The 67062-nt window shown below is 33.1% G+C and overlaps 5 protein-coding genes across 8 annotated transcripts; 3 read left to right on the forward strand and 2 right to left on the reverse strand.

Annotated features, from left to right (window-relative positions):
- Positions 1-3449: 3449 nt before the first annotated feature.
- HON4 (winged-helix DNA-binding transcription factor family protein) lies at positions 3450-5714 on the reverse strand. Its single transcript, XM_021436491.2, has 3 exons — positions 4451-5714; positions 3917-3988; positions 3450-3825 (listed from the first exon to the last, which is right to left on the reverse strand). The coding sequence occupies exons 1-3, from the start codon at positions 5384-5386 to the stop codon at positions 3622-3624; spliced, it is 1212 nt and encodes a 403-aa protein (XP_021292166.1). The 5' UTR covers positions 5387-5714; the 3' UTR covers positions 3450-3621.
- Positions 5715-9477: 3763 nt separating this feature from the next.
- Positions 9478-17418, forward strand: LOC110422478 (V-type proton ATPase subunit B 1). 2 transcript variants are annotated; one of them, XM_021436416.2, is made up of 15 exons: positions 9478-9618; positions 11972-12057; positions 12290-12345; positions 12444-12542; positions 12725-12784; positions 14102-14213; positions 14322-14530; positions 15054-15182; positions 15287-15424; positions 15714-15864; positions 15963-16045; positions 16425-16472; positions 16578-16631; positions 16730-16813; positions 16912-17418. In XM_021436416.2, exons 2-15 carry the CDS (start codon positions 12000-12002, stop codon positions 17095-17097), a joined length of 1467 nt encoding a protein of 488 aa, XP_021292091.1. In that variant the 5' UTR covers positions 9478-9618; positions 11972-11999; the 3' UTR covers positions 17098-17418. The 2 variants fall into 2 exon arrangements, with proteins under 2 accessions (XP_021292091.1, XP_089640688.1); XM_089784562.1 differs by having other exon boundaries at positions 11988-12057.
- A 2638-nt stretch (positions 17419-20056) lies between these two features.
- LOC110422417 (mitogen-activated protein kinase 9-like) lies at positions 20057-28186 on the forward strand. Its single transcript, XM_021436308.2, has 11 exons — positions 20057-20661; positions 21813-22221; positions 22297-22424; positions 22603-22662; positions 23994-24143; positions 24292-24447; positions 24797-24934; positions 25016-25089; positions 27123-27224; positions 27346-27589; positions 27807-28186. The coding sequence occupies exons 1-11, from the start codon at positions 20380-20382 to the stop codon at positions 27879-27881; spliced, it is 1818 nt and encodes a 605-aa protein (XP_021291983.1). The 5' UTR covers positions 20057-20379; the 3' UTR covers positions 27882-28186.
- A 5230-nt stretch (positions 28187-33416) lies between these two features.
- LOC110422548 (Tetratricopeptide repeat (TPR)-like superfamily protein) lies at positions 33417-37440 on the reverse strand. 3 transcript variants are annotated; one of them, XM_021436508.2, is made up of 4 exons: positions 35851-37440; positions 34604-35413; positions 34070-34490; positions 33417-33984 (listed from the first exon to the last, which is right to left on the reverse strand). In XM_021436508.2, exons 1-2 carry the CDS (start codon positions 37357-37359, stop codon positions 34607-34609), a joined length of 2316 nt encoding a protein of 771 aa, XP_021292183.1. In that variant the 5' UTR covers positions 37360-37440; the 3' UTR covers positions 33417-33984; positions 34070-34490; positions 34604-34606. The 3 variants fall into 3 exon arrangements, with proteins under 3 accessions (XP_021292183.1, XP_021292182.1, XP_021292181.1); XM_021436507.2 differs by having other exon boundaries at positions 34598-35413; XM_021436506.1 differs by having other exon boundaries at positions 34070-35413.
- A 13206-nt stretch (positions 37441-50646) lies between these two features.
- Positions 50647-53088, forward strand: LOC110422550 (GPI-anchored protein). The gene is made up of 2 exons (XM_021436511.2): positions 50647-51436; positions 52276-53088. The coding sequence occupies exons 1-2, from the start codon at positions 50759-50761 to the stop codon at positions 52618-52620; spliced, it is 1023 nt and encodes a 340-aa protein (XP_021292186.1). The 5' UTR covers positions 50647-50758; the 3' UTR covers positions 52621-53088.
- Positions 53089-67062: the final 13974 nt, after the last annotated feature.

Genomic DNA, 67062 nt, shown 5'->3' on the forward strand with positions numbered 1-67062 from the left:
GCAAATTATAGTTGGTTCAGGACATGTGTGGTCCTGCAATATGGGCAGAGGAAACTAAATTCCAAATGATTTTGCCCAATCAAAACAAGTCATGGGACCAATTTGGTTGTCAAGAATTTAGGGATTTGGAGAGAAGTTGATGGAATCATATGAAAATGGGTTAGAGCTAAGACAGCAAGCTTGAGAGGCTGCCAAAATGGAAATGTTACTTCAGGCAGGATCCCTTTGGATAGGGCTAACAGCATTATTCTTTTCTTTATAAGATAATAATTACTCTAAACCTGAATATTTAGTTTATTAGTTGGTATAATATCTTTTATAAAAAAAAATAAAGCTAGAACTCCTTTTTCTTAATTAAAAAAAGAGATCCTAATTAAAATTTTTATTCGAAATTTATTCTTTGAGATTAAGGTTTAGGGTGGTGTAAAATAATTTTGATTGATTACTATATATTAAAAGTTTTAAGTTTTTTTTCTCTCTGTCAAATATTAAATTTTATTAAATTACCGTATTCATAAATCTTGTTTTAAAATTTTATTAAATTTCAAAAAAAAAATTGTCAAATATCGAATTTTATTAAATATCAAAATAAAATTTGTTAAATTTTGTAAGAGAACATGAGCAGAACTTTTTTAAGAGGGCATTTGTGTCTTAAAATATTTAGATAGTTTTGAGTATAAATGTGTTTAACTGTTGACTAATGGAGTTAACAATTAAGAGAGTAAAAATATTATTTTAAACTGAGAAGGATTAAAATGTTCTTTTGAAGTCTTTTTTGATTTTATCTAAAAAATACCCTTTACCATTGATAGTACTAACAATTCAAGATATGAAGGGGCTTAAACCTAAGTGGGCTTGAATCAAGCCCAAGATTCAAGCCTTACAGAGCCCAACAAAAGAATATTGAATATAAAAAGGCAAAAGTATATTATTTGTTTAGTAACATAATAATGACCACAGTAAGATGGGGCTTGAATTAAAAATCTTATTGGAAAGAGATTGGGAATGCAAGTCTGCATTGTTGCACATGTTTAGAGGAGGAAAAGTAGCCCAATAGAAAGAATATAATACTCTCTATCACTTGACAGCTAGACTGATAATAGCATATTAATTTAACTTTTAGTATGAGGAAATAATGTCCAAATATCATATTCCTAATTTGACAAAACTTGATGTAAAATTCCAATTTTATTTAATTATTTGAATGGGTCAATCATACAAATACGCAAGAAAAGTGTTCCTCACGTTACTTAATATAGAATCCATCATTATTGAAAAAGATTACTACATTGGTTTGATTCCAACTTATGCCCTTAAATTTTTAATTAAGTTAATTAGGATGATATGATATCAAAATCTTGTATAATGTAACATTTTCAACTTTAATTAATGTGGGTAAATTTTACTTTGACATATCAAGGTACAATATTCAAAATAACTCTTGAACTATTTAAAATAACTTTCAATAGATTCTTGTTTTTTTTTATTGTATTTAGTTAAGTTTATGTATTTTTATTTTAAGTCAAATAAATCCGTATAAGTAATAGTTGATTAATTATCGTTAATCAAAATATTTTTTTATTATTTTATATTCACACGACGTTGACGTTATGCTAATACGGGTAGTGAAAAATACGATATGACTATATCATCATGCAACATCAATATGTCATGTTATGTCATCATCTATTATGATATATCAACATATCATTATTAATATCACGTCAATATTATATAATATAAAATAATAAATAATATTTTGATTAAGTTATTATTAATCATAAAAATTATTAGATTCAAAATAAATATATAATAATTTATTTAATTTAAAATAAAAATATAAAAATTTAATTAAACACAATAAAAATATAAAAATTCGAATCTTCTTGAATAATTTAAAAGTTTTTTTTTATATATTATGACATATATCAATTTAAACTTTTAAAATAATAAAGATTTAAGAAAATCTATTGTCCCAAGGTTACACCATGTGTAATATGTGACTAAGCCCCCAAATTAGAAATGTTGAAGACTCCCAATTATGGTAAGGATACTATTGAGGCATTAATCATATTTTACTGGGAAATTAAAGCTTTGAAAAGTAGGCAGGCAACTCTAATGGTCATTATGGTTTTGAGGTCATACTCATACCTAGTTCTGCCTACGGTCACCATGGTGGGCACAAAAGTGAAATAAATTCCTAGCCATATACAAAATGATTGATTAGATTTCAGGTGGTGCAACCATTATTAGCTTCCTAAGGCCATGGCTATGAGATATTATGATTGTCTTAATTGCATGTTTGGTAGGCAAAATTATTGATTTGTCATTTTCATTATAGTCTCTGACTCTTAACACTCTATTTGATAGAGAGAGAGAGTAAGGAAGGAAAGAGAGTTAAAGCAATTTTTTTTTTCTTTCATTTGGCAAGAGAAAAAAAATGTGAAGAACAAAGAAAATGAATGAATTTGTATTTTTCTCATTTCTCAAAATCTAATTTTCTAAATTAAAAAACACTCTTTTTATTTAAATTAATAATTTTATTTACAATTTTGTCTTTAATATCTTTCTTTATCTCTTTTTTTTTATGATACATTCGCAGCGTAAGAGATCAAATCTTAATATTAGTAAGTTGAAATCTAAAGAAGGTTTAAATATGAATATTGATTCAAATCTGAAATGATGCTTGGATAAAGCTATGAGCATAACTTTTATTCTTTTTTTTTTTTTAGTCTTAATTTGCTCAAAGACAATAATGAAATATAATTGCATATTATTGCTAGAAAAGATCAGCATTCCAACTAGGTCAGAACTTCATTTTTAAAAACAATAAAAATCAAAGGGATTAAAATTATTGAAAATAAATGAGTGAAGGAGTAAATATTGAATGTAATTATTGATAATCGTATGGAAAGTAGTCAAATTTCTCTACCATTTTCTACCTAGAGCTGTAGATCCTGAGACAGGCTGAGAAAAGAATGCCATCTTAGGGAAATAGGGGTAAATAGGGGGGAAGACTTTATAATTAGATTAAATAGAGACTACAAATAGAAGGATTTCTTGTCCAAATTAATTTACCTGTAGATTCTAAGCTGAACTGTGATGTTGAATCTAACCCACAGCCATCTGAATTTCCTCAACCTTTTTGACCATTTAACATTTTTACCTCACCTTTTTTCTAGGTGAAGTCCAACTAACAGCTCTACAAAACTAACCAATAGGAGAAAAGAGCTGCAAATTTCCAATTCCAAGCTCTCTGGTGACAATTTTCATCATACCCAATGCAAAGAAGCAAGTGTTTAGATTAAAAGGATGCTTGATGTCCAGTAAGATTAGTAGTAAACAACAACTGACACAAGTAGAAAGCTGTGTCAATAATTCCCAGGTTCGGGTTGTTAGAAGTGCCGATGAAATTGTACTCAAGTTGCATAAAAAAAATTTGGAATCAGTACAGAGAATGAGATAAAATTGAAGTCATGAAAAAGTTACACAAACAACAAACCTCAACAACAATAACAATTAGATTTGCAACTTCCTATTTCCCTTTACAGAAATATCATTGGTTGTGTCTACGTCAGAACATTTCTACAGCTCTTGCTAAACATACAGGAAAAGAAAGGATTAATGCACTTGTCCTTCGATCTGCATTACCGGTGGTTGCGTCGAAGGTGGAGGCGGTGGTGGTTGAGCTTCCTCGGTAGATGGTGTGCTAATGTCCATTGAGGCAAGTCCTTCTAACTCTTGGATTGCGCCGATCACACTGATGTTGCTTTCACTGCTGAACTGAGGCTTCAGTGCTCCGACTGCTTGCTTCACTTTTAATTGCTGCAATCAACATTATTCAAACATAATTAGTAGAACTACACTGCCAAAACTATAGCTAACTAGAAGCCATAAAAGAAATCATCAGACTTACAAAGTATTCAAGTTTTCTCTTAACATCCCCATAGGCTGCAGCTAACGCCTTTGTATCAGCTCCTTCAGTTGTCTTTTGTTATAAACAGAAAAAGTCAAGGACAATGATATCAGACATAATGCAAAGTCTATTTATACTACAACATCAACGTATTATCATTACTCATATGATTTACCTAAGAATTGACTACTACTTTGAACCCACAAGCACTGCATGTAACAATCCGTACTCTCTTAAATAATTCTACATTCTGCATCCATTTTCACTAACAAATAACTAAGTGAAGTGCCAATGTGCCCACCATTTTCTTTAATATTCAGAGAAAAACAAAAATACAAAGGACTCAAATTGCTAGTTGCTTGTGTTACTTTAGAGTACCACAATGATTATATAATGTTAAATTAACAACGAATAAAGGATTAAAAAGTGTACCACATTAAGAGTATAACACAGATTTATACTACTTGGAAAGCAAAAGGTATATAACAGAATCAGAGCACTACCCCAAAAACCATGCACATAAAATGGTATTACCTTCTTAGGGCGGCCCACGGGCTTTCCAGTGGTTTTCCTGGGCTTAATCGCGTTAGTAGAGACCCCGCCAATCTTGGGTGGTCGACCTCTCCGCTTTCCAGGGACCACAGCGCCAGCAGCTCCGGCCGCGCCCTTGGGTCTTCCTCTGGGCCTTGGTAAAATAGGAGCAACAGCAGCCGGAGCATCAGCATAAGGAACAGCCATGGGTTGAACCTGGATCGGCAAAACAGCCGATGGGGGTAACTGGGTCAAGGCCTTAGGCGGACGTCCACGGCCTCTTTTCACCGCATTAGCCCCCACCACTGACCTCACCGTCTTCGGCTTCCTCGGCCGACCGGGGCTCTTCTTGGGTCCACTTTTCGGCGGGCGACCCCGGCCCTGCCTGGGCCCTAGTTGACCGGCGGGCCCATCTTTCCTGGGCCTCCCGGGGGATTTCTTAGGCCCATCAGCCAGAGCAACGGGCTGCTGAGAGTTGGGGTCAACAGTGGAGAGTGTGGGCTTGGGCTTGGGAGGACGGCCGCGGCCCCTTTGGGCCCAGGAGAAGCATCGGAAAGGGTGAGGGGGGGCTGAATCCGGAAGGGAAGCATCAGATCTAGCTGCGCTAGCAAGCTTGTAAGATTTCTTGACCATGACGAGAATACCGTTGTTTTTCAAGCGCTTCAAGTGGTGAGTCAACAAGGCCGAGTGTGTCGGTGGTAAGTCTTTGTAAGCTGACTCTATGTACTTGGCTATCGCCCTTTTACTTGACCCGTTCCTCTCTTTCAAAGCCTCTATCGCCTCGCTTATCATCTCAGAGTAAGGCGGGTGGCTCAAATTAGGAGGGAGACCGGCGGTCGTAGTCGGGTTGGCCACGGCGGAGGATACGGGCGGGGATGATGGGCGGGGGAACGATCGGCGGAGAGGGTCTATGGGGATGGACGAGAGAGAAGGGTCCATTTTCTTGGATATGGATGAAAAAATTTGGGAAAGGGGTAATTTTGGTAGAGAGAGGAAGGATATTTTTTTCGCAGGAAAAGAGGGTAGCTGCTTCTTTTTAATTTTTTAGTGTAGATGAGAATATGGGCACGAAAGGGTTGGATTTTACGGGAAAGGTCATGCCTTCGGACCGTTGAAGCCCTGGTGTTTTGCCTTTATTCTCCCCTTTTTTCTGCTCCGCGCTGACGTGGCGATGTGGACTTTTATGTCTTTTTGCTATTTCCCGTTTGTTAAAGTGGCTCAGCTCTTTGTTTACTGGGACGTTTTGGTTTTTTCCCCTTTTCTTCTGCTTTTTATATTTCGTATCCACTTTATTTTACCGTTGTATGTCTTTAAGTTTATATTTCGAATACTGAAGTGGCTTCTATTTTTCTTAAAATAAATAAAATTCCCTGTGATTTGTCATTAAATGCTAGAAATGAGAGAGAAAATGTATTATTATATTTCAAAAATTTTCAAATTTTTATACTTGTATAAAAACTTCAACATTCTTTAAGTTTTTAAAAATATCGTTAACCAAGACTCTTTTAAATTTTAATCATAATTTTAAGTGGATCCATTAATATTCATAATGGATAATTTAAACTTCAAACATGTAAATGATTTTAACAAATAAATATGAAATGTCTAAAATATTTTTATTTTTTTCATCTTTTTCACTATTTTTTCCTTGCATGTTGGCCAACAATGCTCCCTTACACTGGTAGCCAATGAAGCTCACTTACACCTATAGGTTACCCTACAGTCGGATCTAATCATGAAATGTCAGATTTGGTCAAATCTCTACACTCCTCCTACTGCACTCGCTTAAGAAGGTCAGATCCAGCCACAAGATGGTCAGTTGGTGAGAGGTAAGGTAGAGAGATTTTTTTTTTCAATAAAAGAGAAAAAACTTTAAGAATGAAAAATTATAATCTATATAGTTTGGTAATTTTAAAAAGCATTAACAGTTAACTAATAGCTGAACTTCTGTGTCTAGTAAAATATATTCTTTCAAAACGGATTATTTATTTTGAATACTAATGGATCTGTGTAAAATTATGACTAAGTTAAAAATGATTACCTCAACTAATTTTATACTAGTATACTTTACATTTAAAATATTGAAAACATTCAATGACAATATATTACAATAATAATTAGGCTTAAACTTTAAAAACATTTATATTGAATAATTTTTATTTTGAATCAAATAAATTTTTAAAATTAACAGAAAAATAATCATCGTTTGCTTTAATGTCAATTGCACTTTTTTTTATCATGTGTCATATGACATGACATAACATGACATATGATGTTAGCTACCACTTGACCATATCATATGTTACATGAATAAAAAAAACATATTTAGTGTAAAATCCCACCTTAACGTGTGATGCTAAGTTAAGAAATCTTTAGGTGAGCGTACATGCTTCATAATTTGAACACTTAAAATAACTTTTTAACATTTGAAAGATTCAATTTTAGATGTTTTGAAATTATTTATAAAGTTTAATGTAAAAGGGAGTTCAAATGGACAAAGTTTTGAGTTTATTGTTATTTACTAGAACCTATCTATTGATAGATATTTTTCATCTATCTATACATACAAACTCAAAAAGGTTTGTAAGGAAATGGAAGAACATCTATCGATAAACAAATTTATCTATTCATAGATGAGACACATCTATCGATAAATAGCAACTCAAGAGTTTTTTGAAGAACCTTAAAGCCTATTTATCGATGGATAATCTTGATGTATCAATAGATAACACTATTTTCAGAAAAATAAAAATGATGAAATGTATTTTCACACCCTAAACTATAAATACTTCACTTTTTTTGAAGATTTGTAACACGTAATCATATTTGCAAGTTATTTGAAAAACCTTAAACCCTCTCTAACTCATTTTTAACCTAAATCACCATTTTGATGATTTTAAGCTTAGTTTTGAATTTTTATAAACAAAATGACATTTTTCAGCATTGAAAATTTTAAATCTTGATTTTCAGAAACTGAAAAATGTTGTCTTTGTGCTTAGATTTTTCTCTTAGTTGCTAAAGCTTAAGGTTTTGTAATTTTCCTTAGTATCAAAGTTTACCTAAGGTCAGGATGAATGATTTATGGGTTTCTAAACATTATTTAGTTAATGTAATAGTGGATTTAAGTTAAAAAATTAGTTTTAATTGAATTCGATTAGTTTCAAAAGTACTTGGAATGGGTATTATGAGATTATAAGTCTAAGTAACTGATTGCGATAATTGTCGAATGTTAGGAATGGTTGAAAACTTCAAAGAAATTACTAGAGAAAAGTTGTGATAATTGGAGTTAGAGGTTGAGTCTCTAAGTAGGTAAGTGGATACTTCTCTTTAAGTATTTTAATATGTAAACTGAGTATGATTTTTATGAAAATAATTGATTATGCATGATGAACTATTGTTTGAAGAATGATTTTTCAAAGGATTTGAGTTTCAAGGTTTTCAACTAATTTTTGAAAATATGACTAAATGATTGAAAGGATGATGATTTATTATGTTAGAGACACAAATGATTTTCAAATTATCTACAAATTTACTATATAAATAAAATATAAATTACTCTTTTAATCTTATATGAAATCGGGATTTATAGAAGCCATTCTTTTAAACGTTATAATAGTATGTCAATTTCAATTAAAAAGATAAAAAGAACTTTTGCCAATGTTTTAAAAGAAATATTTACTATGTCTTTGTGGCAACGAGTGAGTATTCTTTTTTTAGAATAAAAACTATTGATATGTAGCTAGTTAGTCTTGGATGGTTTGATCTAACAAAATACTGTTATCGCCGCAGAAGTAACAAAAGGTGGTAAATGAACTTGAACTCGAAAGCCTATTTGAAAATGTTCAATTTTAAGTTTGATTAAATTCAAATTGATAAAAAGTAAAAAATTTAAATTTAAAAAAAAATTAAAGTTTAATTATAGTTGTTAAATCGAGATATGTGTATCGTGTATCGAAATTTTATTTTTTAGTATCAAAGATCATATTGTATTATAAGATATGGTAAAAAATTTTAAAATTCATTATAAATAACATTTATACATGTAAAATAAAGAAAAAAATTGAAAGATATTATATTTTTTTAACAAAATTGAAGATTATAGGGAGTAAATTGAAAAGATTATTTTTTATTTAAACTTTGAACATATTCCTTAATAATATAGATTTTTAAATAAAAAATATATTTTTTCATATTAATTTATTAATTAAAAATTTAAAAACATAATTTGATTTCTTTAGTATTTTTTAATTTAAAATTTAAAAATTGAAACTCATAAAATATAATTTTTCATGTTCCAACAAAAAAAATAAAAATTTAAATTTTTTAATAATTAATTAAAATTAAACTTATAAAAGATGTATTGACTATATCGAATGTTATGTAATATATGTATTGCATATCATATGATACGCTTTCGATATTTAATTAAATATGATATAGTTATAAATATATGAAATTTTTTATTAATATTGTATCGATATTACATTTCATATAATAATGATAATTATGAGTTTAATATGACTAAACTCTAAATGATCTGAATTCATAATAATTTGAATGTGAAATCAAACTCGAACTTTAAACAAAAAAAAAATACAAAGTTTAGTTATTAATTTCATTTGAAAAAAAAAATTTAATTCGAATGTTAAACGATTTAACGAATTGTAATCTAAGGAGATGATTCAAACTCAAAATATGATCGGATCCACCTCGAGGCTGAGGTAGGAAGCCGCGGTGGGCCCAAATGAAGTATTCGCTGCCCAAATGTCCAATCATAGTGGGCCAACGCCACGACAGGGTCATCTAGACACATCCTCCTTCTTGACGTTGATCCACCACACCCAAATCACTACCCGCCACGTCATCCATTTATTCAGAGCCACCCAGACGTGGAGCCCTTTCGCAAACACCAGCAAAAAGACATTTACTGTCTGCCCCGTACTCAGGGTTAAGGTGTTTTCCTTTTCTTGTCAGTGGATTATTATCGTTATTGCCATTAGTAATTATTTAACTTAATCAAACGTATAATTTCGTATTTATTTTTATAATATTATATTAAAAATTAATTTTTCTAGTCCGCCACAGATCTCAGTTTATTCCTTTTTCTCTTTGGCCATAGCTCTCTGTCTCTCCCCTTCGCTGCTTCTCGTTAAACAAAAACACACAAGAAGGTAAGTTCCTTTTCTTTTTATAAATTTTTAATTTTGTTTTTTTTTTCAGATCTCATTTTCCTTTCACTTAATTATAATTATCTTCGATTTAATTGCTTTTAATCGAGTTGCACCAAATTCAGTCCCACCCCAGTTCGATCCGTTCATTCTACTGCTTTACATTTTTATGTTGTTCAATTTTTCTTTCTGTTTAATTTTCTTATTTTTCACTTAATTTTGATCGATTCTTAATTTAACGGTGTTTACCTTCTTCTTTTTTTTTATTTTTAATTTTGTTTGTAAGGGTTGCTAGTTTTGGTACTTGGATTCTATTTGGCCACTGAGAAAATGAAGGAAAATAAATAAAGAGGAATTTTAATGTTATATTGTAGTTGTGTTCGAACCATTTCTGACCATTGAAGTTTCATGATCTGTAGCTTGGCTTATTAGGTTGGTTGAGCCAAACAGACTTTAATTCTTTAAATTGGAAACAAAGTTTTAATTTTTTGTGTTTTGGAATAACGTGATTGGGACATATTGGTAAGTTATGCCTTCCTGATTCTGATTAAGATTAGTGGTGTATTTTGAAGAAATAAATTCTGCAAAATTTTATGGAATTCATTTTATTCAAATGGATTTCAAGTGTAGCAAATTATAAATTGAGATGAAATTGAAAAAAAGAATTTTGTGGAGTTCGTTTCTTCTAAATAAATATGCTTTAAGGCAACTTCTTTGGCAATGGTCCAGTTTGTAATTTTGTTTATTAACTTGCCACTTATAAAATGCATGATTACTTGTATATAGATCAATTAAGTTAGGGTAAACTTTCCCAAAGTCCTTAGAGTTTCACCCTAATTCATCTTGAAGTCCATTAGTATTCAAAATGAACATTCTGCCCCGAAACTCCAAACATCCTTAACAGATGTTAAAAAATGACTAAACTAACAACACTAAAACATGTCTTTCAATCCAGATTACACAATTCAGTTGACTATCCATCTCATAATTGATTCCATTCTATTGTTTACCCCAACGTTTTCCATCTCCTTCCTTGCTTTTTCAAGCATAGCTTTCTCAATTAGTGAATGGAGTATTTGAGTTGAGAAATGATTTGTCCACATTTAAGAATCACATACGAGACTTCCTTGTGCAATGAAAAGAATTTTCAGCTTAGGGTAACAAAGATCTCTATGCAGAAGAGGCTGCTGTACAAAGCGAAGAGAGGGACAATAGATGCTTTCTATCCTAGGGCTCATTGCCCCAAATGAGATACAATATGAGATGTTGGACTTGTAGATGGGGCTAATTTTGCCTTGGAAGCTATATATTTTGACTTGGGAGTTAAGATGTGCCTTAGTTTTACCACCAATAGTCCTGAATGTGAACTGATACAGCATTTTTCACCCATTGTTTCTCATCTTTCCCCATAATTCCCATATTTGTTGAAAGCAGTGAATCGTGGAGGCGTTGTTGCACACAGGTTTGGCAGCTGGAGATGCTGCCTATACGTCTATTGGTGATATGTAGAATATTTAGGTGTTTGACCTAGGGATATATATTGATCGAAGTCATATTACAGGTTTTCTAGCTTCAGCATGATATTTGTATTCATCATGATGGTTGGGATGCAGTGCAGACTGTTTAGATGACTCATTTTGAAGTATTGTTGATTCATCCCAGGTTAAAGAGAATAACCTCGGAGGCTTTTGCAGAAATTTTCTTTCCTTCTACCTTTTTTCGATTTAAGTAGAATGCCATGTTATGTGTCTCAAAAAAAAAAAAAAAGCACTGCTGGGTTTTTTATGAGCTTGCAATGGCTGTTGTATCAGTAGCTGTCTTGAACAAATCCTACGAAAGGATATGTGAGTGGTTGTCTCTTGTGTGTGAAAGGATATGTGAGTTGACTCAGTAGTCTTTGGGGAAGGGTAAAATGAGTATAAAATGATGGCCATGTCATGAAGTTAATGGAAAGTCAAATGGTGCGTAACAGCAGGACTTATGCATCCGGCGAAGTATATTATTAGGGGGCAGCGTATCCATTTTAAATACTAATGGACTTAAACTGAATAAGGTTGAAACTCTAAGGGCTTGGGGGTAATTTACCCATTATATTAGAATTGCTTTTATATTTTATCATTTATTGATTCTTAATCAATTGTAATTTTTCTTTATTCTATTTGCTTTTACTTTAAAACTCAAACAAAATAGTAAAAAGCAAGTCTGAAAAGCAATAATCAAATGAACTGGACATTTTTAACTATTTTTAAGCTTCTAGATTTTTTGCTAGAGTTGTCAAGAGTGAAAATTTCCTTCTTTTTTTTTTTTTTATCTTTTGCATTTTCTGCCCAGCAATGAATTTTCTGTTTATTTGTAGCTCTCGTTCTTGACAGAACTACGACAAAATGGGTATGGCAGAAAACAATCACGATATGGAGGAGGGGACGCTGGAGATTGGCATGGGTAAAATGTCTTGCTTTATACCAACTGCATGATCATAAGCAACTTTGCTTATGTTAAATTGATTTATTGTTTCAGCTATGAATTAAATGCTCTCTTTAATCTTGAGGGAGTAATTGTTGATAACATTCTGGTTGATATTGCCACATGTATTGCAACAGGCAGGATTTGTCGCACGAAAGAAACTGTTTCAGTTAAAAGACTAGTTATCTTACTTTTCTTGGTTCCATTGCAGAGTATAGAACTGTTTCTGGAGTTGCTGGGCCTTTAGTAATCCTCGACAAAGTGAAGGTGAGTTATGTTTTTCTTACCATTATCTACTATCATTCTTATGCTATCTTAATTTTGATTTCAACTCTTCATAATTTGAGGGTTAATGGTTTCTCCAGGGACCCAAATATCAAGAAATTGTTAATATTCGTTTAGGGGATGGAACAACCAGACGTGGTCAAGTCCTTGAAGTTGATGGAGAAAAAGCTGTTGTTCAGGTAATGTCTGTCTTAAACTCTCCAGCATTTCTTCGTATATGAATTGCTATTATGTGCACCATACAATATGCTTGGTTTATATTTATGGTGAGAGGTCTTATACCTTAGTCTGGTGCTGCCATTTCACTAGCAGCAGATGCATATATTCCTTGTGCGCTCTACTTATATGGCACTTTGGCTAGGTTTTTGAAGGAACATCTGGAATTGACAACAAATACACGACCGTGCAGTTTACAGGAGAGGTATGTAATCTCCTCCTTTCTATTTTTTTTGTTTGATTCTTGTCGTACATCTCTAATTTCGTTATGAAAAATAGCTGCCCTGGAACTCGCAGCTGGAAAATTATTCAAATAGCTTCTTCAGAAAATTCTGTAGTTGAGATTACTGTTTAGCATCATTTGTCAGATTGAATGTGTTTAGACATTGCAAGGCATGTTGCTGCATTTGTAGTTGTTTCTTGAATTTTGAGGTAACTGGTGCTTAATTGATTAGAGGGGAAATAAGTCTGGTTGTTCCTAGACCTTGTAGACATGTTTTGTCATGTAGTGAACTAAGATTCTCTTTTGGCGACTGGAATTATACTGGCTGTTTTGGCTGCTGTTATGGTAATAGTTTATCTTTTTGGGTTTAAGTGATCAGCCCCTTTATTGGTCTCTGAAACCAAATTAATGTTTGCAATTAACTTTAAATATCAGGTTCAATGGCTGTTTTGGCTGCTGTTATAGAATAGTTTATCTTCTACGGTTTATGTATCAGCTCCTTCTTTGTTTTCTGGAAGCAAATTAATGTTTGCAATTAACTTTAAATATCAGGTTTAATGTAGTCAGATTAGCGACATATATTTCTGCCCAACACCATGGTTTGCAACCTTTAAAAAAGGATGTCATGCCCACAGAGGAACCGTAGAGAGTAATTTTCACATGCTGTATGATGGTTAATAGCTATCAGACTGTTACTTATTTGGTTTATCGGGAACTGTTTATTTTTCCACTTCCTGCCTTTCTGGTTACAAGGTTAAGTTTGTGCAATCAAGCCGTTCGACTATGTCTGTTTTTCCTTTCTTTTTTTCTTTTTTTGAAAATTGCTTGTTTATGGTTCAATTTCAGACATAGAAGTCATTAGGCATTGGCAGCTAATATGAGCCATGGCTGTTCTTAGAAACAAAAATAAGCCACTTTACTATCATGTTGTGTGTGATTAAGTTATCACGGCATTCTAGAGGTTTCACTAGGTCTTTATTTGGTTTGTAAATGTGGATTATGCTTAAATGGTAAATCAATGTGTTGGGGCACGCACTTGCACAAAATGGGAAAAAAAGAACAAGAAAAGAGCAACTGAGTTTCACATTGTCTTTTAATTGAGGTCAGTATTGCTGTTTGCTATTTCCTGATTATTTTGAACCATTACAATATTCTGTAGGAGGCATGGTTGCAAGGTAGAAGAAAATTGGGAAGAGCCTGTTTTGAGTGCATTTTAGGAAAAATATTTCTTTTTTTTGCTGTGAATTTTTCTTCTGTTTTGAGCTCATTTGCCCTTATTCTTCTGACTCTATTTTCTAGGTGTTGAAAACTCCTGTCTCTTTGGATATGCTTGGGCGCATTTTTAATGGCTCTGGCAAGCCAATAGATAATGGTCCACCTATCTTGCCTGAGGCATATTTGGATATTTCTGGTAGGCAGTGTTGTGGAATGAATTATTTTTGAACAGTATAAGCTGCTTCTAACCATCAGCTTGTTAGTTGCTGCACATTTACTTATCCTATGATCTATTACTTTGCAGGGAGTTCTATTAATCCTAGTGAGAGAACCTATCCCGAAGAAATGATACAGACAGGGATCTCGACAATTGATGTTATGAATTCCATTGCTAGAGGGCAAAAAATCCCTCTCTTTTCTGCTGCTGGTCTTCCCCATAATGAAATTGCTGCTCAGATTTGTCGCCAGGCTGGTTTGGTGAAACGATTGGAGAAGTCTGGGGATCAGCCTGAGGTGAAGTTCATGTATTCATATTGATTAGCTAGTAGTGATTTAACATCCTTGATAGTTTAAGTAACTGAACTTGCTAACCGTAGTATATGCATCATTGATCTCTTTCTGAAGGATAGCCTGATATAGGTGTAAGCATTTACGTTACTTACTATGTTCAAATTGGACACTCTTAGATGCTTTCACAGTGTAGTTTGGTGGAAGCAATGATATTTTGGAAGTTTTCTGCTCAATCTATGAAGTTTGACTTAAGTGGCATTTTAGTTTTCTAATCTGTGATAAAAAGTTGCTTTTCCCTTTGGAGTGAACTTCAAATTGAAGATCACATAATAAACATCTCGTACTTTGTGTTAGCAAGATTATATTGTAGGTTAGCATTGGTATTTCTGACTTGTGAAAATATGAGGCAGTTGTCCTAGATATGGCTGTTTCTTTCTACCTTTCTTACTATCTTGTTGATTCTTTTGAGCCCTTACCACTAGATTCATAGCAAGTTGATTGTTTAACTCACCCGATCTTTTTTCAGGGTGGCGAAGAAGACAATTTTGCAATTGTTTTTGCAGCTATGGGTGTAAACATGGAGACCGCACAGTTTTTCAAACGTGACTTTGAGGAAAATGGCTCAATGGAGAGAGTGACCCTTTTCCTAAACCTGGTATGCTTTATTTATTTTATTTAGGTATTTTATTTGGGGAGGTTGTATCTATAGGAAAGAATTTATTTGTAGCAAGAAATTACCTTCTGCTTTCTTCTTTACAGGCTAATGACCCCACAATTGAACGTATTATTACTCCTCGTATTGCTCTTACGACTGCTGAATATTTGGCATATGAATGTGGGAAGCATGTTCTTGTGATCCTTACAGACATGAGTTCTTATGCTGATGCTCTCCGTGAGGTAAAAAAAAGCAACCATGTCTCATGTATGCAATCTCTCTGGCATGCATGATTACCAGCTGTGGAAAGCAGAGGTCTATGGACCCATATATGATATTCTTCCCCATCTTTTATGATTCTGGTTGCTCTTGCATTCTGGATATTTTATACTTACATTTGAGAAATGTATTCAGCTCCCAAAGGCTCTATGTGAATGCTGGAAGTTTATTGTCTTTTAATTATCTTAAATTTCTTAGGATTTATAGGATTTCATACCACTTGTATGAGACACACTACTATTGCTACTGCAGGTGTCTGCTGCCCGAGAAGAAGTACCTGGAAGACGTGGATATCCTGGGTACATGTATACAGATTTGGCCACAATATATGAGCGTGCTGGACGAATTGAAGGGCGAAAGGGTTCTATCACACAAATTCCAATCCTTACTATGCCCAATGATGGTAATGCATCTTTTAGCTATATTAACTTTTTGCACAGCAATACCTGCTTTAATTGTAATTCTGATTCATATCTTCAATCAATTTATCGTTTTGGGCAGATATTACACATCCCACTCCAGATCTTACCGGATATATCACAGAGGGGCAAATATACATTGACAGGCAGCTCTATAATAGACAGGTAATGTCAAAACTAGCCAGTTCAAGTTATCAACTTGTGTTTCTGGGAGGTGTGCAGGCCCACAAATTATCAGCATTATTTCCATCAATATATACATAGAATTTCATTTATAATATGGTGCTTTATATAGAAACTGTGTGTTCTCCATCCTTGCATTGCTTTAGTAGATTTCTCATGGTGACTTGGGTTGAATGCGGAAAATCATGGTGTATGATTTGATGGCATCTACCTTGGTTGCCTAACCAGTTGATTTCAGATTCAACAATACTCTTGATATCTTTTTTTAAAGTGGATTTTGGTGCATATAGTTCTTCATATAGATGACATTGTAGTTGTTCTGTGTCAATTAATAATTTGTTTGTCTTTCTGAATTGGACAGATATACCCACCAATCAATGTGCTTCCATCGCTGTCTCGTCTGATGAAGGTGAGGATAGCACTCATAGAGAATAGCATTGAATCAGTTAAGATGAAAAGCATACAAATTGTGACTTAATGTGAAGTATAATCTTTTTTCTTTTCCTTCTGGCAGAGTGCCATTGGTGAGGGGATGACACGCAGGGATCATGCTGATGTGTCTAACCAGGTCTGAAGGCATTGGTTGTAGTGGTATAATTTCAATCCTCTATTAAATGTAAAGGCATCTAACTTTTCCTTCTGTTTCTCAATCGTTTTAAATTTCAGCTGTATGCAAATTATGCTATTGGGAAGGATGTCCAGGCCATGAAAGCTGTGGTTGGAGAAGAAGCACTTTCTTCTGAGGATTTGGTTACTCTCTTTTCCCCTTTTTCATCAATTTTCTTGCACTGTTATTTGTCTTGTAATTTCTTAGAAAGAACCTAATGTGATGTTATTGAATATAACAGCTATACTTGGAGTTCTTGGATAAATTTGAAAGGAAATTTGTCACCCAAGGAGCATATGACACCCGCAACATCTTTCAGTCACTTGATTTGGCATGGACACTGCTTCGCATATTTCCTCGTGAACTTCTCCACCGTATACCAGCAAAAACTCTGGACCAATACTACAGCCGAGATGCAGGTAACTGAAGGAGACAAAATCATGCCTTAGAATGCCCCCTTCATGGTTGTCTCGACAAGTTGTTTATTTGCCCTTATTTTCATTCATAAGTTGCCATCTCCTTCGACTGCTCAAATAATAATGGTTGAATTCGAGTTGGAGATCTGTATGAAAGCTCTTTGGGGTAGTCAAAATATTCTTTGGAACAGTTACAGATGCTGTAATTTTTGTAGTTTCTGTTGATTAGTGTTGGTATGACGTTAGGGCTCATGGGAATTACAAAGCCCTTTGTGTTGCTTGTTCCACATTGCTGTTTGATTTTGGCAATCCAAATGGGTTTGGATTTTTTATATTAATGAGACAATACAGACCAAGGCCAGTGCTTCCCAAATGCCGTGGCTACATTTCTTTGTCTTGCAAGGTACGTACCACAAATAGCACAACTTTACCACGGGCTGTAAATTTGACTGGACTTAGGATTCAAATGGTCCAGCTCTAAAAATTGCATTGACACAAGTTCTTAGGGTTTGGCTTGGAATTCAATGAATAAGGTATTCGATATTTTGAGATATCTTAATTTTCATCTTTATTGTTTGATAGGGTATCCAAATTTTACAAATAGTAATACTTGATTAATTTTTTGAATTATTACTTGAATTCGTATTGGAATATCTTAAACATTATTTGTTAAATATTGGCATCCATTAATTATTCGATTAAAATAAATTTAAAATAATTTTTATGTATATTATTAATAAAAATTAAATTAATAAATTAAAGTTAATTTACAAAAAATAAATTAAAATTTAAAGCTATATTTAAAATAATTAATGAATTATGGTAAGTATTACCTTATTTATAATAAAATATAAAACAAAAAAATGTATAATTAGCATTAATATTAAAAATCATTATGATAATCGAGTTTGAGTGGTGGATATTTTAAGACCACTATTTGATCTTGTGACTGGTAATAACTTTACCATTTACCCATCACAGTATTTTGATTATTTTGATTTTAGTATTTATAATATTTTTATCTTTTAACAAAATAAATTCTTTAATTTTAATAAATAGTATTTTTTTATCTCATCATAGTATTCTTGTTTTTTAATTAAATTTTTTTTAAATTTTAATAAAAGGTATTTTTATCATTTACTCATTATTCCTTAACTATTCTTAAAATTATTTTTATCAACCAAATAATAGAATAAGTAAAATAGCAATTTCTATCCTATTCCATGCTCATGAACTAATCTATATAATAATTATTTTTTTCTTATTCTATTCTCTTGGAATGACTATTCTTTTATTCTTCCCCCCCCCCCCCCCCCCCCCCCCCCCCCCCCCCCCCCCTCAATTCATTTCTTTCTAGTGGTCAAGCATATTGTAAGGTTTATTTAATGGCTCTTGAATAGTTTAAAGGGCTTATTTAAGCAGTATGTCAACAATCTTTATCGTAATCTCTTCCAACTTCAATCTCAACTTTGCTAGCATAATCCATGAATTGTGACATCAACTTAAATTTTTTGAGAAGTACTTACTTGTTGAATATTAGCAATAACAAGTGAGCTTTTAAATTGTTCTATTACATATGTGTTACACTAAGCACTACTAGCAAACAAAAGTCTAAATATTAATCCTACCAATTTGACTTGAACCCTATTTGCTTATTTAAATTACATATTTATTCAAAAATTAAAATGTTATTTAAATATTATAAAATTAAAATATTTAACAAAAATCTACTAATTAAAATTTAATAATATAATAACACTTTTGAATCAAATTCAAACTTAGAACATCATGTCCAATCCAATTTGACTCGGATCAAGCTCAACTCAAGTGTAATTTTTGAAACTTTGGGAAGCTTTTGTTTATCCTTTATGTTTTCTTTTAAAAATTGTGTCTACAGTGGCACAAATAAATTTCTAATCTTAATTAAAGTTGATGTAAAATGAGAAAAAAGGAAAAGAAAGTAACAAAATCAAGAAAGAGACACTTATTCAGATACTGTGCCCAAAGTAAAGTTGACTCTGTGCTCCCATGTTTCTTTAGTAACGTCCATGCATTTCTTTGGTTGTACACGAAAAGGATAATGAGGATGAGATTGAAGTGGAGAAAGAGGAGGTTTTCATGCAAAGTAATGGTTGCTTTTGCTTGTGTGATGGAAGCCAAGCCATCCGCCAGCATGGACTGCATGTGATGATGTGTTCCCCCCACCCACACAGTTCCACATGACGAAAAACCTTTCAACAAATTCTCAATTATTCATCTCCCTGTGTAATTATCAATTTCCGCACCATGACGGAGACGTGCACTCAAGCCTCCTCATTTGCCACCGCACGCTTGCTGCCATCCATGTCTCCTTGTGTCTTCATGTGATTAATTATTATTAATTAAAACTTAATGGAAAGAGACAAATTTATTTTAACTTCTGTTGAGACGTTTTAAGGAATTGTTACTTCAAAACATTATTTATACCCTTTGTTTTGTACTTGTAAAATTTGAATATATTGGGTGGCCAATGAATTTAATTGTACATTTAGGGTTGAAGTTGATTTAATTAATTAAAAAAGGAAAGTCAAAATTTGAGCTCGATTTCATGGTTCAAACTTCAAATTTAATCGTTGGGGTCATTTTCTTTCTGTTTACTAACTCAACTAAAATGGAACTAATTATAAAAGACGCCGCTAGTGCGTGGCGTGAGAGCAGTGCAACTCCAGCTAGGGCATATCGCAATGCTTTTTTTATTTTACATTATATTTAATTTAATATATATTTTTTATTTTAAAATAAATAAAATTTTATTATTAACAATTATAATTTTTTATTTTTAAATTAATAAATATTATATAATCATATTATCTTATCACATAAATATATTATATTATTAATTTTAACTTTATAAAAAATAAAAATATAACAGCTAACATCAAATAATGTCCCTCTGTACTTCACCTACAGGCTATAGGCTATAAATAAAAACAAAAGAAGGCAAAAAGGAAAACAAATAAAAGGGAAAAAATTGTTTCAGTGTTCTTCACCTTTCCAGTTGGCGCTGCAAATATCTCGACTGCGCGCCCCCCGCCCCCTCATTTGCTTCTCCGCATAGAGCGGGCAAGAAATAGAAAAGTAGTGAAATATTTTATTAAAAAAGAAAAAGAAAGATCAGAGAAGAGAAGAGGAGAGAAAAAGAACAAGTAAATAGGTGGGTAAAGGAGAGAGAAAATCGGGAGGGAGAATCGGAATCGGAATAGGGAGCGGGCAATGCTGGAATTGGTTGGCTGTGAATCCAAGTGAGAGAGTATATGGGGGGAAGTGGCACTCTCGTGGACGGTGTTCGTCGCTGGTTTCAACGTCGCCATTTGATTACTTCTTCTGATAATAATACGAATAATAATCCGAGACAAGATAATGTTGTCAAACCGAATCAGCATGATCATTCAGCTTCTTCTCTGACTCAAAAGCAACAACACCTAGAAGGAGGAGGGGACCTCGTTGTTCAGGATTTCGATTTTGCTTCCTTGAAGCTCGTCAAAGTTCCCAAGCGTAATTACTTCCTCATTTCTTCCATGGAATCTCAGAAAAAGGTAATTTTTTTACCTTTTCTTGGAGATCTGATTTCACTGGCTATTTCTTTTATATAAATTCGATATGAAATTTTTTTTATTTGGAAAAGGAAAATCGGGAAGACATTGCTCATTAAGGATCAAATCAACCTTTATTTTCATTTATTTTCTTAATAAAAATAGATCAACTACTTTCCTTTAATGATAATTAATTGATCGATTAACAAAACTTCTGTTTTAGGACTCTTTAATGATGTCCAGTGAATATTATATATATATATATATATTTGTCTTTTGATGATCTTGTTATATCTTTTTACCGCATTAAGATGAGTCAAATTTTATGAAATTATCCTGCTTGCTAATTTAATAAAAGATTGCAAATGCCATTGCTTTTTTTTTTTTTAAACTTTTTTATAAATAATGAATTTAATTATTATTTTCTTATCATATTTCTTCCTGTACAATAATTCCATATTGCTTTATTGATCCTTTATTATTTTTAGCAGTCATCTTGTGTAGTACAGCTCATTGAGAAGTAATGTATATTTCCATCAGCACCACTATAAAATCGATTGCTTGCATTTTTTAGATTTTGAAGCTGGAAGCTTTCTTTATATTTATGTTCTTCTCCCATACTCAATCTATTATTTGAAAGATACGATATTGCCCTTAATATCTTCAGCAGCATTGTTCTATTATTGTATATTTTGGAAAAGAAGTGCGTTGTTGTGTCTAGGCTATCATTCTGCTTAATATACCCGGATTTTAATTCATTGAAACATCCATATTCCGTAATATGGGAAAATAAGGGGCAATGTTCCTTTTAATATTATATGTTTAAATTTATTTATGGCAGCTTCTGAGAGGTATGAAGGGAAGCCTGTTCCTGTCATTTTGGAAGGCTAATAAGAAATGTTATTGAGAGGCTGCATCTGTGGTCCTGAAGTTTTGAATGACTGTTTTTTGGTAGAAAGTTCGATTTTCACCTTAGCTAGCGTGCACTTTTAGACTTAATTTCTTTGTTTTTTATTTTATAGCATCAGTGATATAATAAAATAAAAGAGTCGATAATCTATCTTTTCAATGAATATATCTCCTGTCCCCCTCCATTTTTGCTCCTTGTCTTTGAATAGGTTTTTTTGATGTTTATAAGCAATGGTGCCGTGCAGGGTGCACTTGAAACAGAATTTTTCACTGAGTATGGGGAGGCAAGCCAGTATCAAATTCAGGAGGTCATTGGGAAAGGAAGTTATGGGGTTGTTGGTTCTGCAATTGACACCCACACTGGTGAAAAGGTTGCAATAAAAAAGATCAATGATGTCTTTGAGCATGTCTCTGATGCGACACGGATTTTGAGAGAAATCAAGCTACTGCGGTTGCTTCGGCATCCAGATATTGTAGAAATAAAGCATATTATGCTTCCTCCATCACGACGAGAATTCAGAGATATTTATGTCGTTTTTGAGCTGATGGAATCTGATCTTCACCAAGTAATTAAGGCCAATGATGACTTAACTCCTGAGCATTATCAATTTTTTCTATACCAGCTTCTTCGCGGTCTGAAGTATATACACACAGGTCAGTGCTTTTTGGTATGCTTCCCTACCCCCACTCCTTAGTTTTGTTATTGATTTTTTTTTTAATTTCTTGCAGCAAATGTATTCCATCGAGATTTAAAACCAAAGAACATCCTTGCTAATGCTGATTGTAAACTTAAGATATGCGATTTTGGGCTTGCACGAGTATCATTTAATGATGCCCCATCAGCAATTTTTTGGACTGTATGTTGTTCTGTCACGAAGTCCTGCATTCTTGTTTTCTTAGTTTTTCTCAGAAGGCTTAATTTGCTTGTAATTTCATATATATATATATATGTATGTATGTATGTGTTATTTTTCACTTTACAGAGGATAAGTCTTTAAAACACTTATGCTAACTAAATTTGTTAAATCCATTAAGGACTATGTAGCCACCCGTTGGTATCGTGCTCCTGAACTCTGTGGATCTTTTTTCTCCAAAGTAAGTTGCTTATAATCTCATTTCAGCCTTTTCTCTTTTAATATTCTTTTTCTGGTTGCTGAGATGGTTTGCTCAAAGAGAAGAAAGAGATTTGTTTTGTTTTGTTTTGATTACCTAGTGGAAGTTTCTTTGCTTTGATTTCTTGAAATGTTTTCAACCCCCTGGCTTTTCCCTTTCTAATTCTGTGGAGCAGTGTTATCCTGTCTAAAACTTGCTTGAAACTGTTGCTTATGAGTTTGATTGCTTGAATACAATTTCTTTAACAGTAAAACCACATTAGGGCAATTTCTTTAACATCCTTTATAATATGCATTATTCGCTGTGTAATTTGATGTTATCAGTAGCATGTTGGAGTAAGGTTCCTGGAAACTAGTTTGATTCTAAGTTTTGGTCTTTGAATTGGTTGATGGCAGATTGTTTCCCGCCTCTCATGAATTATTTTTCTTACTTATGTAGAACTTCTGTTTTCTGGATGGTTTTTATTTAGCTGTCAGAAGGTTGCCATTTCTGTAAATCCTTGTTTATTATTTCTTTTGTATTTCATCAACTTTCATGGAGAAAGCTGCATTTATAAGTCTTAAGAATGTTTACTGTTGCTATTTCAGTTTGGTTTAACACTGTTAACATGTTACCTGAAAGTTGTTAAAATTCCTTTTGAACAGTGACTAATTACGGTAACTGCCTTTGTAAATAGATTTTGTGCAAATTGGAAATTTTTTATTAAGAACCTTGATTTGCTATGACCTTAGAGAGGCTATGTATTTGATAGGTTTATTGTCTGCATGCTCAAATCTTTGCTAAATAAGCAATGAAATGAGCATATTAGCACTTAGCTTAGGTGCTATAGACTCATTGGTTCGATATTGGATGCATTGGTCAAAAACTGGTTTCATGCAAATCTCTGAATAATATCTAGTCATTACTTAGCTCATAGAAATTCTGCTTTAGCATTTAAGAGAGCCAGGGAGAGAGTGAGTGTTCTCTAAGTTTAACGCAAAATTGTTGTGCTCTTTTCTTCTAGTTCCACCTGTAACTGTGGATCTGGTTGTAAGCCATGTGCTGTTATCCTGAATATTTGGCCACTTTTGATGTTGTTGGTTTACCTATCAATTGTCTCCATCAGCCCTATTTTTTTGTGTGTGAGTGTGTGTTGTGGGGGAGGGTGAATTACTTGTTTTTATATATATATATATATATATATATATATATTTATCTTTTGAGCATGAGAACTGCAGTATCTGATACTTCGTCTGCCTTTTGATTTATAATATTTGTTAAATATGTTTTATCAGGCTATAATTGTAAATTCTGAGTCTTTTGTCCTTTTGTAGTACACCCCTGCTATTGATATATGGAGCATAGGATGCATATTTGCTGAGATGCTTACAGGAAAACCACTGTTTCCTGGAAAAAATGTGGTGCACCAATTGGATCTCATGACTGATACACTCGGCACTCCTCCTGCTGAATCCATTTCCAGGGTTAGTTATCTTATTTTCATATATTCAATTGTGCTATTCAGTTGCTTCAACCTTACACTATTTCTGAACTTTATTGTAACGTTTAAGGTTCTAATGGAAATTAAATGCTGACACACTCATCAATACTTTATTTATTATGACCTGTCAGATTCGAAATGAAAAGGCAAGGAGGTACCTTAGTAGCATGCGTAAAAAGCTTCCAGTTCCTTTCTCGCAAAAGTTCCCTAACGTGGATCCCCTGGCTCTTCGCCTACTTGAGCGCTTACTTGCATTTGATCCAAAAGATCGTCCCACAGCTGAAGAGGTAAGATTGAGCATTCTGAGTGATTTAAAAAAAAAAAAATTGTTTCCAAAGCACTTAAAAAGGAAAGGAAGTATGTATACAAGGGATAACCCTAAAATTGACAAGAGTAATTTCTCGCTAACATTTTATATATTCAGAAAACAAAAGGGGATATAAATCCTGTCAAATTGAGATCAATGAAGGAATGATCTTGAATGCGACTGCTTTTATTTGAAGTCCCATCTGCTTCACTTCATCAAAACTATGATTATTCCTCTCACCATTGACATCAAATCAAGTTTAAATCAGCAAGTTAGGTCCTGATTTGCATGCTTCTGATATCCCTAATGGTTATGCACTATGCTTGCAGGCATTAGCTGATCCATATTTTCATGGTTTGGCAAATGTGGATCGTGAACCATCCACTCAACCTATTTCAAAACTAGAATTTGAGTTTGAGAGAAGAAAATTAACAAAAGACGATGTTAGAGAGCTGATTTATCGAGAGGTACTCCACATTTGTTGCTTTGGTATGATGTGGCTTTTATTCATAATATAGCTTAACAATCTTCTGGCTCGGAGGGAACAGATATTAGAGTATCATCCGCAGATGCTGCAGGAGTATCTCCGAGGTGGGGATCAGACCAGCTTCATGTACCCAAGGTTAGAAAATACTTATTATCTCTAAGTTAGATTAACTTTACACATATGGAAAGGGAGCTATGATGGTCATCTCTTTATTTGTGCATTGCAATATGCAATTCAGGTTTAAAAATCTGTCATATTTTCTTGAATTGTTGAATGTTCCTTTTTTCCTCCATTTGAAATCTATTGTAAAACTTTGCGAAATTTTTATTTCTCTTTAGGATGTGTAAGCATTGGAACATGTTTTGTTTTTGGTTTGGTATCATCATCAACTTGACCTATATAATGTCCGTCAGTGCAGTCACTAGCATTAGTCATCATTAGCCACAGTATCTTGATTAATATAACTATCTGAAGAACCAGATAAGATTTGAGTTAATTTTTATTTATCTTAAGATTTGAGTTGATTTCCATTTATCTTGCGGTCTGTCATTCTTTACATTCAAGTTAAATATGTCCACATTGTTATTAGCATGATGTCTGTCCTAGATATGTAACAGTCCAGAATCTTATGCTGTAACAGATTTACTGCCGTTAGACCTTTTTAAAGACTTTTCTGTTTAGTTTAGTATTGGTTAATTAAAGTTCAAGAAATGCTGCTAGACCACCTCCATTTTTGTGTCAAATGCGTGGAGAATATCCTGTTTAACATTCCCTTTTCTTTTAATAGACATAGGATAATTAAAGTCTGTTTCTTTCCATTAATTTGAAGTTGTCATAGTTGTTGAATTAACTGGTAGTGGAATGATGTATTGAGTTGGCAAATGTGTTTTGCCTCCCAATATAAATATAAATGGCAGATAAGAGTAGTCAATGTTTAGACCAATCACATGAACATAGTTGTGATGATGGATTTGCCTTTTTTTTATTTGACAATTTTTTATATGCATAGTCTAGTCAAGCTTTCTTGGGATGAAAACTTGAAATTCTAGCAGATGAATAAATGGTGTCATTTCTTGCTTTCTTAACAATTGCGATACCACTATATTAATATGGTAAAACTGGAAGGGTTGGTCAGTAGTTTGTTCTGGTAACAGCTGTACTTTATAATCTAAGAAAACTATATGCAAATATGAGCTTTTAAGTTCAAATTACTAGCTAATTACTTGCTTTGCTGGTATTATTCATCTTTGATATGAAAATGTGCTTATAGAAAGGAAAAAGGACAATACATTTATGAAAGAATATTTAATGATACAATAATATTTAAAAAAAGGGTTAGTATTGCCCAATATTTTGAAAACCTAGCTAGTGTAGGAACTGATGGCGTGGTGGTTTTGGTTTAAATGGTTCAACCAGCTTGTTCTAAAGATTATAAAATAATCTTTTGTAAGATGGTAAAAAAAAACAAACTAAACGAATTAATAAAAAATTAAAATGCTGTTCAACCTTTATCCTATTCAATGGTTCACCCCTTTTTTTTTTCCGATTTTTCTGGGTTTTGACTAGACCTGGTTCAATGTACATATCCCAACCAGAGAGCCCATCAGTACCTGTACAACTGGTTCAACTTGCCGGTCCAGTCCAGTACTGAAAACACTGGGGTTACCCATACATGATGTATGTATGACAATTTTTTCTTTTGCTAAAAGTATGTCAAGATTTTTTTGCTAAAATCTGGCGCTGCTTCATGATATCATAGGATGATCAATGACAGCTTCATTTTAAGCACTACATTGGAGTCCGGAAACTAACTTTGATAGATGAAGTCATGCTCTCAATGCCGTACACAGTCTTCATTTTTGTTGTTGATTGGGTTTTATTTCCTTTCTTAAATGGGAGAAGTTCTAAATCAATGGGATTTTGATAGTTTGGGTTTCCTTTTGTTGCTCGATATGATGTCTAAAGATCGTCCTTATATGCTTTAAAATCATTTCAGCAAATAATTAGCTTTTGAATGGCTTTGTAGATATCAGATCAATTCCCAATTGAAGATATGCCATACTAAAGTGAAATATAGGGGGGAAGGGGAAACAAATCTGAAAATTCTAGTTTAACGTATTTTATGCTACCATCACAAGTAACATCTTGTTGTCTTTTTAATTCAATAGTGGTGTTGATCGATTTAAGCGACAATTTGCACATCTGGAGGAACATTATGGTAAAGGGGAAAGAAGTACTCCACTTCAAAGGCAACATGCTTCTTTGCCTAGGTATGCTTTGTAAAATTTCAGGAGCTGCTTTCATACTTTAGATGGCAGAACATACCCCCTAGTTTGTCTAGTTCGTGTTGTTTCTCCATTTTCCTGATCAACCATGCTATCTTCTTTTCAGAGAGCGAGTTCCTGCTCCCAAGGATGAGAATGTTGTTCAAAATAATGATTTTGAGAGGCGAACTGCAGCCTCTGTTGCAACATCTCTCCACAGTCCTCCAAGCTCTTTGGATGGTTCAGAAAACACAAATGCAGAAGGGCAAAATGGCCCTAGCAAACCAAACTATAGTACTCGTAGCCTATTGAAGAGTGCTAGCATTAGTGCCTCAAAGTGTGTTGTTGTGAAGGAAAAGAAAGATTCAGAGGTAAGACTATTCTTTCTTTACTAAACCCATCTCTTGACAAACTAATATCAACTTAATATTAATTAGAAAACGTAATCTGAAGTGGAAACAAGCTGAAAACAATTATCACAGAAGCTTCAACTGTTTGTATTGTAGCAGACAGCACTTTCCTGATGCGGAACCAAATGAATGTTATGCACTTACCTTATTTACACCACATTTATTTTTACTGCTGCAGGAGGAACCAATTGCTGAAGTGAACGATGAGATAGTCGATGCCTTGTCTCAGAAGGTTGCAGCTCTTAACGCCTGATTGAAACTTCCAATCGACTTTTGGAGGATTTAGTTAGCTTGGTGCATTACCCATTTTTTCCCTGACTTTTCCGAAGGAGGGCACTTCATAGGCAAAGATTTTGTATTTCTCGGGCAGAAGCTAACAGTAGGAGTATTATAAGGGGTATCATTGTTGTGAAACACAGTACAAAGAAGGCTCCGCCTTTGTCGTGTAGTTGTACTTACCTTTGAAGAAAGCAAGAGTGTATTTGTTATATTGTGAACTTTAGAATGCCATGCCTAGAGAGTAAGGATTATGATTTTTAAGGAAAAAAAAGAAAACAATGTATACTGTTTCCCTTTGGAAACGATAGTGTGCTATGTTTTATTCATCATACTACTAGGAGTGGGATTTTGTGAAGAAATAGAGGCAATGTTTGGTGTCTAGTCTTTCTGCACAAATCTCTTTATTGTTCAAAGCAGGATTCATCTCACAGGGAGGCTTGTCTCTCCCTTAATAGAATCTTGAATCCATTGGAAGGACCAAGTTATTAGCTGTGTATTTTCAATGTAAAAAAGCATCGTTGCCTGCAACTTTGTTCATAAATCATTCCTTCCTCTCTCTCTTTCGTCCGATTACCAGTCAATGCATTGTTAAATGATCATTAAAATGCCTGTAGGCATCTTTTCTTTGAACAAAAAACCACTCTATCTATCTATAATGCCTTATAAGACAAATTCTCTCTGGATAAAAACTTTAAAGGAATCCCATACTCTAGGACAAAGGGTGTGTTTATCTTGGAGTATGTAGTTTTTAAGTATTAATTTTTAATTTGCATTTGCCTTTTTTGATTTCGAGGCAGGGATTTTAGTTAAATAAGAGATATATGTAATTATTATTGAGTTAAAAGCTTGAATGTTTAAATTTACAGACAAAGTTAATTTTAACTATTAATATAGGTTTATTTTTCTTAGTCAAATTGTGTAATTAGTACTTGTCCCTAGTCAAAATGGTAGATTTAGTTTTTATACAATAATTTGTTAAAATTGAATCTTTGGACTTTTCAAAAGTAGTATCGCTAGTCCAATGTGTTAAAAATTTTCTATTATCTATATTAATGTTTGGTTGTGTTGACGTGGCATTTTCTTATTGATATGATATTAAATTTAATGAGATGACAATAATGATGTGACATTTTACTAATGATGTAATAGTAGTGTCGATATGATGTGATTAAGTACTACCATAGATTTTATAAGTATGGACATGAAATTATCTAATGTGAGTTAATGAATTTCTGTATTTCATAATTTAAAGTAGTGAAAAGAATGTTGTGAAATAGAAAAAAAAATACCACGTCATCATTAATAGATGATTATATTTAATGTCAGATCAATAAGAAAATATTATGTTAGTATAAATAATAGAAAAATTTTAATGCTATTAACAATTGGATTAATATTGTCAATTTTAAAAAATATAGAAATTTAAATTTTACAAATTATCGTATAGGGATTAAATCAATCACTTTACCAAAATGCAAAGATTAATTGCATAATTTAATCATTTTTCTTTGATGTTACAATAATGAGATGTTAGCTAGCTCTTAGACACATCCTTTGGGCTTATGCCTTATTCATGGAAGCTTAGGTTTGGTTATCCTTGCTTACACGATTTCGAGCATGTGTTTTTAAAAATTTTGAATTAACAAGATGCAATTAAAATCAACAAAATTCAATCCAAACTTACTTCTACATGATACCAACATATTCATGCAATTAATATATGAATTTGGTGACCAAACATGCAAGAAAACCATTGAATCAAAAGAAGAAACTAAGTTGTACAAATTTGAAAATAGTTTTAAAAATTCTTATATGTACGAAATCAACATACAATTATACCATTGTCGAGAAAGGTCATGCAATCGAATTATACAACATAGTGAAAAATTAAAATTTTTTCCTCAAACAATATCATACTTTGCTTATTTAATATAAATTATCGTAGCTATTTAGTAGAAGATTATTTTTCGTTTGTGCTTTTGATGTTGAAATCAAGAGGCTACAACAATTTGTGATTCAAAAACTTCTCTACTTATAGATAGTCGATTTTGGTTAATATTTATTTTCTAAAGAATTATTTTACTGCATAACATGTATAGAGAATAATGAGAACAACCATTACTAGCGAAGCTATACTTCATGCAAAACAACTAGAACAAGCGAAGCACTACTTCAAACGAAACAATTAAAATAAGCGAAGCACTACTTTATATGGAATAATCACTTCAAACGAATAGCAGTGAAAGTAACTTGGAATGAATGACAAAGTTCGCAGGTTACTTTCATCTTAAGATATTTTAAAGAGTTTGATTTGATGGTTTAGATATGGAGGTAGTTAAAGAGATCTTTTATTAATTTTTTTCTGAAGTACATGTGTTTCTCCTTATTACCTTTTTCTCTCGTATTTGTTCATGTATACTTTTTTCCTTTAAGTTGTTCTATACAGCTTTTCCTGTATATCTCTTCCATTTATTCTGTACTCAAGAATAAATCTCATTATGTCATTAATGATCATAAAATCTATTATTTTAATAGTCACATAATAGATTTCTTATTGTTACTCAATGTTAAAAACTTAGCAACAGTCACCCAATATTGAGGTTGCTATTCATTACGTGTAATAAAACCCATTCTTGAGTAATTGCCATTTTTGATACTATATATATGACTTTCACAATTCATTTAATGGACTTTTTAAGAACTACCTTATTCTCATGCATAGCTTTTCTCTCTAGCCCTCTTACACATTTTTTTACCTATTCTCTTCTTGTTCTCTTCCACCTACCACAACATTCAGTACTTCTAGAACTGCTCTGATCTTCCTTTCTGTTGCCTCCGGTATATCCTTTACTTGGTTGCAATGCTTCCTTTTCTTATCACAAGAACTCTTTTTATATTTTTGTGATTCCACTAGGGAGGAGTGATTGCATAAAGTAAGACTTTTATTGCTACAATATTGTGTTACTTGAAAAGATGAAGAGTTCCATTAGCAACCAAGATGCACTTGTCCCCTTCTACATTCAAGATCAGATGAGAATAATCCAATTTTCTTAAGAGAGGTTACAAACATTGGAGGACAATAATAAGCGAATGATGGAGACTATATCCCAATTCATGTCCTTTACTGCCACCATTTTCCGAACCCAACTTGTGCACCGTAATGAGGGTGTACTTAGACTTGACAATTCGTGTTTTCGTATCTTAAACGTGTTAGATACGATTAGATACGAAACATGTTAAGATTAAATACAAATATGACACGAATAATTTTCGCGTCTTAAATCTAAAACACGTATACATATATGTTTCATAACTGTTTAATATGAAATGACATGATTAACACGTTTGTTAAACGTGTCAATATACAACACAACACGATTAATAACGTGATTAACACGTTTAACACGATTAAATAAAAATATTTACAATTAAATATAATTTTATTATTTAAATTTAAAATCAATAATTATAAAAATAATTATAATAAAACAAAATAATAATATCAAATATAACAAAAAAAAAGTTCAAAATTAGGGATTGGGCATGGCATAATTACATTATTATTTTTATAAAATTTTAAAAAACTTATTAAAATAATTATTTAAAATTATTTAAGTAAGGCTAAAATAATATTTAATTTTTAACAAGTTGATAAATGTGTCACATATACACGTTTAAACACGATAACATGATTGAACACGTTTATACGTTTAAATACAATAACATGACTAACACGATTAATTAACCGTGTTTAAACGAGTTATTCGTGTTTAACATGTTAAGATACAAAAATTTTCGTGTCTTAAACATGCTAGATACAATTAGACACGAAACATGTTAAGGTTAAACCTAAACCTGTTTAACCTTGTGTTGTCTCGTTTCATATCCAAAATTACCAAGTCTAGGTGCACTTGACGGAGTCACTCCTCTACTTATAAACACTGAAGGGAATGAAAGAAATGGAGAAAATGCAACCAATGTAGTTGTTGCTACAAACCCCAATCCAACCAACTCTACTGTTGCAACTACACTAGCCACTACTTCTACTGCAATAATTCCATCAGTTTTTACTCAGGAATTTGTAACAATGGAAAAGCTCTAAAGTAAAAATGTGTCGTGAGCTCTAAAACCAAAAGCTCACAGCATGCTGCAAGCTTTAACACTAGAATAGCCCCTTATATATATATATATATATATATGCCCTTTGAGATATACTCAAAAATCTTATTGTTTGTAAGCCAGCGTTTATTTGCTTCTTTCACTAAAGTTTGCCTACAAATAAAAGCTGACATGTAAGGAGATTTAGCTATCCCTTCTTTGTTTCTTTCATCCTAGTGTTTCTCTTTGTGTCTTTCTCTGACGCGTTAAAGGTTCCCATCAAAAGCGACTGATGTAAATGTTTTCTTAATAGCTTTTAATTGATAAACATTACTTTTGTGTTTAGGATATCCATGAGACAAGTGTGATTAGAGGAAAAAAGTTTTAAACTACTCTACACAATTCAGATTTATACATCATTCATGATCTAAAGCCTTGCTATAATAACCCAATTTCATAAGAGTCTTAACTATATCCAATAAGTAGATAATATACCTAGCTTCATTTGTCTAATAACTATATCAAAAATCAAACAATTTATTTGTTTGTTTGAACATAAACACACACACATTTTTATACATAAAAAAAAAAAATTCTCTTTCAATCAAAAAGCCTCATCTCATGCATGAAAAATTTTCTTTGCTCATATTTCAGTTTTAAAAAAAATTTCATGCAAAGGCAACAAGCAAAAGAAATTCAATTTTTTTGAAAAGCAATAAAAATACAAAAAAAAAGAGGGAGATAGAACACAAAATTATAAAAAGAGGAAGAAAAAACTTGTTTAAAAAGATTTGTAAAAGAATAGATCTTGTTTTGAACTTTGTTTTGTTTGAAATTTGAACGAAGCAAATTGTTCATAGTAGCTTTATATTTATAGGGCATATAGAATTAAGTTTTTATGAAAAAAGATTAACTTTTCTTTTCCAATTTGTATTTTAAGAATCTTATTTTATGAAAAATATATTGTTATATGATCAATTAAATATTACACACGATAGTAACATGTTACTACTTAAAGTATTACTAGCTAATGTGTTACTATCTAGGGTGAAATTGCTTGAGGTGTTACTACTTGAAGTGGTATAGTACGATATATTATAGTATAAAATAAAACCTTTACACTCTAAACTAATACATAAGAATTATTTTTAAGAAATAATTTTTATATAAGGGGCAAAATGTAGATAGTTGATTTTGGTTAATACTTATTATTTAAAAAATTTATTTTATTGTGTAACATTGTATAGAGAATAATGAGTGCAACCATTACAAGTGAAACTATATTTCACATAAAACAACTAAAACAAGTGAAGTGTTGCTTCACATGGAATAACTATTTCATACAGATAGCAATGAAAGTAATCTGAAATGAGTGACAGGGTTCGTGGATTACTTTCATCCTGTGATATACGAAGAGTTCGACTTGATGACTTAGATATAGAGGTAGTTAAGAGGTCTTTTCTTTTCCTCATAACAGGAAAGTCCTTTCCCTGGACATTGAACTATAATTTCTAGTATTCGTCATGCAAATAAGCAACAGCTGCATAGTTGATTGCTGACTAGATTGCTAAACATAATTAAGCATTAAGATAAAAATGTGAAAAATAGTAGGCAAAATATAATATGGATGAGATACAATAAGCTACCAATGGCACCAAGAATTCCTTTATACACAAGCATTTACCATGGAAACAATTTGATCTATCATTAGTACCTTCAGTTCCTCTAACCGTGCTTGTCAACCAATTTGATCAATTTGCATTGTTTTTATCTTTTCTGTCCCATAATCATGTGGCAGCTCAAACTCCCTTCTAAGATCTGCACAGAATTTTCCTGAACTTGCTCTTGCTTCTGGCCATGACTCCAAAACATAAGCTTGAGAAAAGCAAACGGACAGTTTATACATGAAGGATGTGAAAACTGAAAGCCTGTTCTTAATATGAAGTCATATATCCCACATTAACCTGCATGGCCAAGGCCTGTGAGAAGAAATTGCAGTTCAATGATTAAATGCTAACAAAGGAGGAGTCATGATTCATATTACAAAATCAAAAATCAATATACCTGCGAAAAGTTTTCTTTGTGCAGCATTATGCAAAAGGCTTTGTAAACGATAACCATTCAAATGTTCAACTAAAAAATCGACCAACACTTTTCCCTCATTCTATCATGAATTGATCAACAAGCTTATTCAGACTCAAAGCAAGCTAGAACATGGCACAAACTTGTCTCACATGCCAAGTACACAAAACAGGCATTTCCGCGATGGATGCACAAATAAATGAACTTCTTACTAGTGTCTTCAATTTCCCATTATTGATCATGGGCCAGCATTAGCTCCAAATAATCAACCATAATCCATCAAAAAAATCATGATAATCTTAAAGTTACAGAACTTCTATACGTTGATGAAGCCTTCAAGGAACTAGACTCCTTCCAGATGCAGCAGGACTGTCCACCTCAAACTTTCTGAACTTGGAAGCATCTGACAAGAATCCAAAAAATATGTATATATGAAAAAATTTGTTGATTAAAGACATGTAAATTAGCTGTATCAATCCTTAGCTTTTCCGCTTAGAACAGTCTCTTAACTCTCACCAGTCACCAGTAATCCCCACAAGAACATGAACCCTCCCTAAAATGGTGAAAGCGGTTAGAATCCCTTAAGATAATCAATCGGCCGACAATCTTTGATATGTATTTGATGGCATTGTGGCAGTCTTCACAAACACGTAAGTTTTTAATCACACGTATTGGTCTTCCAGCAGGAATAGAGAGAATACCATATGCCACAGCTAATTTTTCACTGTGATACTTGAGCATGTGCACCTTCTCTTCGTCATCTACATCATGTAAAATCAAATTTGTTGAGGAAACATAGCCCTCCTGCTTCATTTTTAAATCCAATTCTTCCAAGTAGGCATAGATTTTATCCCTATCTGCGTGGCATGAGTCTCCAACTGAAAACGTATGGATCTTGTTCTGTACCTCAAGCCAACTACACCCAGGCACTTTCTTCACACCAGTATCCCTCATTTTCAATCTCATCTTACTAACATCGGCCCATCTACCTGAAGCTGCATATAAATTTGAGAGAAGAACATACATTCCTGCATTTTCAGGTTCCATTTCAAAAATCAACTGAGCAGCCATTTCAGCTAGTTTGGTATTGCTATGAATTCTGCTCGCACCAAGTAAAGCACCCCATGTTGCTGCATCTGGTTCGAAAGGCATGTTTCTGATCAACTTCAAGGCCTCATCCAATCGGCCAGCTCGACCAAGAAGATCAACCATGCAAGTATAATGTCGCGAATTTGCTTTTATGCCATAATCCTGGTTCATACAGTGGAAATATTCCCCGCCCCTATCCACTAAGCCAGCATGACTACAAGCAGACAATACTCCAACCTGAAACAATAAACTGTACAAGTTAAAAACTAGGGACCAATTTTATCAAAGAAGGCTATTTAATTGCTTCTCGTAGACTATTTGCACCAATTTTATCAAAGAAGGCTACCATTGAAAATTGAAGACAGTGATTGCATCAGATTAAAACTTCCCTTCCAGTTCTGAGGAAGACTATAGTTACATTTATTGAAGTCCAGAGATTTTTATATAACGATTACTTGGAAAGCCATATTAACTCTCATCTGTCCGAACATCAAGTCCAACCACTAAGGATAGCCTATGTGAATATATTTAATTATACTATTTTAGTTGCTAGGATGAAATTATTTCGTGAATGCTTGGAATGATGTTTTTAAAGAAAACAGATTTAATGCTCATAACATGTGGCCTGACTATGTTTAAATGTTGGTCAAACAAAATACAAAAACAATAATTACCATAGTGGTATCATCTGGTTTGACACAAGCTGCCTTCATTGACTCAAAAACCTTTAGAGCTTCTTTGCCAAACCCATGTCTTGCGTAACCGGCAATCATTGTATTCCATGAGACAACGTCCTTCTCCATTATTTCTTCAAATGCACTGCAAGCTTCGTCTATGCCTCCACACTTACAGTACATTAAAAGAAGTGCATTTCCCACAAATGACCCACTTTCATATCCTGCCTTAACCAGCCGCCCATGCAACTGCTTCCCCATTTCTAAAGCAGCAATATGGGCACATGTGCTCAACGCACATGCAAATGAGGACCTATTCAACCTTTCTCCATCTCTTTTCATTTCTACAAAAAGGCATAAAGCCTCCTCATCATAACCACTTTGAGCATAACCTGCAATCATGGCTGCCCAAGACACAGGATCACGCCGAGGCATCCGATCAAACAATTCCCTAGCATGAGCTATCTCACCACTCTGAGCATACCCTGTGATCATTGTATTCCAAGAAGTGACATTTTGGCAAGGCATTTCGTCAAACAATTTCCTAGCCATGTCCATTCTCTTACATTGCACATACCCTGCAATCATTGCATTCCATGAAACAGCATTCTTTTCTGGCATTTCTTCAAAAAATTCCCTTGCCTTGTCAACCATTCCATTCTGCACGTATCCTGACACCATTGCTGTCCACGTAAATACATCGCGAACTGGGGACTCATAAAACAATCTCCTAGCTTCTTCAATCTCACCATTCTGTGCATAACCTGTAATAATAGTATTCCAAGAGATTTTATCTCGGAAAGGGATTCTATCAAAAATCCTTCTAGCATCAATGAACCTCTTTGTCTTCACAAACCCACCCATCAAACAATTCCAAGAAACCAAATCCCAATCTGCCTTCGATTCAAAAAGCCTACAAGCCTCTTCCATCCTCCCATTCTGCACATAAGTTGCAAGCAAAGCGTTCCAGGAAATTGAATTCTTATTAGGCATTCTATCAAAAATTTTTCTTGCCTCGTCAACACAACCATTCTGCGCATACCCAGACAGCATAGCATTCCACGAAACAACATCCCTTTCAGGCATTTGTTCAAACAACTCCTTCGCAGCAGCAAGGTTATTGTTCCTTACACACCCACTGATCATTACATTCCAGGAAACCAAGTCTCTTTCAGGCATTTCATCAAACAAGTTTCTTGCAAGCTCAAACTTATCATTCATCAGGTACCCAGATATCATGGCATTGTAAGAAACAGCACTTCGACGTGGCATTGAGTTAAAGACACGGAGAGCTGAGTCCAGCTGGGCATTGCGCATATGGGTAGATATTGCCAGGTTCCATTGCTTTATGTCGCAGTCAGCAACTGGTTGGGGTTTGTTGTAGTTGTTGAAGTTGTGTTTCTTCTGAGCTAGTACTTTCTTTGATGGATACTGGTTTGGCTTTGGTTGGAGTTTGCTGATGGAATGTAACTGTCTGAAACGGTGACTCCCGCGCATTGCTTTCAGCATCACATTTTTCAGCTCGCCCTTCGCTAAAGTTTAAAAGTCTTGGTACCCGCGCTTTCCTCTGGCCCTTTATATTCGACTTCCAATTATTTTATTTAGCAATGGCTAAATCCAATATTCTTTAACTTCAATGATTAAAAAACTCTCAAGAATTTAAAAACATATATTAAGTCCTTCCTACAATATTCTATTCTTGCATAACAATCATTTTATTCTCTTTTTATTTTATTTTATAAATCAAATTACATAATAATTATTTTTATCTTATTTTATTCTTATAAATAGTCATTTATTTTAACTCTTATGAGGATTAAGATAAAAAAAACTTTTGATTTTGTTGCATTTTATGTTATAAATATTGCAAAATGAAAGTTTTGGGATTGGATTATTCCATAAGGAATTTTGATTGCAATTGGATTTTAAGATCACGGGTTTGTTTGCTCAATGGACATGTAGTTTGATAATTTTGAAGAATCGCCATTAATTTTTTTTTAAATGTGATTAGTCTTTAATTAAAATTATTTTTTAATATAAATTTTAAATTTGATTTAAATTTATACGATAAGGTTTAAATTTATTACTCAACTTTGGATGATGGTTCAACTTTATTATTCATCTTTAAACGGGTGTAATTTTACTATTATACTTTATAATATAGTTAAAAATGATCAAAAGTTAATGATAAAAGAATATTTCACAAAATAGTGTAATTTTTTTTTTCATTTCTTGATTAAATTAGAAAGTATAGTGATAAAATTACACTTGCTTAAGTATGAGTGATAATGCTCCATCACCCCAAGTAAACTAATGAATTTGGATCTTATCCTATGTAATAAAAAGGTAAGTTCCTATCTATGAAATAGAGATTGAGCTCAAAAGTGTGGTTATGTATGAGAAAAGCTTTAGCACTTACAATGTTCGTTCAAAAATGTCAATTCATCATCTATTATCTTTTATAAGGCTTGATTTAATCATTCTTGGTCTTTTGGTTTGAAACAAGTGCCAAGAGCATGGTTTTCAAAATTTAGTTATACAATTGCTCAGTTTGGTTTTAGTTCTAGCTTTCATGATTTTACATTATTTATTCAACACACTTATCATGGTGTTGTCCTTTTTCTTCTCTATGTGGATGATATGGTTATAATAGGTGATGATAAGCCCTGTATTCCAAATTTACTGTTGTATTTTAGTCAATAGTTTAAAATGAAAGATCTTGACTTTCTTAGTTTTTTCTTGGGGCTTGAAGTATCCCCTAGCTCTGATAGTTACTATCTTTTTCAAGCTTACATCTAACTTGCTTTCTCAAGCTAGTATTATCAATAGCAAAATTGTCTCCACTCTTTTGAAAAGTAATGCTAAACTTACTTTGATGGACAATACTCCTCATATTGATCTTACTTTATATTGCCAACTTGTTGGGAGTTTGGTTTATCTCATAGTGAGTTGGCCTAATATTGTTAATGTTGTTCATTTAGTCAACCAATTCATGGCTGATCCTTGTTAATCTCATGTTTTAGCTTTTTTGTGTATTCTCTGCTATATCAAAGGCACACTCTTTCAAGTACTTCATTGCTTTACTCACTTTTCTCTAGTTTTATCTTAGTATTCTTATCTTCATTGGACAATGAGCCTACAGATTGTCACTTAATCAGTGGTTATTGTTTCTTTTTGAGCAATTCAATCATTTCTTGGTGAAGCAAGAAACAAACTGTAATTATTCGTTCTATTACTAAGTGTAAATGTTGTGCTCTTAGGGATGCTACTTTAGAGTAACTTTGACTTTGTCAATTATTGGTGGATACTGGTATTGTCCACTCTTTGTGACTATTTTTTGCTGTGGTAATCGTAGTGCTATCTAGATAGCTCACAATGACGTTTTTCAGGGCACACCAAGCATATTAAGCTTAATTATCATTTTGAGTGAAATCATGTGACTCAAGGGCCTTTTCATTTGACTTTTGTGTCTTTTTCAAATTAAACTGTTGATCTTTACAAGGGCTCATATTTCTAATCAATTCAAGAATTAGTTTTTAAACTCAAGTTGATATTTATCATACCACCTTGAGTTTAAAGGGGTGTTAACATAATTATAACAATTGTCTAGATTATAAGTTACATTAGTATGAGTTTGTTAGATCACGAAACTGTTAGCTTGATTTTCTCCTAAATCATTGAGAATCCTTTATATATATTTATAATATCATGTCAAATTCTGAATAGAAGATTTTTCTTTTTGTAACAATACTAATGTGTCAATAATCAATTTCACTAGTGTTATTAAATTTAAAAAATTATTTTAAACATATTATATAGAGTAGAGAATAGAATTTCACTGATCTTATTAATAATTCAAACCAGTAGATATACACATAGTACATTGGAATTGAATCCCTTAATTCTAGGGATGTCTTTCTATTAAGATAATATAAATCAAATAATAAATTACAAATTACAATCCATTAGTATAGGATAAATATTTGTGATTATCTGATATGGCCCCACAAGATGGTGGGTCCACCAAAAACACTAATCTTGGAACATAAATGAAGAAATTGTTGATGAGAAAGAGGTTTAGTGAGCAGGTCTGCAAGTTGACTAGTAAACGCAACATGGGAGACTCGAAGTTGTTAACGTTGAACCTTTTTTCGAACAAAGTGGAAATCAATTTCAATGTGTTTCATGCAAGACTGAAAGATAGGATTGGCACACAAGTATGTAGTACCAATATTGTCACAATACATTATCGGTAATTGAGAGAATGGAATTGATAGTTCAGCCAAAAAAATAGACCTCAATATATCTCAATCATGGTGGAAGCTACAACACGATATTCAACCTTTATTGAGGAACATGCAATAGAACGTTGCTTCCACAAGCTCCATGAGATCGAATTGTTACCGAGAAATAAAATATATGCATCTATGGAGGTGCAATCATCTTTGTTTCTAGCCCAATCAACATCGAAGAATGCATGAAGTGTGAGTGATGAATATCGATGGAGAAAGATCCCATGATGCAGAATGCCCTTGAGATACCAAAAAACACATTTGGTAGCATTTTAATGATTTATTGTTGGACAATACATAAATTATGATTGATGATTAAAGGCATAAGTGATAACTCTATGATATAGAGTTATTTGGGCTTAATTTTGATAATAATTTAGCGTAGTTCTCGTTGTAATGCATAGAAATTAGTTAGTTTTATTTAAATAAATTTAAATTAGCTAATTTAGGTGAGTCAATCTAATCTTAGTTAATTTTATAACTAATTTGGTGTTAATGTGATTAAGATAGGTTGTTGTTGATTTATTTGTGCTTTTGTATGCTTAATTAAGGAAGAATTTTAATGAAAGAAGGAGAGTAATTTCAAGGTGCAAACTTCTACTGCACATGTTTCGTTACTTCAGCCATAACTCTCTCTCTCTACAAAGCTCTAAATGAGATGATTCTGCAACCATTAGAAAGTTAAGAGAAAAAGATACAACTTTCATTTTTACCACTTTGCCCAGTTCAGCCTGAAAAAGGGTCAAAAATCTTATCAAATTTGGTGAACTGTAGCAGTCCTAGAGCAATTATGATTTTGCTATTTAAAGGATCAAGATCGCGGCTTTGGAAGAGGTAAGTCGTGGCCCACATAATCTGATGAGGAAATTCATATTGGAATTGACTTCTTTCTTTACCCAATTTGGCCTAACTTCAAAGCCTTACAAAAATAACCTTTTAGAGGACTTTTAAGAGAGAATGAAACACTAGATTGAGAGCTGAAAATAAAGCCACAAATATAATACTAAACTAATCTTAAGTAAGTAGAGCAGTAGCAATTGGCTTACCCCTATGCAAAGATGTATACCACTCTTGAGCCACATCTTCTAAATAAGGCCCAATTAACTGCACGACTCAAGTACTAAAACATCCTATCATAGTGAAGATCTTGTCTATACCATCTAGAAATGCTTAGGGCTTCTTTGACACATCAAACCCCGTGGAAAATTGAGGTTTCAACCTCAAGAAATCTAGTAGAGAAATATTCAAACTACCCTTATAGTGTCAAACTATTGATGGTCATTCTGATGTAGTGAACTAAGGGATGCTTGAACATAGGCGATCCTTCACCCTAACGTCTTTGCTCTAATATCTCCTGGACAATAACTCTCATATTCTGGCCTAAGTCATGCATATTAGTTGCTATCTGCTCAAGGTTCACACCCCTAATTGGAAGTCCTGTCTCAAGCTTTGAAGCTTGATCCTCCACATTATCATCAGTAGGTGTCTCAACCTTTAGTGAACTCATGATTTTACCGTGTCTGCCATGACCCATGGCAATGGGCATATGTGGTCTATCCATAACATCTATTAGAGTCTCCTACTCTATTGCGTCTTTAGAAGTTGCTCGAGTCCTAGGTAGCATGATCATACCTAGACAAGAGCAATTCATAGTGGTCTTAATATCTAGACATGTATAGCCAAGTGACATCAATAAATTGGAACTAAGCTTGGAAGAGAAACAAGAAATCATATGCTAGTTTTCCATTTCCAATTTGTACTCAAGAACACAAAGCAAAAATAAGATTCTCACAGACAACTCCAATACTGCGCGACTCGACCATGAAAAACCTAAGACTTATACAACCTAGAGTTTTGATACCCATTTTGTCATATCCCATTTTTTAAAAAGATCATGATCAGTGCATGGACCTATGTGGGTATAGTCCATTAGGCCTAAACAAGCCAAAACCAATAATACATGGGCTAGTCATCCTTTGTATTCATATACATTTCCATTCATAGTTAAGAATATGCAAATAATTCCTCAAGGCCACCACAATAAGGAACTTCTCAATGTATAATGTAGTTTCCATCACATTCCAGATAAATATTCACAATGTTATAACAATTGTGGTCCAACACATACCCTGTACCTATACTGCTATGGTTTATCCACTATAATCTTATCATTCACATGCACTCATATTCAGGACTCAACATAATATACAGAAGTATAAACAAGTATAAGTAAATCAACATTTATTTACACATCAAGTCATTATCAAAAAAATAGTTCAAGACACAACTCAACACACTACGGAGTGTAACGACATTAGAAGGCTAAAAAGAAGGCTCTACCACACCTACCATGAATAAGTCAATTTAGTAGTCCATAAGTCACCTAACTAAGCAAGCTATTGATCTGTAAAAAAAAAAAGAAAAAATTATAAGTGAATCAGAAAGACTACGTGAATGGATATGAAGAAGGGAACCAGCCAAAAGAGAGAGTTTTTGCAGTAAACCATGCTTTGCAAAAAGACATGATAATCATATAATGAATCCTTTCAATGGCAATAATCTCATTTCAACATTTCCATAAAAGCATTTGAAACTTAAATTGCATAAACAAGCAATAATATATAAAGCTCAACTTACAAAACATTTGCAAAGAGAAATCAAAAAAGAGTTTCCAAACTCACATATTCAGTATCATTCATTCATTACAAGAATGTATCATCCAATAATGATTAATATCATAATTTCCACATAAGCGTAATAATTGTTACCTCATCAATCATAGGCATCACAATGTTTGTTATACAAGTAAGGTGTCAATTGATACCATTAACAAAGACAAGAGGAGAATGGGTAATTTTGTCCAATTCATTCCTATGGTATTCTCAGCCCTACATTGGGCTTAAAGAAGGAAAAAGTGGTTCATTCACCCAACTTGACCTTATGGTATTCCTACTCTATACCGAGATTCATAAAGGGGAGAAAATGGCACGTTCTCCAATCTTGACCCTGTGGTATTCTTATCCTCACATTAGGCTTAAATTCACATATCAGACAATTTAAAAATTTATACAAGATCCTACTAAGATCAAGCACAAATAGCAAATCATGGCATTCACATGAATCTTGAAATGGCAAAGACTTACTCATCCACATTCACATTTCTCACATCTTGTTAGCATTATATTATCCACATTCAATTAGTCAAAGAGATGTCTTGTTACGCACATTCGCCTGTAGGCTATAGTAATTGGGGATCTTTAAATAAAATCATTTAAAAGGGTTTGCCCCCTTGTTGAAAACTAATATGTAATAAAATATTTACTTACACAATAGATTCAAAAACCTTGTCAAAATCATTTGTGCACAACCAATCAAAGTTATCGATTTCATCACAACATTCAAATTATGCAACAGACACTAGTTGATACATCATGCCAACTTTATCGTATAACATACTTAAAGAGGTGCACCCATTCACTTTTGGAAACTCAATTGCTACCAACATGCGAATCTCTAATCCAATGAAATTCTTGGAGTTTCAACCATCCTGCAACTATTGTAATCAATACTTAGTCTAAGAATCGTATAATAATCACTATAGGCAATTTTATTTCAGGTTCACCTAAAACTAATTTTCCAACTTAACCTACTACTACTAATATAATAGATGCTTGGAAATCCATAAATCCCTCATCCTTACCTTAAGTGAGTCTAGATGCTTAGGAATATCACAAAACCTTGATTTTTAACCATCAATAGAAAATCTGGGCACATAAACAAAATTTTTAGCGTTGGAAAGATTCAAATATTTCAAAGTTAAAAATGTCACAGTTTCCATAAAAACTCAAAGCTAAGCTATTAAATCATCAAAATGGAGATTTGGACTAAAAATGGGTTAAAAGAGTCTAAAGTTGAGGGTTTACCTTGCAAAAATGGCTAAGGGCTACCAACTCTAAAAAATTGTGGCATATTTATAAGTTAAGGTGTAAAATACGTTTTTACCCTCTATTATTTTGAAAATGACGAAATATATGGATACATTTGGAAATGTATCGATACATTTAGTTTCTAGAAAATTTCTACTGATAAATTTGGTCATATATCGATAGATTTTCTTCTAGATGAAATCTATTGATACATTTAGACCATGTATCGATTGATTTTCTCTTCTAGCTAAAATCAAGTTAAAAACTAATCCATTTGGACTCCAATTCATGCCGTACTTCATAAATCACCTCAAAACATCAAAATATGAATTAAACAAGTTTAAAACCTAGTTTAAATGTTCAAAACATGAGACTTGCACACTCACCTAAGGATTTATCTTAACCTACGCTCTTATTTAAGGTGGGATTTCACACTTAACACTAGTTGGATCAGGGTTGGCTTTAGCATAAAGCCACCAAAGCCCTTGTTTCAGGCTCCACAATTTCATAAGCCCCATAATTTTATATAATATAATTAATTATATTAAAGATATATAAAAATTAAAATAATTAATAAAATATATCTTAAATTAAGTGTCTATTAAATATTTATTTTTCTTACTTCCTACCTCCTATTAATTCTCAATTATTTATCTCACCTTCTCACTTATGTAAAAGTCAAAATAATTAATGAAATTACATATTCTCTTACTTTCTCAATTATGTGTTTAATAAATCTCTATGTTTTATCACTTCCTAATTCTCATAATGCTAATGATTTTCAATTATTTTTCTTATTTTCAATAAACGTAATATGTTTTAAATGATCTCCAATTAACGGTAATTTTTCTTGCATTTTCAATGGAAAAGGACCTCATTTAAATATTTAAGCATTTTAAGTCTTTAAAAGTATTGAGATGCCCTTGAGTTAGATATCCTAAAAAAATACATTTTACAGCTCTTGGGTCAAAGTGTTTTTTTTTATGATGTGGAAGTGTGGTAGCAAACCAAAGAGAACCAAATACTTTGAAATGGGAATATGAAGGAGATTTGTGAAATAATATTTCATAAGGTGTTTTTTTTTTTTTTGGTTTTTACAGTAATGGAGTTGGAATTCTATTTATGATATGGGCTACTAACAACACTGAGTCTTCCTAGAATTTTAGAGGTAAATAGGACTAGAATAACAATGCTCTGGCAACCACAAGCAGATGCTGATGCTTTCTTTCGACTATACCATTCGGCTGTGGTGTTTCTATACATGACAAATGATGTACAATTCCTTTAATCGAGTAGAAAAATCAAGCAGTCTAAATTCAGGTCCATTATCAGATTTTAATTGCCTAATAGAAGTACCAAATTGACTTAAAACCATACTATAAAAAGATGGAATAATACCTATGACATCAGGTTTGACATGCATAAGAAAAATCCATGTAAATCGACCATATACAACTCTTGCTTTAGACCATGTAATCCATATAATCCATGTATTATTGAGCCAAAATGTTGCAACCTGTGATGATCACTACCGATGAAAGTGCAATTATAAAGGAAGTCTGCTTATATATATTTTTATCAGTGTCAGAATAAGTCCTTCAATATGTGGAATCTTGCCTCTAGAGCGTTCCTAGTCTTCATTTGGTTTATGAATACTTTTTCAGACTGCCCGAGAAAATTTATTCTCTTTTGGAATCATCTTTGTACTAGCTAGTTGGCATCCATCTGTGTTTCATTTAACATTATACTAAAGAAGAAAAAGAACCCTGTGTGTTATTCCACTGGACAGGAAGAAAAAGCAAACAAAAAGATTGGAAATTTGTCCAAACTCACCTTTCATGGCTCCACATTGTTGATTTTTTGTTTTCACCTTATATATCCTCTGCAATCACATGCATTAAGTATAGACACAGCAGCTACTCATTCTACCTGCTTTGAGACAAAATTATAGTACCCAAATTGTGAAGATAGTTTTTAAGAATCATAGGCATATAATATGTGTACATTAAAAAGTGCAAACTGCGGGATATAAATACTTTTTATAATAAAACAAAGTGCAAGCAAAATTTTAGATTTAGTTTGAATGAAAATTAATTTATATACATTCATTAAAACTTATATAATTGACACATATTCATTTAATTATAAAAAAATTATTAAATTATGTGAATGGCTATATAATAGTTACTCAAATGTTGTGCAATTTAAAAACTCCATTGTTAGCATGTAAAGGATCATATATAACTCATAGTCTGAGTCTCTATCAATTACTAGGTATTTTCTTGTTCCTTTTGGTGGTGGTTTAATCCTGAATTGGAGTAAGTAGCTTCACTACTGTTAAAATGTCTTGTCCTCATAACAAATACTTTTATTAGATTCAGGCGAGAGCTAGGTCTACATCAATGCTTTAACCATGCTTTAAAGTAACTTATTCTTTGGGGTAGCCCCATGTCGCCCCTCTGCCATGATACTTGCAAAACAAAAGAAGAATTTGGTGGACCAAAGTTCTTGGGGCTAGCTGGTGCCTACTATTGTTCATAATAAATGTAAATGCCACAAATCTCGTGAAGAAAGAGGCGCGTGTGGCCAGGCGGAAAGAAGTGATATTCCAATGGTATTTGCCATGGATGGCAGCATTAACACAATTTCCTACAAGTAAAAATGTTCTCGTGATTATGAAACCCATCAGAGAAAGAGGCAATGCAGGCTCTTCCTTTTAGCAGTCTTTTGAACAATCAGCTGCTTTAGACAGGGACGCGTGCAGTCTCAATTTTCTCGAATTCCTACACAAATGTTCTTTCAATATATATATATGTAAAATCTTTTACGTAAGTTTCTGACAAACAAACTCTTATAAAATGAGAGGAGATCCAAATACCCGTTGCATTATAAAGGTTTTAAGGTCAAATTTAGGGTTCAAAACTGAATGAAATGTGAAGGCTTTGCAAATCAACTTCAATTTTATTGGTCAACAATACAAATTTAATTTTGTTATTTACTGTCTGATAAGAATATAAATTTGCTTGGCAAGTGTTTCACTCTAATCAAATTAATAGTTTACAGTAATAATATCATCAATAATAGAGAAGACAAATAGAATATTGAGATGTGTATTGTTGTTAAAAGCATAAGTCGATCCAAAACTGTAAATAAAATACTTACTATGACAAAATTTGGGCTTAGGCTATGGCTTTGTGGTGTTTCTGTTCTTGTTGGTGGTGGTAATTTTATTTAGGGGTGAGCGTCAATTGGTTTCGAGGGAAATTAAAACCGTCTAAATCGAGGTTTTTTTATGATCGACCGAAATCGATCGGTCATGAAGAAAAACCAATCAATTGAAATCGATTATTTCGATTGCAGTTGGTTTTGGTTGGTTAGCAAGATATGAACCGTGGTGAAGAGGATGACGTCAGCACTGGCAGGAGTGTCATTGGAGACGATAAGCGGTTGTAAGGGCTCAACAACGAAATGATCAAGGTAAGGAAAAAGGTTTTTAGGGTTTCAAAGGGAGTTGATTTGTGGGGAAAATGTTAAAATTAGGGAGGGAAAGGACCAAAAAGGGGGGATTAATGAGGGTACAAAGGGAATTTCATTTTATGCGTTGGTTTTTCGACTGGCTCGGGTGAGGAGGAAGTGTCACTAGCGCCTGAGCCGATTGACATCCTTCATCATCGGTTAAAACTGACGCCACAACCAACACTGAAAAATCGAGCCGATTGTGGCCGCCAGTGTCAGTTCCGATCAGTTGCACGGTTGCAACTGACTGGTTGCTCACTCCTAGTTTTATTTGTTGCGTTGTATTTTGTTTTATATTTTTCTATGTTTCTTTTCTGTTTCTTGACACTGCAAAGTGCTTTTGCTATTTTGAATTAATCTTCATCTTGTAGTGATAAAGTTCTAGTATATTTTTGACTGAGAAAAAAATAAAAGATTTTTGATGAACATGAAATTATCAAAACTTGAAAATTTATTTTTGAGAAATCAAATTCGAATTTTTTTTATTACAAAAAGTACATGTACAAGTAAGTATTATATTACATCTCATATAAGAAATTAGAGAAACCAATTAAACCAACAAATCAATATATAGTGAAATAAATTTAACATAAAATTGAATTAAATTCAAATATAATAATAGTTGAACAGAATCTAAAGATTTCACGCTCTTGTCTTTGTCTGGATGAGAGAAGAATACTTTGTCACTATCTACCTCAAGATCCACTAAATCTTATTATATTCGAGAAGAGTTAAAAAAACATGACACAAGGTGATCTAATATATAAGATAAAAGACTCGCAAGTTGTAATATCTTGAGTCCTTTCTGTCACTTTATGTTAGGGTAACACCTTTTATATTTGCATTATGTGATACCCAAATTAAAAGTCAAATTCCCTTTGCTTAGAAAATCTACAAGTAGAGCTTTGAGCCTTGGAACACAGTCAATATCCCTGACACACTTCCATTTGTCCAAAGTTTCCAAAAGGAAACCAAAATTAAAAGGAAAGAAGGAAAGAAGAAGAAAAGGAACAAAAGAAAGGGAACTGATTTCAATCCCTAGTGGGGACTCAGATGATGAAGAATAGAATCTCAAAAGCATAAATAGAAAATTGATTCTTTGATTACATTAGGCTTCAGGCAGCTCAAAATCTTGTTTATAAAATACAATAATGCAGCTCAAGAAGCACACTCTCCTACGCATGCCTTGATACAATATCTATACTTAATACACTACTATGATTTTTCTTTATTTCTTTTTGTTCTTGTAATTACAAAACTACAATTCAATATCGACTGTAGCATTTATGGGTATTAGACTTTTAACTTCACTTTTCCAGTAGCAAAGTCATGTTGAATTTTAGTATTGTATTAGCATATATTTTATTATTAACTCTCACCATAGTTTTATGTCTCCAACGTCTGAGATTGATGACTGAAGAAACCCTACCCATTGAACAAAGACAAGATTTAAGATAATTAAAAAGCTAGATTTGGAGAAACGAGGACAGAATAATTCATAATGCTGAAGATCAATAGGTTATCATTAACAATACTTAAGAAATAATTGCTAGCAAAAAGGACTTTCAAGCACAGGGTGTTCAACAGTTCTATTTATTCATTTATTTTATTTTTTTTCTATATTTTTAGACAAAAATTGACAATTTAAGGAGATAATGTGCTGTAGCCTGTAGGTAAAACTCAACTATGATAATTAAGGTAATTTTTGTACCCTTTACCTATTGCAAGCAGCTGGCTTCCGCTGTGGAGGCTGCCATTGTTTATTCTTGAGTGACTTATCTCTCTTTAGTATGTTTCCTTTTTTTTTCTAGCAAGTGACTAGTCTCACTCACGACTGACTTGATCGATGATGGTCAAGGAGCCAAGCCGAAACATACGAAGCTCTTGCCCTTTTCAACTCTATCTTGCAGGTACCAAACCCTATCTGCCTCCCTCGTTAAATATGTATTTTTATGACTGTTTGTTGTGTATAATTACAGTGCTTGCCAACCGAAGCAAATGCTTTTGACCGTTGGGGTGAGAAGTAGTGACCGGGGCTACTGACAAAGTTGTGTATTTATCTTCTGGCAGATGGCCATGCACAGTCGAGATTAAAGCCAACCCACTGGAGGAAAATCGAACTGACGCTCTACCTTCATTAGCCACGTGATACCCATCCTCGTGTTAGCATATTTTCCCCAAGAACAAACCAAAAGTTGTTAGGCTGGATTCAATGCCAAAAACTCAAACAAGAAAACAGCAGAAACTATGAAACAAATGGGATTTTCCCCAGCGAACTGTCAAAGTGACGATGCCCTGGAATCAATTTTTACCCCTTGGGATTTCATGGATTTCATCTTCTGCAATTATTTCCAGTTTTATCAGTCGCTGTCCTTGAAAGGCTCCATCTTGGGCCGACATTGTTCTTTGTTTGAGCCTCCAAGGGAAAACAAATCATGCATTATTATTATATGTTGAAAAATCTTCACTCCAATTCAATACGAAGCTGCCACTGTTTATGGAATCACCTAATTCAGCTAACTTAGACAACGCTACACAACCACTAAATTGTCTGGAATGTGGACAAATTTAGTATTCGGCCACTGCAACTGTTCATTTCAGCTAGCAGACTACTCATGGGTATAGCCCTTAACGCCAAATCGCTATAATTCTGTACCTTTTCCCACTCACCCTGATGAAATAAATAGGAACACCAATTGTACTTTTTTTTTATCCTACTAGAACCTCCCAAATCTTAACTCTGTGTCTTTCAATTATCAAACAGTGGAGTTTGGTCCAAAAATTAAGATGTCCATCTATCATTATTCAAATGGAAAACATAGTATATAAACACTTGGGCAATCAAACATTTCTTTTCCTGCGGAAATGATGTCTTCATGATACTATTCGTAATCCCCACTAACTTTAAAGGTGCCATTCTGCAAACTCAAATTTAACCGAGGTAGCAAGCTGCCAAACTTTTCCCAACCCCACTGCCTGAGCTTCCCTAACCCCACCTCTTCCATTTTTTTTCCCTCCGTTCTTTCCTTTCATAACATTTCTCCCAACCGCAATACCCCACCACCCCTTTCCCCCCATCCCTTTATTTCATCATACAAAAAAGCATATCAGCCCAAACCCACGCACCCCCACACTACCACATTTCTCGTCCGAACTACCTTTCTCTCTTCATCGATGTCCCTAAACTCCTCCACATCCTTCCCTTTGTTCTACCTCTTTTTCACCATTCTTTTACCTTCTTCCTTTAGTATATCCAATCCAGACCCAGCAAATATCCAACCACTTCCTATAACAACAGCGCCACCGGCTACAATCCCTGCATTTCCAGAGCAATCAAATGTTGTTGGTTGTCCACTAGACCTACCGGAAGAACTCTTTCACGGCATAAAAAGTGCTTGTGGCACCAAAAAGGAAAATGGGGTCACAGGGCAGCTCCACCGCAGCCGATGCTGTCCAGTGCTTGCAACCTGGCTTTATGCCGCCTACTCTGCCACTGCCCTTGGTAGGGCTGGCAGAGTAGTGCCGGTAGTGGCAGGTCGTACCCCATCGTATGACATGCCACTGCTGCCAGATGACTCGGAAACATGTGTTGATGATTTAGGAAAAGCTTTGAGACAGAAAGGGATAGAGTTGGCTAAACCAAATGAGACATGTGATGTGGTGTATTGCTACTGTGGCATCAGGCTACACCCATTGAGCTGCCCTGAGGCATTCTCAGTGGATCAAAGCGGGAACCTTGTTGGGGATGAGAATGTGGAGAGATTGGAAAAGAATTGCCTGAGTAGCAGCAGCAATGTTAATGGATTTCCTGGTCTTGGTGGATGCAACAAGTGCTTGAAAAGCCTTCATTTGGTAAGTTTTCTATCTCTCATTTTCGATTTCTTTGTTCCATTTTGCTTGTTCAACTCAATTTGTTCGGAAATGACGATCTGATTAGGTTTTTCTTCTCTTCTTCGGCGATTGGTAGGTTGGGGATTTTAATTTTTCACTTTTTTGGCAATTTGGGAAAGTAGTTTTGGCCTTTCCTATTTTATGTTATGCCACTGCCCATTGCCACGCGCAGCCAAAAGGGTGAAACTTAATCTGGGTACTTTACCGCTATTAAGTAAAACGTATTATTCTAATCTTCAACAGCAATTCATCAAGTATTTTGGAATTGTTGGAAGATTAATGTAGTTCTAAGAGTTCATACAAAGCCAATGGTGACAGAAGATGAAAAGAATGTAAGAATGTTGGATTATCGCTGCTATTAGTGGGTGAATGATTTCTCTTCCCTGCTTTGATACGTAAAACAACTTGTCATATCGACAATATGATTTGATAGAGTTTGGAAATGCATCAAAAGTCCAAATGCATCCAAAGTGTTTTGTCCTTGTTGATTGCAATGATTGATCAGTTTTCTGGCGGCAATTTTCTTGGACTGTATTAGTTCCCTAGTATGTGATGCAGTACAAACAAGATTTCTCACAAGACTAATAGTCTTTTGATGCTAATTTTGAGTTAGTTTGATTCCCGTAAACAGTTTGTCAAGTTGCTGGCTATCGAGTGCTCCTAGGGGAAGCTTAGAAATTGATTTTGATTAGGTGTCCCACCAACTAAATAGTTCAGAACATACACCAAACTTATGTTAGTCTAACGAGCAGCCAATACCAAGTGCTGCGTTCCTCTTCTAACTGAACAATGCTGTGCAGCTTAACAAGAAGAATACTTTGAATTCAAGCAAGTCAGAGGACAGGACCACCAAAATGCGCAACAAAGATTGCCAGCTGATGGGTCTCACATGGCTTCTTGCAAAGAATCGAACCGCCTACATTCGAACAGTCTCTGCAGTTTTACGGGCGGTCATGATGAGCAAAGCTGGTTCCGATCCTTCATCTTGCACTCTAAACAGCGACGGGATGCCCCTAGCTGTTGATTCTTCCGAAATATATGATCAGTCCTCATCAGTTACCCTCTATCTATCCCAACATCTTTCACTTTTAGCTCTTTGCTTGTTGCTTATCCACCTGATTGTATTCTCGATCATACAAGTTTAGTTGAGGCATTATGGCTTGTTGACATTGTAAAATGTTTTTTACTTCTTTCTATTAGTCTGCGTTAAAGTTAGAACTGTGATTTTTATGGGCTTCTCTATGAATAGCTAAGATTTTTGGGTCCATATTTGTGCAAAATTATCAATGTGGGCCTTGTTAGCATGTGCCATACTCAGTGCCGTTTTGTCTCAGAAGGACAAATTTTGGGCAAATATGGTCATCAATTGGTGGCATTGTTATGGGGAAATTCTAATGGACAGTTATGTTATTCACGAGAAATTCCTGAGCTGTCAACATCCTGGAACAAGATCTTTGAAGATGTGGATGCTATACCAAGTTGGCTTATGCTAATTTCCTCAGATACGATAATCCTATTCATAGGCTAATAATATTGTAGGCTTATGCAAATTTCTTCAGATATTGTCAGAAAAATCCTATTCATAGTCTAATAGTATTGTAGTATAATGTTAATTAGACGTTGTCATAGTATTATATAATAATTCTAATTAAATAATTTATATAATTATCTTTAACACTATTGGCGACGGAAGAAAAAGATGAAGTGAGGAGAAAAAATATAGAAAAATGTTGTCATAAATTTAATTTAAATTCAAGCATAGACGCGCCTGTCATTGCCCAAATGCCAAAGCCAATCTGCCTTTTTTTTTTTTTTTCATTTTAATTTAGAAATTCCCATCATATCCTAACCCTGAGGATATCTCAAAACGACACCGATTTAACCACCCAACCGAAAACAACAGCTGGCAGCCTTTATTAAAAAATCCACATGCAAACTAATCTTGTGTAGATGTTAGAAGACAGGCTAGTATTAGCATGTATTATCTCTTTTTGTTCTTAGCTTTCTATTAAATTCATATTTATTTTATTATTAGCTTCTTTTACTAATCATTTTCAAGTGACTATGAAGAGGACCCAAGTTTCAATTCTTGGGTCTTAGAGATGGACTGTTCTTGGCAAATTCAAAGGGCCTTTAACCTAATAAAAGTGGACGCAATGCTTGCTGTTCATCTTGTTCAACATGCTAATGTTAGGTTTACATCCTCTTGGTACTATTATTTCTGATTGCACGCCTTTGATGGCAAGCTTTCAAAAACTAAGCTCTCTCACTGCTACAGAGAAGCACATCGTTTAGCTAACAAGGGAACATCATGTGCTGTTCCTTTGGCTACTTTTGATGTTAGACCTAACTTTATCTTAAGAGTTTTAACGTCAGACGTTACGGGAATTTATTTCCTGAGGTCTTTAAGAACCTCTTCTTATTTTATGATCTTATCTATCTTAATTGACAAAAAAATCAAGGTTAGAAATCTTGGACATGATAACTCTATTATATAGAATTATTTTGTTATAATTTGAGGATTCAAGTAGTTAAATTTTTAAAATTTTAAATTCGGAAATGAATATTTTAATTATTTTTTTAATTAAGTTCAATGCATGTTAGGAACACTACCATCGATGAAATTTTTTAACAAAATATTTTATCGAAAAATTTTCGTTGGTAATGTCTTTTCTAACAAAAAAATTTGTTGAAAAATTTAACGGACTATAAAGTTTTTTGGCGCTTTAAATTTTTTGATGGATTTCCAATGGATTATTTTCTCATTGGAAATTTTCAATGGAAATATGTCAATAATTCTATTGGAAAGTTTGGCATTAGTAAATTTTTTTGCACCAAAATTTTTTTTGACAGATTTCCAAAGAAATTTTTTTTATTGGAATTATTCAATTGGAAATCCATCAGAAAAAAATCAAAAGAAATTTCCGTTGAAATTTCCAATTTTCTTCTTGTGATTTTTATAGTAAAAAATTCATAAAATTTCAAAATTAAAACTTCTATGCTTAATATGTAAATGTCATATTTTTTTTCAATTTATTAAACTACAGCTACATACCTACGTAGAGGAACTTTTAGCCAACTTTAGCCTAAGTCATTTAGAGATTCTATTTCAAACACATATGCTTGAAAGAAACTAAACTCAAACTTGCCAGTTTTAGTTTGCAATATTATGAATCTAATATAAAGTAGTACTTCGGGAAAAGAAAAAGAAGGCTTAAGTTCAATGCCTAAGGAAATGCTATTCTTCAATTTCCCCTATTTGAAAAAGAAGTCTAGAGCATGGAGGCCTTTAGAGAAAACGTTTCCCTCGCCGGCCCTTCTTGGTTACTCCAATTGAAGGAGCCCCTCACTTGTGGGCTCCCATTTTGTCATGTGGGCCTCTTTATTGTACAAAGCTTTAAGCTTAATGGACTTTGCTAGAGGAAAGAGAAATTCTTATTATAATCCATTTTTATTACGTGTTATTTAAGTTGTTCTTTATTCATACATGATATTGATAATATTTTTAACATAATTATTGCAATTGTACCGATTATAAGTTATATCAATGGGATTATGGTATTTTTAAATTATGATGATAATACTATTATCTTGACTCTTTCTTAAATTATTAAAAATTTTTCACATATAAATATATATATATATATGTAAGTACCTATATGGGTGTGTGTGATTCACAATTTAAAAGATAAGAGTTTTTTTCGTAATATGGTGTTAGAGTCATATTGTCTGATATCTCTCCTTTTCTGAAAGCTTGTATTCATACTTGTTCCGCCAATGAACTGTACAATTGCAATAATTATGTTAACAAATATGATAATTGTAAATAGGGGTTATATAATGATTTCTCCAATGAAAGGCTTTTGAGCCATTCAAACTCCTTAATTTTCTGGTTTCAGAAATTTTTAGTAAGATTAGACATACTGCTAATAAAATCCTTAAATTAGTTAAAAAAAATTTAAGTAAGATTTTATTTTTTTTATTGTATTTAGTCAAGTCTCTATATTGTTATTTTAAATTAAATAAGTTTTTATGATTAATAATTAATTAATTATTATTAATTAAAATACTATTTATTATTTTTATCTATATAATATTAACATAATGTTGATATAAATGATAAAAAATGTCACATGATCATACTATTATATCAAATTAATATATCACATTTTTTAAAATAAAAATTGATTAACTGTCAACTAGGAACAAGCACTAGCAAACTGTACAAAAGGAGGACAAGCTCTCAGAAAGCTACGAGCAACAATTAGTTCATCATACCAAACCAAAAGCAGAACATCCCCTGCAACAATCAACCTGAAAACAAAATACAATCCCTGGAAGCAAAAACAGGGATCAAAACAAGGCTATACACAGCCAATCAAAAGTCCAATGTTAACACAAGATGAGTCAACAAGAAAAAAAGAGCACAAGAACACATTTCTTTCCATCCGCGAGCAACAGATGAGAACAAAGGACCAAAGGTGCAGTAGCTGAATACCAAAAGAAAATGCCATGAGACAACAGAACCCCATCGAATAAGCATGTCAACAGAAGAGAACAAATGGCAAGCAACGAGCGAGAGAAGGGCAGAACCCAACATGAAAATGAATAGCACAGAAGCAGCAGAGATCAAAACATTTAAAAAGTGCAATTATAATATGTCAACATGTTATATCATCATCAATTATAATATATTAGCATGTTATATTTACGTCATTAAGTATAAAATAATAAATAATATTTTAATTAAAATAATCATTAGTTATAAAAATTTCTTTAACTCAAAATAAAAGTATAAGAGATTATTTGGTTAAAATAAAATAAAATTATAATAATATAATTGAACGCAATAAAAATATAAAGGTTTATTTGAATTTTTTTAATAATTTAAATATTTTTTTAGATATTATGCCCTAAAGATATTTTTAGTAATTTCAATTAAATAGTTTGAAGTATAAGTGCCAAATGGATGGGTGGGTCGTGTCACTTTAGGTTGAGTCATTGTTGGTTGAAAGGAATAAAAGTTATTATTTGAATTTGGATTGTTTCTTCGTTCGAATCAATATCGGTTTGGATAATTTCAGATTTGGATCATCTTAAGTTCAAAGTCATTTTGTGTTCAAGTTATTTGCGGTTCAAGTTTATGAATTTTAAAAGTAAATAAAGTTGGATTCAAACGGATTACTCAAGTCGTCATCAACTTTAATTAAGTTATTCAAGGTCATGTTTTTCCATAGTGATATACTTCTGATTTTGGTTTTTAATATAATAAAATTTTTAAAATAAATTACTCATATTAAAAAACAAAAAATAATTAAAAATCATTTACAAATTTAAAATTATTTTTATTAGATGTTAACCATTTTCTCCTTAAACAAACTATTATTCATTTGTTATTAATAATATTTAATTATTTATATCATTATTAGTGATTCACCATAAATTATAGTTGCAACTTAGAAAATCGATAATGTATAACATCTATTAAAGGTGTAATAAATTAGTAATATGTTTAAGATTAGGTATTTAATTAGCATTATTGCTATTTTTTTAGTTTATGAATTTTTTAATTAAAGTTATTTTTAATCTATTTTAAATATTTATTTTATAATTTTGTAAGAATGAAAAATAAAGGGCAACTAGAAATGGAATATTTTATAAATGGTGATGATCACAAAAATGAATTTAATTATCATAATAGAAAGAATGTGTTTTGAACTTTGTTTTAATCATACCAAGGATTTTGAAACAAATCAAAATTATATAAAAGTTGGAAATATAAGAGTAAAGAAAAGAGATTTTATATTTTTTATCATCTTTTGAAGTTACTACCAGAATTTTAGTTTATCTTATATTTAAAACTTTTAATAAAAATTATATTTAAAAGATAAATATGAAAGAGATTTTCTGATTTTACTATCTCTTAATGTTTCTTATAGCGTAATAATTTGTGTTGTACATGAAGCAATCCCTAGTTTTATGACAAGATCGAAACTAATTTTTCTGCAAGCTTAAGCAGGTTATATATGACCTTAAATAGGCACCTCGATAACGGTAACAAGTGCCATGAATTACAATCCTTCACTTAAATATGTGATAGCTTGTGTCGCGTTTAAGTAGACATTTTTACATAAATCAGCCAATAACTCATTTATATATAAACAGACATCAATAATAGCTACAAATTAATTTAAGGGAATGCAACATCAAAATCATAAGGCATAATGAATGCCAAATACAAAACCACTAGAGCCATATAAATAAAATATTTTATTAATATCAAGATAAGTACGAAGGGATCAAGACATGTTGTTGTCGGGCCATAGGGTAGCCCTAGATGGTTTGCTATAGATATACCTTTACTAGTGAAACAGTCAATAATCTATCGACTGCTCACCCCTTATAAAGAATTTACAAGGTTTTATAAGTATTTCACCAAGAGCCATTATAATGCGTGAGATAGGGACATTTCTTTCCATAAGGGTCTTCTCCTTAAAGACTCAACAAGCATTTCTATAGATGTCACCAAGTGCCATTACAATGTTTAATAGGGGGACATCACCCTTGAGGGTACAAAAGACTTAATCTCCTGGATAGTTCTACTTTGTCATAACCTTATATAAGGTTGGTTCATGACATCCTCCCCTATTCAATCTATTGATATCTTTTGTTGATTGGTTGACTAGGAATTCTTTAATCTTTTGCTTGAAGGCATAAAAATCAGTTTCCTTCCCTTAGGTGACTTTATATGTCCTTAAAACTTCCCATTTCACCAAATACTCTTGTGTTGTTTATCGGTTGATTATGGTCCTCCTTTTTGCAAGAATATCTTTTACTCAGCATTGTGATGGTGGCTTGGTGGTGATGGTAGCTCTTGTGGCTTGACTCCCACTGGCATCTACTGGATTTGCATGGAATGGCTTCAGGTTGTTGATGTGAAACATTGGATGCTCCTTCATCTACTTAGGTAGAATAATCTTGTAAGAGGTATTCCCCATCATAGTTGTAATCTATACAAGGCCTTCATACTTTTGCACTAGTCATCTATCTCTTGTTCTTAAAATTTAAATTGTTTGGGTACCAATTTCACTAGCACAAGGTCCCCCACCTTAAAATGTTGCTCTCTTTAATCTTTATCTACCTACTTCTTCATGTGGTTGAAGGCTTTCTCTAGTTAAGCTCAAGCGATCTTAGTATTTTGTCTCCACATCTTAGCAAAGTTAAATGCTCAAGGGGTCTTTCCGTTGTACGATTCCATTGAGGAGTAGGGAAGTTTAGGTTGTTGTCTAATGACAACCTCGAAAGGCATTTTGTTTATGGCAGAACTTTTTTGTAAATTGAAGCATAATTGAGCCACATCTAATAAGTTAGGTCAATTCTTCTAGTTTATCTATATGAAGTGTTGTAAATATTCCTTCAGTAGTTTATTAAAGCGTTTTGTTTGATCATTTATCTATAGATGATAACTGTAAGAGAAGTTGAGTTCTGACTCCAATAGCTTGAAAAGCTTTTTTTAAAAGAAACCAATAAATTGTGGATATCTGTCATTAATAATGCTTTTATGTATGCCTCAGTACTTTACCACATGTTTGAAAATTGTACAGGCTATTACTTTTGAAAAGACAAACCTTTGTATTAGGATGAATGTCGCATACTTTGAAAAACAATCCACTATCACTAGAATTGTTGCTATATCTCCCACCTTAGGAATCCTAATTATGAAATCAAGAGAAGTGCTTTCCCACAACCTACTTGGTACTAGTAGCAGTTCAAGCATTCTTACTAGCTTTTGTCTCTCCACTTTGTCTTATTGGAAAATAAAGCATGCCGTGATATAATCCATCACCTGTTGTTGCATATGGGCCAATAGTAACCTTGTTTTAATAATGTCATTGTGCATTGCCAACCTGAATGTCCTGCTTATAGAGTGTTGTGACATTCCCGCATTAACTTTTGTTTTAATTTTTCAACTCTTGAAACAAATATTTGTGGCCCTTTAGTTAGTAAGAGTCCATTTTTCACTCAAAAATACTTAGACTTCCCGCTCTCTACTAAGTTCATTATGGAAATGGCTTTGGGTCTCTTTTTAAGTTCTTTTTCACTAATGTTGCGAATATCTGTAGTTACTCGATTGATTATGACTAGAGCTATAACTCTGAGAGCTAGGAAATCAAACTTTCTACTAAGGGCATTTGCCACTTGATTAGCCTTCTCGAACTTGTGTTCGAAGGGAAATCAAACTCGATTAAGAACTCTTGCCATCTTGCATTATTTGTAAATTTTGACAAAGTGAGAAAGTGACTAACTACAGCATTATTTGTCTTAACCATGAATTAAGACCCTAATAAGTAGTGTCATGATGTTTGTAAGTAATGAATCATAGCTAAGATGTTTTTTTCCTACACCGTGTATCTCTTTATAGCTTCATTCAACTTTCGACTCTCCAACGCAAGTAGATGTCCCTCTTGCAATAATACTTTTTCAAGAGCATAGTCTGACACATCTGTCAAAACCTCGAAAGGTTTTTCAATATTTATGAGTGCTAGGACAGGATTCGTCATCATCACTTCTTTTAAATCTTTGAAAGCTTCTTAGCATTAAGGTGTCTAGTCTTATTTTTGTTCTTTTTTAAACAGTTTTGTAAATACCACTGTTCTTTTTGAATACCCCTCCACAAATCTTTGATAATAGTTGGCTAGCCTTAAAAATGAGCACAGCAAAATTGTATTCTTAAGGGTGGCCACTTTTTGATAGCATTTACCTTTTGTATATCCATTCAGATGTGCCATTGTTCAATTATATGTCCAAGGAATTGAATTTAGGTTTGTGCAAATAAGCATTTCTTTTTTTTCACATACAACTAGTTGTCACATAACCTTTGGAAGAACTATTTCAAGTGCTTTAAATCTTTTTCTAAGGTTGAATGGTACACCACAACATTGTCCAAGTAGATTACTATGAGCTTGTCTAGATAATCATGGAAAACCTTATTCATCAATGTGCAAAAAGTGGTAGGAACATTGGTTAGTCTAAAAGGCATAACAAGAAATTCAAATGCACCATATCACGTCATGCACGTGGTTTTCGATTCATCTTCATTTGCAACTCTTACTTAAAGGTAGCTTGATCTCAAATTTAATTTAGAGAAGTACTTTGCAGGACTCAGCAGGTCAAAAAGATCTGCTATAAGAGGAATTGGATATTTATTGTTTCTATGACTTTGTTCAAAGCTTGGTAATCTGTGCATAACCACAAACTCCCATTTTTCTTTTTCTAGAAAAGTATCGAGGCCCCAAAAGGTGCTTTTGAAGGTCAGATGAATTTGACTTGGATCAGCTCGTTTAATTGTTTCCTTAACTCTACTAGTTTTGGGGAAGCCATCCTCTATGGCCCCTTCATACGTGGCTTGATGCTTGGGAGTAATTTTATCTCATGATCAATAGCTCGTCGAGGTGGTAAAACCCTACGTAGCTATTTTGGCATCATATCTTGAAATTCTTCCAAAACCAACTTCACTCCCTTTGGTATTAGATTTATACTATCTTCGCTTTTCTAGATAGGCATGGCCACATAGGAAGGATCTATTTTCTTAATCCCTTTCTTGAACTGAAGAGCTAATATAATCTTCTTTTCACTCTTAGGTAGAATTGTAGTTGGTACCACACAAGGTTGTTCCCTGAAGAACATTAGATAACTCGTAATAGGGAATGGGATGGCTAGTGTTTTCATCATAAAATCCAAGGGCAAAACAAAATCAAAGTCATCTATAGTGGCCACAGTCATGTTCACTTTCCCCTTCTAGGAACCAATTTTAATCTTTACATCTTTAGAGTTCTCCATAATAGTTGAGGCTAGTGAGTTGACTACTTTCATATGCTTGAAGTCTTTCTTAAACTTGAAACCACATCTCTTTGCCTTTCCCGATATGGTAAGGGTATTTGAGGCCCCTGTGTCGAGCATGGTTTTGATCTTTGTATCGTTCGCCAACACATCTACACACATGAAACCTCATTAAGGCTCTTTCTTCATTTTTTCTAATTGAGCTTGTAGGGCATTAAGGAAATGAATTGAACCCATATGCGTCGGTTTCTCATTGACTTCTTCAATGGGGGTTTAGGCTTGAGGTGCTTCCACGTTAGCAATATATAAAGCATTAGGAGCTGCTTGATGTGGACAATTAGTTACCCTATAAAGTTCATTGCAGAAAAAACAAAATATTGGGGCTCAAGGTTTGAAGCCCCACGGCTTTGTTTTTCTTGGTTAGGGTGTGTCCCTAACAAGAGATCTCCTTTCTTTTCCCCTACTCAAGGGTTTATTAGCTCTTGAGAATTTCACCTTATTATCAGAGCTCGGGCTACTGATTCTTGATCAAGGATATTTTCATTTATTTGAGTCATCACTATAATTAGTAAAATGTTCAGCAACTGTTATTATTGAAGTCACATCCTATACCTTTTATCACTATAACTCTATCCTCGCCAATGGCTGTAGATACTTTAGAAAATAGAACAACTTATCTTTCTCGGTCATGTTTTGAATATCCAACATTAAGGTAGGGAAGTTCTTCACAAATTCTTAATTTGACCTAGTTTATGTTAGCTCTCATAACTTCCGTCAAGCCACGTACTTTACATTCTTAGGGAAAAACTAGTTCTTCAATTCTTATTTAAGGTTGCCCATTTTTAGATGTGGCATTCGCCATTAAAAAATTTAGAACATAACCATAATTTTGCATCCCCAGCAAGTGTGACCATCGCCACCTTGTCTTATTCCTACTCTATACACACAACTTGGAAGTACTATTCAATATCAAAAAGGAAGTTCTCTAGCTCATTTGCATTTCTAGCCCCTTTGTATCACTTAGATTCTGGCATTTTAGCTTGTTTTCCTCGATCTCTTGGGTTTACATTGTTATTATCTACAGAAATAATCAAAAAGTTTACGTAAGCTTTCAATTCTCCAAACTTGACTTGGAGAGTGCTCAACTTATCCTCATCTCATCACTCAAGGTATTTATCATCTCGAACAATTATTGCTAGACTGTCTTAATTTCATCCATTCACTCATATGTGACCATCTAAGCTTTCATTACAACCACCGCGACCTCTAACTTATCAATTTCTTTGATGGTCCTCTAGTGCACTCCACGTGGTCGACATGTTTACTCTTCCACTTAGCAAGTCTCGCCTGTGCTCTAATACTAATTGTTACGAACTACACTTTTTCACTTAAGTATGTAATAGGCTGTGTGGCGCTAGAGTGGACGCTTCCGCACAAGCCAACCAATAACTTATTTATTTCTAAACAAACATCAATAATAGCCACATATTAGTTTAAGGAAACCTAACATCAAAATCATAGGGCATAACAAATGCCATATATGTAACCACTAGAGCTACATAAAGAAAATATTTTATTAATATCAAGATAAGTACAAAAAGACAAAGATATGCTATCATTAGGCCATAGAGGCAATCTTATATGGTTTGCTACAGACATACCTTTATCAGTGAGGTAGCTTAACAATCTATTGATAACTCACATTTTATAAAGAGTTTACGAGGTTTTACAAGTATTTTACCAAGAGTTTACGAGATTTTCTCCCTAAAGACTTAACAAGCATTTCTAAAAATGTCACTAAGTGCCATTACAATACTTAAAAAAGGGACATTTCCCCTAAAGGTACAAAAGACTTAATCTCCTAGATAGTTCTACCCTGTCATAACCCTATACAAAGTTGGCTCATGACACCAAGTCTTTAGTAGTTTTTTGCTTTCATTTGGCTTCACTTAATCAAATTTGATGCATCTTTATTCAGTCACCACAACAATGACATAATTGCATATCTATTTGTCTATGGTGATGAATTGATTTTGACAAGAAGTAACAAGACATTTCTCTCCAACATTATTTTAAAGTGTTTCATCACAATTATCTATAAAGGATTTTGGTTCCTTAAACTACTTTCTTGGCATTGAAGTTGTTCTTACACCACAAGGTGTTTTTCAATCTCGACATAAATATATCTTATGTATTTTAATCAAAGCTGATATGTCTAAGGTAAAATAATCAAATACACCAATCTCTACTACAACTCGCCTCACTTTACATGATGGTTATGTAGCAACCAATGTCACGACCCAATCTTAGGGCCCATAACTGACGCAAGGGTCTAATGTGAAGGTCCCACTCAATCAAGCCTTAAAAATGAACAACATCCAATAATCAAATATTTACCATGGGATGCATCACCATGTAAACATATATTAATGTATGTCAAATTTCAAATATATCAATTTGCACTATCTCGTGCTCAAAATGCGAAACAAAATATTTTCAAACATCAAAGCATAAGCCACCTCGTGGCAAATCCAAAGTATAATTTTTATTTACAAAATGTAAAATAGAGTTCAAACTCATAATAGACAAACATGACCAGTAAGTACAACTCAAAAGCAAAGACTGATGCTTATTGGATGCCTTATCGATAACCTACCAAAGCCAACAGAAGTAGCTTTTCTCAAAGGATAGTAAGCCAAGTAGTCTACGAATCTGAAAACAAAAATGAGGAAAACTAATGGATGAGTCAAAAAAACTCCATGAGTAGATACGAAGAGGGGGAACAAGCTAAACAGAAGCTTGTTTATAAAATACACTTTTAAACTTAATGTATTAGAGCAAAAATTTACTTGTAAAAAATGTCTTTACAAAGTTTAATAGTCATACCAAAGCCATTTGTATCCCAAAATTCTTTCAAAACATTGAAAAGTTTCCAAATAAACCTTAAGTATTGATACATACTCTAAAGGTATTGATATTTTTCTATTAGTCTTAAGTTGCATCATGTTTTTATTTCACAAAAATTATATGTTATCTTGAAATTAATGTGAAGTATTAGAAATTGTCTCAAATATATTTTTAATCCCTTAAGGTCACACACTTGTTTAAAAAGCCATCCATCATTAGAAAATATTATAAAAGCTTTCAAGCGATGCATATTCAGCTAAGAAAACAAAGAACAAACATCCTTTGAATCATTATTTGGTTGTAGAAACAAGGTAAGGAAGAAAAAGCTGAATAGAGGCACCAAATAGCTATGCAAACCTCAAGACACAAGTCAAGATTCGACCTTAAAGAAGCTTAAGTCCATTCAAAGGCATAAATAGTGCAAAACTTGAAGAATATCAAGCCATAGTCGACCCTAGGGTGCCTATAATTGACCCTATTACAAAAAGCTTAGGAAAAATGAAGAATTGAACAAACACAATCAACCATGGTTTGAGTATAGCCGACCTTGAGAAGTCAAGTGCGTGAAAAAGAGGACTTTATACAGTTGTAGTTGACCCTAGCAAAGGTGTAGTTGACTACCACAACCCAGACTTGAAAAAATCATGCTCTCGAGAATTAGATTGAGTAGAGAAAGGTTATACTCGACTATGGAGCTATAATTTCAAAAATTGAAAGAACATAGTCAACTCTAGGAGCGTTTTAGTTAACCCTTAAACTTGTGTCTAACAGCACCAAACTTCATAGTAGTTATGAATAACAATCTTTGAGATATTTGAAAGCCAAAAAGACTTGAGATAAAGTTTCAAACCCGAGAAAGACCTCCAAAAAGCTTATCCTCATTCTCTAGCTTCATTTTAGTCATCCACCAAACTTTGAAAAGTTTTATACTTGCTTTAGTCAAGCTGAAATTTCTTCTCTCACTACACTTAAGCTTAAACTCTGAGCATCTAGCCTTTGTAGAGGCACTTTCTTACTAAACTTTGTACCCTATTGTAAAAGTTCTAGCTTAACCTTGAAAAGTTATGTGTGAGTTTGTATTTGAACTTGTAAAAACCATTATTGAATGGTTTCACTTGATCCCATGAAAAAGCATTGTAAGATTGATCCTATCAAAAAGCATTGTGAAGGTTTCGTTTAATCCTGTAAAAAGCTATTGTGAAGGTTTTGCTCGATCCCGTAAAAAGCTCATTTCCCGTAGTGGATTTGAAATTCCTTAGTGGCCAAATGAGTGGATGTAGGCACAAAAGCCGAACCATTATTAAATCTTGTGTCTTGCTTTTAAACTTTCTGCATTGTTATTTATCACTTGCATTTATCTTAGGAAAAATATTTTGCCTTAATTCATTATTTATGCTTTGATTGCATTTAACTTAGGAAAACTTTTTTACCTTGATTTGTTACTTGTTCTTTTCAAATCATTATTGAAAACTTGTTTAGAAAAATCATACACTTTGTTTTTGGTTGCAAAAGTTTTGATTTTTATACTTAGTTTTTAAAAAAACTTTTAAATACCAATTCATCCTCCTCTTGGTATATTACAATTAAGACTTTTATACTGACATTTTCAAATAGAATGTTTTCCTAGTTTTCTTGAGCTTTATGTATTGATACCTTTGTCATAAATATTGATACTTTTCAAATAGAATGTCTTTTAACTTCCAAGTATCGATACGTTTCTAGAATGTATCAATACATTTCAAATAGAATGCAATTTTGGGAGTCTCTGAAGAAAAAATATTTCTTCATAGAACCCAGTGTTTCAATCCAAAGCAAAGTTCTAAGTCCTTAAATAAGTCTATAATCATCCTAATTCAAATTTATCAAAGTCCAAATACCAAATTTAAAGTACAAATCCAATCTAAATGAGTTTTCTTTAAACCTATAATAAACTCAATAATGATAAAAGATTCACATATAAGGACAATTCACATTTCATTCTTCCAAGCCAAATATCAAATAACAAAGTGAGTAGTTAATGGAGCACTAACTTAAAAGAACTATCCAAAACAAAGTGAGCTGGGCATTTTGCGACCAACTAAGTAACAAAGGGTAAGATCGTATCAACTACTAATAAAAGGCAAAAGGTAACGTCACACCTAATGGTCTAGTACATATAATCATCGACCTTAATAGACAAAGTATTATGCACAACAGCTAATGTTTACTATTGCTAGCTATAGGTCATTAACTTAATAGACTCCACTAAAACATTTTCCAAATTGCAAAGTTATCCAAAGTTCATTTCTAAAACGAAAGGGTTAATTTACTCACCAACAAAATCAAAGAGAGGCCGAGACAAGATTCCTTCATTGTCATCAACCTATTCTATTATTTCAAAGACAAAGTGACCTATGTTGGTCTCAAATAAATGTGCTAGAGGGGGGTGAATAACACTTTTTAACTCTTATAAAATTTAACCTCTATTTGGAGGCAAGTTTAAGTTCAATGATGGGAAGTTAAACGCAAGATAAGAAATAATCTAACAAGGAATGAAATGAAAAATAAAACAGGGAAGACAATACATAAAGATTTATAGTGGTTCAGTCAAAGACCTACATCCACCACCTTAATTGTTCAACTAAGGATTTTCCAAACCAAATCACTATGGACGGTAAAATTTCCAAGCTTTCACTAAGCTTTTACAATGGCTTTTAATAGGCTCAGCTACAACCTTCAACAATGGTTTTTCTTGGGATCAACCAAAACCCAAAAACTAACTTTTTTAGGCTTAGTTAGAACCTATGCACTCAATCAACCTAACCCAAGCTTGATTAATCCCCTTAGAGTGTCTCGCACAC

Source organism: Theobroma umbraticum, unplaced genomic scaffold (assembly GCF_002168275.2).
Source record: "Theobroma umbraticum cultivar Fairchild unplaced genomic scaffold, ASM216827v3 scaffold_146.0, whole genome shotgun sequence".
In the NCBI taxonomy this organism is placed as follows: Eukaryota; Viridiplantae; Streptophyta; class Magnoliopsida; order Malvales; family Malvaceae; genus Theobroma; species Theobroma umbraticum.

Excerpts from the sequence above, each read along its gene's own strand:
- LOC110422478 (XM_021436416.2), top strand. The coding sequence starts at position 12,000 with ATGGGTATGGCAGAAAACAATCACGATATGGAGGAGGGGACGCTGGAG. Across the intron at positions 14,214-14,321 it reads GGCATATTTGGATATTTCTG|GGAGTTCTATTAATCCTAGT; the intron begins GTAGGCAGTGTT and ends ATTACTTTGCAG. Across the intron at positions 14,531-15,053 it reads AGTCTGGGGATCAGCCTGAG|GGTGGCGAAGAAGACAATTT; the intron begins GTGAAGTTCATG and ends ATCTTTTTTCAG.
- LOC110422417 (XM_021436308.2), top strand. The coding sequence starts at position 20,380 with ATGGGGGGAAGTGGCACTCTCGTGGACGGTGTTCGTCGCTGGTTTCAA. Across the intron at positions 25,090-27,122 it reads ACCAGCTTCATGTACCCAAG|TGGTGTTGATCGATTTAAGC; the intron begins GTTAGAAAATAC and ends TTAATTCAATAG. Across the intron at positions 27,590-27,806 it reads AGGAAAAGAAAGATTCAGAG|GAGGAACCAATTGCTGAAGT; the intron begins GTAAGACTATTC and ends TTACTGCTGCAG.
- HON4 (XM_021436491.2), bottom strand. The coding sequence starts at position 5,386 with ATGGACCCTTCTCTCTCGTCCATCCCCATAGACCCTCTCCGCCGATCG. Across the intron at positions 3,989-4,450 it reads CCGTGGGCCGCCCTAAGAAG|ACAACTGAAGGAGCTGATAC; the intron begins GTAATACCATTT and ends TTATAACAAAAG. Across the intron at positions 3,826-3,916 it reads AGAGAAAACTTGAATACTTT|CAATTAAAAGTGAAGCAAGC; the intron begins GTAAGTCTGATG and ends TGTTGATTGCAG.
- LOC110422550 (XM_021436511.2), top strand. The coding sequence starts at position 50,759 with ATGTCCCTAAACTCCTCCACATCCTTCCCTTTGTTCTACCTCTTTTTC. Across the intron at positions 51,437-52,275 it reads GCTTGAAAAGCCTTCATTTG|CTTAACAAGAAGAATACTTT; the intron begins GTAAGTTTTCTA and ends AATGCTGTGCAG.
- LOC110422548 (XM_021436508.2), bottom strand. The coding sequence starts at position 37,359 with ATGCTGAAAGCAATGCGCGGGAGTCACCGTTTCAGACAGTTACATTCC. Across the intron at positions 35,414-35,850 it reads AACCAGATGATACCACTATG|GTTGGAGTATTGTCTGCTTG; the intron begins GTAATTATTGTT and ends TTATTGTTTCAG.